General features: G+C 44.0%; 1 protein-coding gene across 2 annotated transcripts; it reads right to left on the bottom strand.

Moving 5' to 3' along the window:
• Positions 1-24,272: 24,272 nt before the first annotated feature.
• On the bottom strand, positions 24,273-61,628 carry LOC106573518 (maestro heat-like repeat-containing protein family member 1). Of its 2 annotated transcripts, XM_045697658.1 has the most exons (43): positions 61,344-61,628; positions 60,490-60,601; positions 60,160-60,305; positions 59,081-59,212; positions 58,657-58,819; positions 58,341-58,439; positions 58,072-58,223; positions 56,015-56,155; positions 55,494-55,586; positions 54,948-55,026; positions 53,882-53,995; positions 51,780-51,853; positions 51,300-51,422; positions 51,026-51,136; positions 49,039-49,183; positions 47,803-47,843; positions 47,483-47,624; positions 46,736-46,788; positions 46,084-46,191; positions 45,612-45,731; positions 45,024-45,146; positions 44,434-44,580; positions 42,656-42,682; positions 41,562-41,684; positions 41,235-41,314; positions 40,775-40,919; positions 38,241-38,336; positions 38,043-38,147; positions 37,280-37,415; positions 36,829-36,941; positions 36,474-36,626; positions 36,236-36,390; positions 35,569-35,734; positions 35,253-35,449; positions 33,553-33,690; positions 33,297-33,411; positions 31,965-32,111; positions 31,320-31,508; positions 28,569-28,718; positions 28,004-28,138; positions 27,621-27,723; positions 26,985-27,050; positions 24,273-26,707 (listed from the first exon to the last, which is right to left on the bottom strand). In XM_045697658.1, exons 2-43 carry the CDS (start codon positions 60,509-60,511, stop codon positions 26,631-26,633), a joined length of 4,944 nt encoding a protein of 1,647 aa, XP_045553614.1. In that variant the 5' UTR covers positions 60,512-60,601; positions 61,344-61,628; the 3' UTR covers positions 24,273-26,630. The 2 variants fall into 2 exon arrangements, with proteins under 2 accessions (XP_045553614.1, XP_045553617.1); XM_045697661.1 differs by lacking the exon at positions 42,656-42,682 and having other exon boundaries at positions 61,344-61,611.
• Between the last annotated feature and the right edge of the window lie 10,461 nt (positions 61,629-72,089).

Here is a 72,089-nt window from a genome sequence, read left to right as displayed (position 1 = left end):
ACGCATGGGATATCAGAATAACAGAGCAGACAGGATCACCAAACCATGTCTAAATAATTTAACTTCACTTAACACAGGATCTAATAGAACTAAATGGAGGACCGTGCCAACAGTGCAGTACCTTAGTCCTAAACATTAAATGTACAATAGTCATATTTTGATTCCGTGGTTTTGCCATAAAGATGTATGATGCCAAATCTTGCAGCATTTCAGCAACAACAGAAAGTCTAATCAACATCTGATGATATGAGCTGGTCTGTGAATTATGTCTCCAAGTTAGAGTGAATTTACTTTCCCATGTTGTTGATGAACATTCACACAGCAAAAGCACATTCACATAGTACTGTAAGTCCCTGAAGAAAGTTGTATGGTACTGGTACTGAAACAGGCCTTTGACAACTAACCACCTCTGGTCTCACTCAACCAAAGGCCTTCATTTACTTTCTGTTTTCAAATCTAACTCATTATCTAAAGAAAGAAAACTCCCAGCAGCCGATGAACCATATGTGTTACCATGTCCTCTCCTGTCCCACCTCAGGACTTCCCATGCTCCTCTCTGTTAGACAATCCCTGCAATTATTCTAATTAGGCCCTGGCTGAGATGGGTGGGCATGTGGAGCCATCGCTAGGGGAACTTTTCACCAGGTGGTCCCTTCTCTGGTTCACTTTGTTTGAGGGCACAGTGAGCTACACTTACAGGGCGCCGCATCCCAAATGGCACCCCATTCCCTTTACAGAGCACTACTTTTGATCAGGGCCCATAAGGCTTTGGTCACACGTAGTGCACTATGTATGGAGTAGGGTGCCATTTGGTACACAAACACATGTTTCAGAGCTGCCTTGTGTTTTTAGTTTCCAAGTCCAGCTCCATCACTCCATTCTGGAGGGGAAAAAATAGACGAGCCGACAAGTCATTATTTCTCTCGCAGCAACTGTGAGCTGACAAGTTGAATGTCCGTCAGTGTAAATTGGCTGTGTGTAACCCCTGGCCCGGCCTGATCGGAGCGGGAGGGGAGCACGGAGCGGAGCGGGACGGGAGCACGAAGCGGAGCACAGAGGTGCTAAGGTCCTGGCACACTAACAAGCAGCGGGGAATGTCTGGGGCCGCTGGCATCGACCAGACACAGCACACACTCTATAACTCTCTCTTATTCCTTCTCTTATTTTCTCTCTCTCTTTCTCTTTCTTTCTCTCTCTCATTTGCTCTCTCTTATTCTCTCTCTCTCTTTCTCTTTCTTTCTCTCTCTCATTTGCTCTCTCTTATTCTCTCTCTTATTCTCTCTCTCTCTCTGTCTCTCTCTGTCTCTCTCTCTCTTTCTCTCTTTCTCTGTCTCTCTTTCTCCTCTATCAATGCGCTCGCTCTCGCTTTCTCAACATGATGAATTGAGGTGAATTTAGTCAAGAAGGGACAAGTGGTTGTAGTTATCCAAGGATCCATTTGAACATGTGCACGTCTCTTTTCAGATATCCATTATAGCCTCCACAGTCTTATTTTACCAGAACTGCTGGCTCTCTTTCACAGTTGTGAATCTAAGCAGATGGAGACTTGATCTAACACAGTTAGCTGCTAACACTGAAAGATAGGTGAGGATATAACAGACAAATTCAACTACAAAGCCACCATACCATTAGACACTAACATTGTTAACTTGTAATACTTATAATAAAGTCATATTATCAAAATTGATTTCCACATTAATAAATGGACATTTAATTTAGATACACAGCAGCCGATCTTTGAACAGCGTCCTCTTCACCACAATATAATTCACTTTCCCCTGAGGGATGCTTCCTTACTTTATCCAGGACAAAGCAATTTAAGTGCTGTCACAATTAAACGGTTCAAGTGGCATTTAATTAAATTTAAGAAGTGGGCGATTGCTGGTTAATTAAGGCTGGTGATTGCTCATTAACATGGGAGCATATTTAACTAGATAAGACCAGATATTAATGTACCTCGTTTACTATTTGTGAAGCGCTGCATGGTCTCTATCAGGTCTAATGAAATGTGATGACCTATCACGGTGGGTGTTGAGCTAATGTTATTGCAGCACCAGACAGTCAGTCACAGGATGTGTCCCAAATGGCACCCTATTACCTATATAGTCTACTGCTTTTAACCAGAAGTAGTACACTATGAAGGGAATAGGGTGTTATATGGGAGGCACCCGTACGTTTCTGTACAGTGAGCTCTGCTGCTACTTTGAATAACAGAGTTATCCGAGGATGAAGGAGGAGATAGATGTTCATTCGGTACAATACTAGTGAACCCAGGCCAGAGGTGCAACGTAATCAATCTCCTCACACCACTGGAAGGTATAGAACGGCAATCTAGGATATTTGACTGGGAACAAGTCCCTTGATTTAATGACCCATCTTCAGAAAGGAACAGATTGCTTTAGTGAAATGAAATTAATTAGCCCATGTGATTCAGTCAGATGGAGTAAGATTTGCACGTACACTCACTAATTACTATCTCTACGATTAGCCTGATCATTTAGTCTCCAGGCCCAAACAGGTACAGTCACAGTACATCCAGTAGTAAGGCTACACACCGTTTGCTGATGATTTGTTACCTAGGATGGTTTTACAGCCATAGGAGCTCAGGGAAATACAGTACCAGGGGAGGGCATGACAAACAGATGTTATTTCATGTATTTGACTGGATGAGGAACCTGCATGACGTCAGGGAGGTATACAGTTGGAAACAGCTTGCTCTTGGAGCTGAACCACTTGGGCTACTGTGCTCCCCTTTACCTCACACATGGCTCTCCCAGACCACTATCCAAGATATCAGGCACTATACTGTTAATACCCTCTGAACTGAAGTGCTGTGTTTCAAATTGCACCATTTTCCCTATTTAGTGCACTACTTTTGACCAGGCCCCATAGGGTTGTGCACTATATAGGGAATAGGGTGCCATTTGGGACACATCCCTTCAGTTCATAGAGAACCGCTTTAACAGTCTTGGTGATCAACAGTGACAGCATCAGCTCTGTTCAGAGGGAACATCTTTAACAGTCTTGGTGATCAACAGTGACAGCATCAGCTCTGTTCAGAGGGAACATCTTTAACAGTCTTGGTGATCAACAGTGACAGCATCAGCTCTGTTCAGAGGGAACATCTTTAACAGTCTTGGTGATCAACAGTGAGAGCATCAGCTCTGTTCAGAGGGAACATCTTTAACAGTCTTGGTGATCAACAGTGACAGCATCAGCTCTGTTCAGAGGGAACATCTTTAACAGTCTTGGTGATCAACAGTGAGAGCATCAGCTCTGTTCAGAGAGAACATCTTTAACAGTCTTGGTGGTCAACAGTGACAGCATCGGCTCTGTTCAGAGGGAACATCTTTAACAGTCTTGGTGATCAACAGTGACAGCATCAGCTCTGTTCAGAGGGAACATCTTTAACAGTCTTGGTGATCAACAGTGATAGCATCAGCTCTGTTCAGAGGGAACATCTTTAACAGTCTTGGTGGTCAACAGTGACAGCATCAGCTCTGTTCAGAGGGAACATCTTTAACAGTCTTGGTGATCAACAGTGACAGCATCAGCTCTGTTCAGAGGGAACATCTTTAACAGTCTTGGTGATCAACAGTGACAGCATCAGCTCTGTTCAGAGGGAACATCTTTAACAGTCTTGGTGGTCAACAGTGACAGCATCAGCTCTGTTCAGAGGGAACATCTTTAACAGTCTTGGTGATCAACAGTGACAGCATCAGCTCTGTTCAGAGGGAACATCTTTAACAGTCTTGGTGATCAACAGTGACAGCATCAGCTCTGGGTCTTGGAGAGAAGCATGACAGTGGCAGAAGAAAACACACCCCAGAAGCTAACAGGTAACTGCTCCCGCTGTGCTGTTTTAACACCTTACCTCCCAGATTATTCAGTGGCAGTTAGAGAGAGACAGAGAAAGAGATAGACAGACAGAAAGTGACAGCATTCTCTCAATGCATTACATTCTCTCAGGCTCACACTAACAGGCTCCATATGATCCAGAGGACATTACAACTTAATCCATGATAATGTACATACAGTCTGTGCATGCATGAGGGCGCAGCAAACTCATTTGAATATGTGCATGTGTTAAGAAGGTTCTCTATGTGACAATTGAGTATTGATTTCCTGGTAGTTTTAGCCATAGAAACACGAGAAAAAAATTATTTTAGTGTTATTGTGTATTTATACTGTATTGTGTATTTATATATACACTGCTCAAAAAAATAAAGGGAACACTTAAACAACACAATGTAACTCCAAGTCAATCACACTTCTGTGATCAAACTGTCCACTTAGGAAGCAACACTGATTGACAATACATTTCACATGCTGTTGTGCAAATGGAATAGACAACAGGTGGAAATTATAGGCAATTTGCAAGACACCCCCAATAAAGGAGTGGTTCTGCAGGTGGTGACCACAGACCACTTCTCAGTTCCTATGCTTCCTGGCTGATGTTTTGGTCACTTTTGAATGCTGGCGGTGCTTTCACTCTAGTGGTAGTGTTACGCCCCTGAAAAAGGGGAGAAATAATCACGAGAGTGATACGGTATTGTTTCCTCACTGAGAACTTTTACTGCAATAAGGAAAAGACCGCGATTTCCCCGCGAACTTGGGTGGAGACCAGAGCAAATGATCTCAGGCTCATAGATTAAGAGCATTTAGTAGATCACAGATTAACACTTTTCCCCTTCAATTAGGCACCACAAAATAAAGTAATCAATATAACATTTACACATTCCTTTTACAATTCTTACCCTTTGTACACTTGTTGGATTTTAACTTTTTAACACAATTATATGAATGTTATCAATCTCTATCAACTAATACAGAATGCATGATCTTTTTAACCTTAGATGTTTTAAGATCCTCACATATTATGAACTTACTAATACTTTTTAATGTATAAAAGGCTATGAGTATTTCCTTTAACCTGTCACACTCTCCCCGACAAAATAAATGTTGTCCCAACATTACCAACATTATCTTCTTCAACAGTCTGTATGTACTGGACCTAGGAAATCCTCTTCTGTAAGGTAGTACTTGAGCAGAGGTCAAGGGTCACAGTTCAAATATAACTAAGAAGTTGTTTTCACAGTCCATATCTGTTGACCAGCTGTATAAACAGTCCATAAGCAGTCTTTTCTCATACTATTGATCAACAGTCCATCAATTTTAATGATCTATATGCATAGTCTGCAAATTGTCTCTTGTGACAGTCTGTGAAATCAGTCAGTAGTCCATGGTCAAACATGTCAACTCTGTAGCCTCATGTTTGCTGAAGCCCATACATGTAAGGTGGCTGAAAGTAACATTGCTGTAGTGATGGCAGCCATGGAACCATTCCTGGTGCAGAGTAGACAGGGAACAACTGTGGCTGTGGCTGGATACTGTAGCAGGAAGGGATACCAAGCTGATCATAGGTGATACGTCTTGGAGGGTGTCTCTCTCTTTGTGGCAGCTGGTAGGCTGGTTCCTCAGGTTCAGCAGCAGCAGTTAATGAAGGAAAGGCACTTGGTGGACGATCATCGGGCAAATTTTCAGCAGGCAAGTTCATGTCCTCAGCAGGCAGGTCTTTAACTGTTGTTGTCTCCTCCAGCCGCTTTTCAACAAGAGGCTGTGCTGGTAGCATATCAGGGACTGGCACTGCAACTGTCTGTTTCACTGGTGGGGGCCTGTGTTCCCACTCTCTCGCTGGTTCAGCATTCCTCTCCTCAGGTACTGTAGGAGATGTGGGAACCTGTAGCGGCTCATGATGAAGGTCATATTCATCCCCGCTGTCTTCATCAGAATCTAGAGGCTCTGATTCAGGCTGATGTCTCCTTTTTATCTGACTTTTGTCATTTTTGGTCATTTCTGGTTGTGTCTCAAAAGCTAAGTGGTCACAGGACATGAGCAGGTTTCTGTGCAGGACCCTGGAGCGTCCCCTACCCTTTTCTGGTCTCAATTCATAAATCGGCAGGTCTGAACCCATTTGTCTCACTACTGTGTGAATTGTATCTTCCCAATAGTTACGGAGTTTTCCTGGTCGTCCTCTTGGTGTCAGGTTTTTAATCAGAACTCGCTCGCCAGGCTGTAGCACTGAACTCCTAACTTTAGTGTCATAGTACTTCTTACTTCTTTCAGTGGCTTTCTGAGCATTTTCATTTGCAATGGCGTATGCTTCTTCCATCCCTCGTTTCCAGTTCTCCACGTAGTCTCGCTGGTTACTGGAACCTGCCTCTGTGCACAATCCAAAGAGCATATCAACTGGAAGCCTGGGTGATCTCCCAAACAGAAGATAAAATGGTGAATAGCCAGTCACTTCGCAACGGGTGCAGTTATAGGCATAAACCAGTTTGTTCAGAGACTCCTTCCAATTTGACTTTTGTGTCTCAGTTAGTGTCTTTAACATTTGCAACACTGTTCTGTTCATGCGTTCCACTTGACCGTTCCATAGATAACAAAACAGGGCAAACTGACCATGATATTGAAACAGCCGGCTGTTTCAATATCATGGTCATCGGGTGGTAGGGTGTTGTTCTGGACCCCGCCATGCCACTGAGTTTCTTTAACTGATGGAACAACTGATTTTCAAATTCTCCCCCTTGGTCATGGTGGATGCGGGGCGGGAACCCGAAATTCAGGGCAAAGTCATTGAAGATGAGATTTGCAGCAGTTTTACCTGACTTTGATGTGGTGGCGTAGGCTTGAGTGAAACGTGTAAAATGATCAACAATCACGAGGATGTACTCATATCCCCCTTTGCATCTGTCGAGATGAAGGAAGTCTAAACATACCAGTTCAAATGGCTGTGTTGTCACAATGTTTGTCAGAGGAGCTCTTGTTTCATGGGCTGGCTTTTTCTGCTTGACACAGCTACAAGTTTTAGTCACATAGTGCTCGATGTCAGATTGCATATATGGCCAGAAGAAGCGGTCACGTACTAGTGATACAGTGCGGTCAGTACCTTGGTGTCCCATGTTATTGTGCAACTCTTCCATCACTTTACCTTTGTACTGCTCTGGTAGAACTAACTGCTTGCGGGCTGTAGTGATTCTGTACAGAATGCCATCACTGTCTATTGTCAATTTGTCCCATTCTCTGAATAGGCATTTTGTCTTTGGACTGGATTCCTTTTGCTCTTTAACTGGCGGTTTGGAACCAGACAGTTTGAAATTGATCACAGGACGGATGACCGGATCAGATTCTTGTGCTTCTCTTATCCCATCTTTTGGGATCGAGCTGATTGTTGCAGTGGTTGTCTCACCTTCAGCTGATACTGACATAGATGCAGCTGAAAGTGACCAAGGTACAACAGCCTCTTTCTGTACCTCAACTGCTTGTATCGTGGCGGCAATGGTGTCTGGTGGAAGCTCCTCAGAACATTCTTCCATCAGTGACTCTACATCCAGTGGCATCCTTGACAAAGCATCTGCATCACCGTTCTCTCTGCCTGGCCTGTACTTTATTGTAAAGTGGAAATCAGCCAATTCTGCAACCCACCAGGAAGTGGTTGCGTTCAGTTTTGCAGTAGACAGAATGTAGCTGAGCGGGTTGTTATCGCTGTATACAGTGAAGGTCGGAGCATAGTACAAATAATCACGGAACTTATCAGTGATTGCCCATTTCAGAGCTAGAAATTCTAGCTTGCCCGAGTGGTAGTGATAGTTCTTCTCAGCTGCTGTTAAGGTTCGAGAGCCATAAGCAATGACCCTAAGCTTCCCATCTTGCTTTTGATACAGAACTGCTCCCAAGCCTTGGTGTGACGCATCAGTGTGTACAACAAATGGCTGAGTAAAATCAGGGAAACCTAAGACTGGTGGGTGAAGCAAACACTCAATCAGCTGTTCAAGTGCCTGTTGATGCTGGTCAGTCCACAAGATTGGGTTGTTTGACGGCACCACATTACTTACTTTCTTTGTTTTTGTTTTCCGTGGGTGGTGAGGTAATTTCTCTGAATCTGCTTTCAGGAGGTCATACAGGCAGCTGGCCCTCCTAGAAAAGTCTTTGATGTACTGTCTGTAGTAAGTGAGTAAACCAAGCATTTTTCTGAGCTGGCCCACAGTCTCTGGTCTGATTTCTTTCAATGCTCTTACTGCTTCAAAATCAGCTGGGTCAACTCGGCTGCCCTCTGCAGACACTATTCTGCCCAAATAACGGACCTGGGGTTTAAAGAGATCACACTTACTTGGTTTGAGTTTAATGCCATACTCTCTGAGACGCTGCAAAACTTTTCGCACATCATTCACATGGCTGTCGAATGTTTTACTGAAAACTAGCGTGTCGTCCAGGTAAGGAATGCAGATGTTATCCCGGAGCCCTTCCAAACACTCCTCCATACACCGCTGAAAAGCTGCAGGAGCGTTCATGAGGCCAAATGGCATACGTATCCACTCATAGAGTCCCCATGGGGTCACAAATGCTGTCAGTGGTCTGCTTTCTTCAGAGATGAACCCCTGGTGATACGCTTTTCCCTGGTCTAAGAGGGAGAACAAGGAATTACCACCTAAACTGTCCATGATGTCTTGGACCCGAGGGATAGGCTGGCGGTCGGGATGTGTCTTTCTGTTCAGGTCTCTGTAATCTATACACAACCGGAGGGTCCCGTCCTTCTTCCGAACGCACACGACAGGTGAAGAATATGAAGAGTTTGACTTCCTAACCCAGCCCTGGGCTATGAGGTCATAAAGGTAACCCTTCATCTCTTGATACAGTGGCCTGGGCACTGACATGTATGTGCGCTTGACTTGTTCAGAGTCCTTTAGAGAAATAGTCATTTTCAATCGTTCAATACAGCCAATGTCATTGTCTGATCTGGAGAAGGAGTGGCACTCGCATTTGCCTAACAACTTCTCTCTGCTCTTCGGTGAGGTGATTTAAACCTACTGGTGGATCCCACTGTTCAGTAGCAGTACATGGGGTTCGAATGCTTGTGTTATTCACTGTGGCTGGGGTGACAGTTTTTTCAAAGACCTGGGCAGGTAACACAGTCATAATGGTTTGTACTGTACCAATTATTGTGCGTCCTAGCAGGGCAATGTCGTGGTCAGTAGGGTTAGAGACATCAAGCATGATAACTGGAAAAACACCTTTCCTGACTCTGACTAGTGTGTCAAAGAACTCAAGGTCGTCTGGCCACTGCGGGTTCAGGTCTGGCTGGAAAAGCATTGTCATGTCCTCTTTGAAAGGCTGGGAAGCTACGCGGCACTCAATCTGAATGCTACTGTGTTTTGGTACAGCAACCTTCTCCTTCTTGGTTTTCACTGCGTATTCATCTGTCTGTTCTGCGCTAACAGCCTGTATAAAAGCTCTCACCTTGTTTCTTTTGAGGCTTGGGAAAGCTGTTTTTACTGTACTGTATCGTTTAGTCTTTTCGGTCATTGTCAGGATGTGCTCGATAACATTGAAACCTCTGATGGGATGCGATAGGTGACAGCCTTTCATTACCAGCACTGGGATGATCAGTTCCTTTGTTTGGTCAGTTTCAGAGGCTAGCCGAAAAGTTGTTTCAATCCATCCCAGGTACGGCATTTCAGTCCCATTTGCTGCAGTCAACCTTCAATCATCAGGTGAGTCCAGGATTTCTGAAACATCTCTCAGCCTTGCGTTTGGGAGAGATTTCTCTTTCCATCGTTCATCAATGACCGATACCTGAGAACCTGTGTCCCATAGAGCTTGGAGGTGGTGGCGATTCAGGTGACACTCAATAAGGCACTGTCTGCCGACTAGCGAGGTGACCTTACGGGGGTGGCAACCTTGAGCTAGGGATGGTAAAGAGTGGGCATTTTCCTCTGTGCAGGAAAACCTTTCACTGGTAGAGTCAATTTTCAGGTGAGTGCATTTTTTCTTATGTTTAGTCCAATGTTGGTTTTGACATACTTTGGAACAGTACAGTGTCTCTTTACATGATGAACATTGTTTCAGGTACTCAAATGAATCTTCTCTGGCACAATTTGCACATTTCTGGGACTTTTTGGTAGCTACGGTTAACACTTGTCCCTCAGCGGTAACCCTTCCCCGTTTAAAGGGGCCTCTCTTGATGGTCTGACTCTGCGGATTTTACATCCAGCTTGAAAATGTTCTCCACTCCCACATCGGAAGCAGTGTGTGCAGCGTGCATCTGTTCTGGCCTGCTGGCAGACAAAACACCTCCTTGGAGCTTGAGCAGAGCGGTTGGTATACAGGTTAGGTGCATATTGATGCTACGCAGGGTCAGGTGCTTGGGGCTGACTGTAGTTGCTGTAATACTGCTGCTGGGAAACAGGTGGCTGGGGGGTCCCTATCTGGCCTCCTAACGAGGTGGGGCATAGGCACAAGGCGGTGACTGAAACATAGGCTGCTGTAATGTCTCCTTAATCTGAGCAATCTCTGCACTGAGACCTTTTAGAGAAGCTACACCTGTCTTAAGTTCAGCTAACTCTGTTAACAGTTCTGCGGGTATCTTAGCTTTGGCTTCCTTCACAGGACACTTTGCAGATAGCGTATTTTCTAACTGGACTACACTTACAGTTGTAGCAGGCTGTGGGGCATTTAACCGCTTTTTGTTTCGTCTTTCTATCTCATTAGCACAAGCAATGTTAAGCTTCTCTAGCAAAACCTCATCTGATGTTTCGCTATCTAGCAGGAGAGGCTGCATGTCTATCCTGATACTGTCACTCTGGAGACCTGTAAGGACTGTGTGTAAACAAATGCGCTGGACTAGAGCAGGGTCATACTTAAGCCCTGATTCTGACTCCTGGGATGCAAACAGTACTTTCTGCCTCAAATCTAAGACGCGCATCAGGAAGCTTTGAGGGGTCTCCTTGCTATGCTGTGCTTCTGAAGCTAGCTGTTTGTAAAGCTCTGTTGCACTCTTCTCTTGGAAGTGGGAACGCAGGATACATCTAAGTGTGGGAAGAGTTAGCTGGGGTTTACCTTCCAAGTAGCTGCGTAGCTGTGAGCCTGGAGAAATAGCCCTGACTACTGCGTCTACTATTTCTACCTCAGGATAGCCTCTGTTAAGTCCATTCTCGATCTGATGGGCAAGGCTGGAAAAAATCTGTTTATCTTTCTGGCCCGGTTCACCCATCTGACCAGAAATGTTAAACTCTTTGTGCCAGTATGAGCTGGGCTGTGCACTGGGTGAGAGCGGCACGCTCACCTGAAGATTAGCATGGGGTTGGGGCTGACGCAGAGAATCACTGGCTTTGGCTGCAGTAATCTGCTCAGTTCCCACCCCTTGTTGTGGGGTTGCAGTTCTCAGTTCCTCTATTCTGTGATGTGTTCCGGCTGTTTCAATATCATGGTCAGTTTGCCCTGTTTTGTTATCTATGCCACTGATCATCTCTGTCATTTTGTCTTTAAGTAAAAACAATTCCGACATGCCGCCAGCTTCTAACTCTGCAACTTCCTCTCTTTCAAGGAACATCATAATGTGAGTCATCAATGATATGCGGGATTTGTCTTGAACATCTCTTCTCTGTTCGCCTGAGATGTCAAGGAAATCACATATCTCTAGTAACTTGTCTTTAGTCAGGGTGTGCAATTATCCTACTACCTCTTCCTGTAGTTCTTCCAAGGCAGTCGTCATGTTGGCAGAACAGGAGGAACTTTTACTGTGCAGGAGTTGACTCTGAATTAGATGGTCCTTACTGTCTCTGATGGTCGATCAATGGCCTCAGCTGACACGTACTTAACCACCAACTTCCAGCTCTCCTCGAACAGCAACACTTTCCTCACTGCAGCCTGCCTGAGTTGTTATGTGAGGATTTAGCTGGCTCGGAATTCAGCGACCAGGATGTGGAAACTGGACATCTGAGCAGCAATCTCAGTGGAGCCTCCAAAAATGTTACGCCCCTGAAAAAGGGGAGAAATAATCACGAGATACGGTATTGTTTCCTCACTGAGAACTTTTACTGCAATAAGGAAAAGACCGCGATTTCCCCGCGAACTTGGGTGGAGACCAGAGCAATCGATCTCAGGCTCATAGATTAAGAGCATTTAGTAGATCACAGATTAACACTTTTCCCCTTCAATTAGGCACCACAAAATAAAGTAATCAATATAACATTTACACATTCCTTTTACAATTCTTACCCTTTGTACACTTGTTGGATTTTAACTTTTTAACACAATTATATGAATGTTATCAATCTCTATCAACTAATACAGAATGCATGATCTTTTTAACCTTAGATGTTTTTAAGATCCTCACATACTATGAAATTACTAATACTTTTTAATGTATAACAGGCTATGAGTATTTCCTTTAACCTGTCACAGTAGCATGAGACGGAGTCTACAACCCACACAAGTGGCTCAGGTAGTGCAGCTCATCCAGGATAGCACATCAATGCGAGCTGTGGCAAGAAGGTTTGCTGTGTCTGTTAGCGTAGTGTCCAGAGCATGGAGGCGCTACCAGGAGACAGGCCAGTACATCAGGAGACGTGGAGGAGGTCGTAGGAGGGCAACAACCCAGCAGCAGGACCGCTACCTCCGACTTTGTGCAAGGAGGAGCGGGAGGTGCACTGCAAAATTACCTCCAGCAGGCCACAAATGTGCATGTGTCTGCTCAAACGGTCAGAAACAGACTCCATGAGGGTGGTATGAGGGCCCGACGTCCACAGGTGGGGGTTGTGCTTACAGCCCAACACCGTGCAGGACGTTTGGCATTTGCCACAGAACACCAAGATAGGCAAATTCACCACTGGCGCCCTGTGCTCTTCACAGATGAAAGCAGGTTCACACTGAGCACATGTGACAGACGTGACAGAGTCTGGAGACGCCGTGGAGAACGTTCCGCTGCCTGCAACATCCTCCAGCATGACCGGTTTGGCGGTGGGTCAGTCATGGTGTGGGGTGGCATTTCTTTGGGGGGCCGCACAGCCCTCCATGTGCTCGCCAGAGGTAGCCTGACTGCCATTAGGTACCGAGATGAGATCCTCAGACCCCTTGTGAGACCATATGCTGGTGCGGTTGGCCCTGGGTTCCTCCTAATGCAAGACAATGCTAGACCTCATGTGGCTGGAGTGTGTCAGCAGTTCCTGCAAGAGGAAGGCATTGATGCTATGGACTGGCCCGCCCATTCCCCAGACCTGAATCCAATTGAGCACATCTGGGACATCATGTCTCGCTCCATCCACCAATGCCACGTTGCACCACAGACTGTCCAGGAGTTGGCGGATGCTTTAGTCCAGGTCTGGGAGGAGATCCCTCAGGAGACCATCCGCCACCTCATCAGGAGCATGCCCAGGCATTGTAGGGAGGTCATACAGGCACTTGGAGGCCACACACACTACTGAGCCTCATTTTGACTTGTTTCAAGGACATTACATCAAAGTTGGATCAGCCTGTAGTGTGGTTTTCCACTTTAATTTTGAATGTGACTCCAAATCCAGACCTCCATGGGTTGATAAATTGGATTTCCATTGATTATTTTTGTGTGATTTTGTTGTCAGCACATTCAACTATGTAAAGAAAAAAGTATTTAATAAGATTATTTATTTCATTCAGATCTAGGATATGTTGTTTAAGTGTTCCTTTTATTTTTTTCGTTCATTTAGAGTTATTTTCAGGTGGAATACTGTTTACTACTGATGTTGCATCAAGCATTTTTAATTATCAGTCCAGTTCCTCTTGAAATTCTCCCTTTCCCTCACCAAAGAGTTGGTGTCCATTAGCCTTGTTTAAAGGCCACCCAGCCCCTCTCATCCTCTCCCTCCCTCCTTTTACCCTAGTGGCTGAGCGGTGAGAGTTTAGCTCATCCTCCCGGTGCCTTCTGAAGAGAACGGCTGGAGGACAGAGTCCCCTCCTAAAGTGAATGATTCCCACTGGCCTGGAAGGGCTGCTCTTCTCTCCCCCTAGCATCTGGGTCCCCAGAGAGACTGTGTGCTAGCTATCTGTTTCTTAATTTCACGGTTCGTTTGTGATCACACTGACTCCACCTTACTATGGTGTGTGTGTGTGTGTGTGTGTGTGTGTGTGTGTGTGTGTGTGTGTGTGTGTGTGTGTGTGTGTGTGTGTGTGTGTGTGTGTGTGTGTGTGTGTGTGTGTGAGCGTGTGTGAGCGTGTGTGTGCGTGTGCGTGTGTGTGTGTGTGTGAGCGTGTGTGTGCGTGTGTGTGTTTGTATGTGTGTATGTGTGTGCTTCTCTTGAACCTGCGGTGAACAACCAGACACCGAGTACCTTATGGGGATATCATCCTGATGGGATAGAACACACCCAAGCACCCAAATTGAAAATGATCAACGGAAGGAGCACCCAGTTATTTCAATTTGCGGTAACTGTGATCATTTTCCAAGGGCATGGAAGCTCACAAGTTAAGCCTAGCAACACACTAGGTATTGTTCTGGTTGATGTAGTAGTATGCAATCATCAAGTTCTCCTTCTACTGAGATATTGTTATGGGTTGGGCTGCAAGACAATAGTCACAATGCAACGATTCATCATCCACAGTTTGTCTTAGCTACTAATTGTATTGGAATCCACATTTGTTTTTACATGATAGTAATTTTATATGTCAGTATGAATATGACAAAAACTGTAAACTCAGGACAAGAAAACAAATGGCATAAAAAGTTGCATGAAACATTTTCAAGTTTACTGCAAAGTCAATAAAACTCTTTCAGTCTGCAATTGAAATAGGTTTTCTAATACCAAGCCAGTGCCATCGGACAATTTCCTTGATCCGGACCAGAATCAAGATTACTGAAGGATCTCAAATATAATGGTTTCAGAGCACAACAAGGTATTTTCATTGTATCACACCACAGTATAAATTGATGGGAACTATCAAATGTGAGCAAAAGCAATCGAGTCACAAATGAAAGCCATACAGTATGTCCTGAAAGAGTGGGGACAACTCCAGATACATCCCTCTTCTGTCTAGCTTTCCACGCCTGCCATGTGGGAATGAATGACTGTAATTTCAGAGAGAGCACGAGAGAGACTGAAAGAGGTGGTGGAGGAAAGAGAGAGGTGGTGGTGGAGGAGAGAGAGAGAGGTGGAGAGAGAGAGGTGGTGGAGGAGAGAGAGGTGGAGAGAGATGGTGGAGGAAAGAGATGATGGAGGAGAGCGAGAGGGAGAGAGATGGAGAGAGGTGGAGAGAGAGGTGGTGGAAGAATGAGAAAGGTGGTGGAGGAGAGAGAGAGGGAGAGAGAGAGGGAGAGAGAGATGAGAGAGGGAGAGAGGTGGAGAGAGAGGGAGAGAGAGGTGGAGAGAGAGGGAGAGAGAGGTGGAGAGAGGTGGAGAGAGAGAGAGGGGGAGAAAGAGGTGGAGATAAAGAGATGTGGTGGAGAGAGAGAGAGAGAGAGAGGAGGTGGAAGAGAGAGAGGTTTGGTGGAGAAGTGGGAGAGAGAGGTGGGAGAGAGAGAGAGAGAGAGAGAGAGAGAGGTGGTGGAGGAGAGAGAGAGGTTTGGTGGAGAAGTGGGAGAGAGAGGTGGAGGAGAGAGAGAGGTGGTGGAGGAGAGAGAGAGGTGGTGGAGGAGAGAGAGAGAGAGATGGTGGAGGAGAGAGAGGTTTGCTGGAGAAGTGGGAGAGAGGTGGTGGAGGAGAGAGAAAGGTGGTGGAGGAGAGAGAGAGGTTTGGTGGAGAAGTGGGAGAGAGAGGTGGTGGAGGAGAGAGAGATAGATGTGGTGGAGGAGAGAGAGGTGGTGGAGGAGAGAGAGGTGGGCCTTCATATTGGGCCTCCCATGGAATAACACTAACATTCTATTAAACCTTGAAATAAGAAAGGCAAGAAGTGATTGAGGAGGAAAAGATCTCTAGGTCTATGTCTTGTTTCCGATAAGCCTGAGGACAGGAATCAATTACCACCTTCAGTCTGTTACCAAAATCATTCCAAAGACCTTCCAGTGCCATTTTCAGTCTGTTATCAAAATCCTTCCAATGACCTTCCAGTGCCATTTTCAGTCAGTTATCAAAATCCTTCCATTGACCTTCCAGTTTCACCTTCAGTCAGTTATCAAAATCCTTCCATTGACCTTCCAGTTTCACCTTCAGCCAGTTATCAAAATCCTTCCAATGACCTTCCAGTGCCATTTTCAGTCAGTTATCAAAATCCTTCCAATGACCTTCCAGTTTCACCTTCAGACAGTTATCAAAATCCTTCCAATGACCTTCCAGTTTCACCTTCAGCCAGTTATCAAAATCCTTCCATTGACCTTCCAGTTTCACCTTCAGTCAGTTATCAAAATCCTTCCATTGACCTTCCAGTTTCACCTTCAGCCAGTTATCAAAATCCTTCCAATGACCTTCCAGTGCCATTTTCAGTCAGTTATCAAAATCCTTCCAATGACCTTCCAGTTTCACCTTCAGCCAGTTATCAAAATCCTTCCATTGACCTTCCAGTTTCACCTTCAGCCAGTTATCAAAATCCTTCCAATGACCTTCCAGTTTCACCTTCAGCCAGTTATCAAAATCATTCCAATGACCTTCCAGTTTCACCTTCAGCCAGTTATCAAAATCCTTCCATTGACCTTCCAGTTTCACCTTCAGCCAGTTATCAAAATCCTTCCAATGACCTTCCAGTTTCACCCTCAGCCAGTTATCAAAATCCTTCCATTGACCTTCCAGTTTCACCTTCAGCCAGTTATCAAAATCCTTCCAATGACCTTCCAGTTTCACCTTCAGCCAGTTATCAAAATCATTCCAATGACCTTCCAGTTTCACCTTCAGCCAGTTATCAAAATCCTTCCATTGACCTTCCAGTTTCACCTTCAGCCAGTTATCAAAATCCTTCCAATGACCTTCCAGTGCCATTTTCAGTCAGTTATCAAAATCCTTCCATTGACCTTCCAGTTTCACCTTCAGCCAGTTATCAAAATCCTTCCAATGACCTTCCAGTGCCATTTTCAGTCAGTTATCAACATCCTTCCAATGACCTTCCAGTTTCACCTTCAGACAGTTATCAAAATCCTTCCAATGACCTTCAAGTAACATCTCACAAGGGTGCCGTAATCTTTAATTACGTTTTCCACCTATAGTTTGTCATATTGTAGTGTCTGTATGCAAGGCTGGTTTCCTAAAGTCTTTGTGATTAACACCGGATCTCTGTCCCGCTCCTCTGAGTGTGTGTGTGTGTGTGTGTGTGTGTGTGTGTGTGTGTGTGTGTGTGTGTGTGTGTGTGTGTGTGTGTGTGTGTGTGTGTGTGTGTGTGTGTGTGTGTGTGTGTGTGTGTGTGTGTGTGTGTGTGTGTGTGTGTGTGTGGGTCTTGTCAGGCCCTTTCATCAGCAGCATTAGAGCAGTAAATGGGTGGCCAATGAGAGACGTTATCATACAGCAACAAATGAGCAGTAATCCCCTGTTTAAACCAGCCAAGAAAGAGGGAGAGAACAGCCCAAGTCAATAGGAGGTACTGACCGTACGGTGACAATGGAAAAGATCAACTTGATTATGATGAAGGACAGTTAGTGTTTTTTCATAGAAAATTACCTCAGGCACACAGAGGTAGCATCCCTAATGGTACCCTATTCCCTCGGCTCTGGTCAAAAGTAGTGCACTACGTAGGGAAAAGGATGCCATTGGGAACGCAGTTAGAATCACATCTACATGACCTCACATATACAGACATTTTCCCTAATCCTGAGACTATAAGGATTCAACCCTGAGAAGGATTAAAGGGGATTTCTGCAAGGTAATGTGAATGACTTGATAAACACAATCTGATCACAGTGTGTTTGACCTTTAACCCACATCCACAGAACCGTTTCCATTGGATAATAATCACATTTCTCTCACTCTCTTCAATGGCTTTAGCATTCCACTCAATGTATGTCTGTCTGACTCTCACATTTAGCAATTCAGCAAGGTTGAAATGACAACATGAGGATGATTTGATTATGATGAGCTTTAGCTCCCTCATGTGGTTACATGAGAGAGAGGTGGTGGAGGAGACATCATAGTCTTGTGATCAGATAGAACATTAGCTGATGCATAACAAGGAAACCTCATAATGATCCTCTTTCAATGTGATGGGAGGCAGCTGTCCACCCATACTGAGGATGTTCCATCATTCATGAAAGGGAAGACATTCCTTCACTCTCATAACTACCTCCTGCTCTCTTTAACAGGAGTGAAGTTTGATATAAAGCACCAGTCAGAAGTCTGGACACACCTACTCATTCCAGGGTTTTTATTTATTTTTACTATTTACTACATTGTAGTAAAACTATTAAATAACACACATGGAATCATGTAGAAACGCACAAAGTATTAAACAAATCAAAATATATTTTAGATTTTAGATTCTTTAAAGTATCCACGCTTTGCCTTGATGACAGCTTTGCAAACTCTTGGCATTCTCTCAACCAGCTTCATGAGGTAGTCACCTGGAATGCATTTCAATTAAGAGGTGTGTCTTGTTAAAAGTTAATTTGTGGAATTTCTTTCCTTCTTAATGCGTTTGAGCCAATCAGTTGTGTTGTGACAAGGTAGGGGTGGTATACAGAAGATAGCCCTATTTGGTAAAAGACCAAGTTCATATTATGGCAAGAACAGCTCAAATAAGCAAAGAGAAACGACAGTCCATCATTACTTTAAGACATGAAGGTTAGTCAATCCAGAACATTTCAAGAACGTTGAAAGTTTCTTCAAGTGTAGTTGCAAAAACCATCAAGCGCTATGATGAAACTGTCTCTCATGAGGACCGCCACAGGAAAGGAAGACCCAGAGTTACCTCTAATGAATTTATCCTCTGCAGCAGAGTTAACTACACCTCAGATTGCAGCCCAAATAAATGCTTCACGGAGTTCAAGTAACAGACACATCTCAACATCAACTGTTCACAAGAGACTGCGTGAATCAGGCCTTCATGGTCCAATTGCTGCAAAGAAACCACTACTAAAGGACACCAATAAGAAGACAAGACTTGCTTGGGCCAAGAAACACGAGCAATGGACATTAGAGCGGTGGAAATCTGTCCTTTGGTCTGATAAATCCACATTTGAGATTTTGGTTCCAACCTCCGTGTCTTTGTGAGACGCAGAGTAGGTGAACGGATGATCTCCGCATGTGTGGTTCCCACCATGAAGCATGGAGGTGATGTGATGGTGCTTTGCTGGTAACACTGTCTGTGATTTATTTAGAATTCAAGGCACACTTAACCAGCATGGCTACCACAGCATTCTGCAGTGATCTGGTTTGCGCTTAGTGGGACTATCATTTGTTTTCAAACAGGACAATGACCCAAAACACAGCTCCAGGCTGTGTAAGGGCTTTTTGATCAAGGAGAGTGATGAAGTGCTGCATCAGATGGCCTGACCTCCACAATCACCTGACCTCAACCCAATTGAGATGGTTTGGGATGAGTTGGACCGCAGAGTGATCGAAAAGCAGCCAACAAGTGCTCAGCATATGTGGGGACTCCTTCAAGACTATTGGAAAATAATTCCTCATGAAGCTGGTTGAAGAATGCAAAGAGTGTGCAAAGCTGTCATCAAGGCAAAGGTTGGCTACTTTGAAGAATCTAAAATCTAAAATATATTTCGATTTGTTTAACACTTTTTTGGTTACTTCATGATTCCATGTAGTTTTGATGTCTTCACTATTATTCTACAATGTAGAAAATAGTAAAAATAAAGAAAAACCCTTGATTGAGTAGGTGTGTCCAGACGTTTGGCTGGTACTGTAAGTACCTATTAATGAGGCTTTCAACTGTTTGTAGAGGTGTAAAAACCTTAGACATGAGCCATTAGTCAACATGTAAAGTTAGGGATGTGGGAGGGAGATTTTACAGTACAGGAGAAAGTCTTCCATGGTTCTGTGGCATGACATGAGTCAGAACCATTGATGTGTATACACCCTGGATGACTGACAGGGGGCGCTGTATTAAAGTCACAGTGCAGCCATCTTGGTACTCCTCCTCTATTGTAAAAAAAGATACATTTATTAATGTCTAGATTAGTTTTTAACACATTTTCTATTAATGCATACTTTGAAATTGTATTATGTGCACTAAACGTATAAAAATGAAAAAATATAAAAAATACTTGAATTAAAGTATATATTTTTAGAGTCCCCAAAACAACAACAAAATCATTAATTATGTAATTTTGTCCTTGATTGAAATACTGTAGAATTCCATTCATTCCTAAAGAGCAGTGGTTCCCAAACTTTTTATATTCCCGTACCCCTTCAAACATTCAACCTCCAGCTGCGTACCCCCTCTAGCACCAGGGTGTTATGTTTTTTGCCATCATTGTAAACCTGCCACACACACACTATACGATACATTCATTAAACAAAGAATGAGTGTGAGTTTTTGTCACAACCCAGCTCGTGGGAAGTGACAAAGAGCTCTTATAGGACCAGGGCACAAATAATAATAAAATAATAAGCAATCATTTTGCTCTTTATTTAACCATCTGACATATAAAACCTTATTTGTTAATTGAAAATTGTGAATAACTCACCACAGGTTAATGAGAAGGATGCACATAACTTGAAAGGATGCACATAACTCTGCAATGTTGGGTTGTATTGGTCTTAAATCATTTTCCACACAGAGTCTGTGCCTGTATTTAGTTTTCATGCTAGTGAGGGCCAAGAATCCACTCTCACATAGGTATGTGGTTGCAAAGGGCATCAGTGTCTTAAAAGTGCGATTTGCCAAGGCAGGATACTATGAGCGCAGCCCAATCCAGAAATCTGGCAGTGGCTTCTTCTGATTAAATACAATGTTCACAGAGCCACTTGTTGCAATTTTGATAAGGCTCTCTTGTTCAGATATCGGTAAGTGGACTGGAGGCATGGCATGAAAGGGATAATGAATCCAGTTGTTTGTGTCATCCACTTTGGGAAAGTACCTGTGTAATTGCGCACCCAACTCACTCAGGTGCTTCGCTATATCACATTTGACATTGTCCGTAAGCTTGAGTTCATTTGCACACAAAAAATCATACAATGATGGAAAGACCTGTGTGTTGTCCTTGTTAATGCAGACAGAGAAGAGCTCACACTTCTTAACCTGTCTGGGCTAAGGGGCAGTATTTTCACAGCCGGATGAAAAACGTACCCAATTTAAACAGGTTACTGGCCCAAAAACTAGAATATGCATATTATTAGTAGATCTGGATAGAAAACACTCTGAAGTTTCTAAAACTGTTTGAATGGTGCCTGTGAGTATAACAGAACTCATATGGCAGGCATAAACCTGAGAAAAAGTCAACCAGAAAGTGGAGGATCTGAGAATTGTAGTTCTTCTTTCTAGTCCCTTTCGAAACTACAGTATCCGTGGGGTTACGTTGCACTTCCTAAGGCTTCCATTGGCTGTCTAAAGCCTTCAGAAAGTGGTTTGAGCATTCTCCTGTCACTGGGCAGATAATAGGAGCTCAGTTTCTGAGTGGACTGCCTGGCAACAAAGGGATTGGATATGCGCGGTCACGCGAGCACGCCGTTCCTTCTTTTTCTCCTTGAATGAATACGCTATTGTCCGGTTTGAATATTATCGCAATTTTACGGTAAAAATACCATAAAGATTGATTTTAAACAGCGTTTGACATGCTTCTAAGTACGGTAATGGAACATTTTGACTTTCGTCTCTGGTTCCTACTAATTCTGAGTTTAGGTTGCCTCGAACTTGGCGGGTGTCTGTATAGCTTGCCGTGATGGCTGAGCTATGTACTCAGAATATTGAAAAATGTGCTTTCTCCGTAAAGCTATTTTAAAATCTGACACAGCGGTTGCATCCAGGAGTAGTCTATCTATAATTCTTTAAATAATTGTTATATATTTTTTCAACGTTTATGATGAGTATTTTTTTTAATTGATGTGCACATTCACCGGACGTTTTGGTGGGAATACATTTTCTGAACATCACGCTCCAATGTAAAATGCTGTTTTTGGATATAAATATGAACTTTATCGAACAAAACATACATGTATTGTGTAACATAATGTCCTAGGAGTGTCATCTGATGAAGATCGTCAAAGGTTAGTGCTTCATTTAGCTGTGTTTTGGGTTTTATTGACACATGTCCTTGCTTGGAAAATGGCTGTGTGATTATTATTGTCTATGTACTCTCCTAACATAATCTAATGTTTGGCTTTTGCTGTAAAGCCTTTTTGAAATCAGACAATGTGGTTACATCAAGGAGAAGTGTATCTTTAAAATGGTGTAAAATAGTTGTATGTTTGAGAAAGTTGAATTATGACATTTTGTTGTTTTTGAATTTGCCGCCCTGATATTTCACTGGCTGTGTCCCGCTACGTGGGACGCCATAGAAGTTAATCATAGCCTCAATTTTGTCCCGCACATTAAATACAGTTGCAGAGAATCCCTGTAATTCTAGATTCAGATCATTCAGGCGATAAAACATCACCCAGATAGGCCAGTCGTGTGAGAAACTCATCATCATGCAAGCGGTCAGACACGTGAAAATGATGGTCAGTAAAGAAAACTTTAAGGTCATCTCTCAATTCAAAAAAATGTGTCAATACTTTGCCCCATGATAACCAGCGCACTTTTATATTGTAAAAACGTTACATGGTCACTGTCCATATCATTGCATAGTGCAGAAAATACACAAGAGTTCAGAGGCTTTATTTCACTGTAGTGTCCAAAACGTCTTTCAAGCTGTCCGGCATTCCCTTGGCAGTAAGAGCCTCTTGGTGGATGCTGCAGTGTACCCAAGTGGTGTCGGGAGCAACTGCTTGCACGCACATTACCACTCCACTATGTCTCCCGGTCATGGCTTTTGCACCATCAGTACAGATACCAACATGAGTAGCAGCTACGTTTGGCTACATATGGACTGTTAGTGGAATTCCCGCGAGAGAGTAACGGTTAATGTGATTGGATGTTAATTATTTGACTAGGCTACCTGTATTTGACATTAGGTTGTTATTTCGCTGAACACTAGATGGTTTACTTTTATTTTTGGCAGTGAAATGAGGTTACTCAGGCGAGGAACAAACCTCACCCAAATGTATAGCCCTGTTGGAAAATATAAATGTACTGTTTGAAAATGTGAAAGGAAAAAAAACAACATTTGACATACTCCAGTTTGTGAATACCTGCTATAGAGGACTGCTTCTGGGGAGAGCCAATATGGCCGACCGGTGGCTTTAAAGCCTCTCAATGGCTTCTGCAGGATAATGAAGCACCAATATCACCATCCCTCGTCTTCTCTAGGACAATGAAGCACCAATATCACCATCCCTCGTCTTCTCTAGGATAATGAAGAACCAATATCACCATCCCTTGTCTTCTCTAGGACAATGAAGCACCAATATCACCATCTCCTGTCCTGACCACTGATCTAGCTGGCATTCCAATCCACAGCCTCCTCAAGTGCAGCTACAGTATATGATTGCATTACCTTCAAAGTCATTATTTAAAGATGGCCAATTAAGATTTGAAATGACCTGCATGACAATGTGGAGCTACCATTTACGGTAAACCAATTGTTATCTGAAATGAACTGTTTTGACCTGAGAAGAACACCGGTGCCATTCAATGCGATGATGGCACTGATCATTTTAAATCATCATTACGTATCTTGAGATTGGATTGCTTATTTAGACAATATGGGTTTCTCATGCAGAGCAGTCACTGTAAGCAGTTTTAAGAGGACATCCAGTCATTCACATGGGCTAGTGGTTATCAAGGTTCAGCCCATTATATTCAACAAGCCTGCCTGTTTGGTCATTAAGTTAAATTGACTCAGATTCAATAGGCCGCTATGTATTCTATTCTATTAGGCGTTGATTATCTCATAGACTGCCTGAGACCCCAATCTGCTGACTGCAGTTGAATACAATGTCCAGTTAGAACGTGCAGTGAATGTAACATAAATGATATGTCCTAGAGTTAAATGAACTTCACCAGTTGTTTGATTCACCTTGAACACTACGGATCCAAATAGTGCTGGGTGAGATTTTCACTTTCTTTTTCTTCTCAGTCTTCAAACTACCCTTCTAATACTCTCCTCTCTTCTTTTTGAGGAGTTGTGAAGAGACCCAGTGGACAGTACTTTGAAGTGAGCTTTTCAGGAGATATATTAAAACCATTAGTCATTTAGAAAAACTGCTCTGATGGACACAATTAAATCTTATTCCCCAATTCACTTCCATCAGCCAGATGCCTTTCCAGATGAATGCTGAGTGTGAGGAGAGCAGGGGACTCCCACAGGTTATCAAATAAGCTTTCAAATACTGTACAGTAAGGTTTATATCCTCAATAGTAAGTACCTTTCCTTTATATATATATTAATCTTTCTCCATATTTTCCTTACAAAACAGCTTTAATAAGCATATGATTTATTATGTCTTAGAGCTTTCCTTTGAACAATTGTGACAAAAGGCTCAGGACACCTGTTATTTTTCTATTGATCATCACTTTATTATTTCCAAAATAAAATATGATTTCCATCATCAACATCATAGGCCTGTTTCCATTTTAAATGGACACAGTTTGCATATTTAACAGTGCACTTTTTCCATGTCCATTATTGAAAGATGTCACATTAAAATATCACATTAACAAAGAATGGTCCAACAGAACAGCCATCATCCTCAGTAACCCTTCAACACCCCAGACACACAGGTACTATCCAGCTGTACTTTAGTACCAGGACTTTTACCCAATGTAGGCAACACATTAAATAGTGCCTATACCGCAATTTACCACAAACAAACATCTCTATCCATCAGTAATGCAACAAAAACATGTGGATGTGTAATTCACTGTGTACAATGACAGACTGATTAAGTAGTGCAACGTAAAACTTACTTGACAGGAATGTCATAGCTTAAGACCTCATAACCTGTTATAATCGGTACCCTAACCCAATCTCATGAAAAGGACAGTAGGAGTGGAAAAGTTAAGTGCGTTCCATCTTTTAAGAGAAAGCGTGTGAGATAAGACAAGGAGAGATATGAAAAGAAAGGAAAGGTTATTACATCCATCTTAATGCAGCTTCACAGTAAAACTATTATTTGCAGATCTGGGTTCAAATACTATTTGAAATCATTTCAAGTACTTTAGGTGTTCTTAATTCTGCCTGCACAATGGAACCAATAGAATAGCGCTGGCAAAACTGCAAACCCTGCCCCTCTGGCAGGTTAAACACAATTTGAAATAAATCAAATAGTATTTAAATCCAGGTCTGATTATTTGGCACTGTGTGGCAACTCCACGGGAGTGCCTGGTTGCGTACATGTTGTACCTGGGGTAAAGAAGAACAGATAAAGACTAGGGGTCACGTTCATTAGGCACCAAACGGAAGAAAACTGACTGAAAACGGGGAGAGACTATCTGGACTTGTCCAACAACACAAATTTCTCATATTCATTTTCCATTGCATGGTCCTAAAGAAAGTGACCCAGGCATTTTCCCTGACCAGTAGAAACTCAAATGTATAACTATATAACTAGGTCCTGTTTTTCCCCCCATGGTGAGGTCTTGTGGTTAGGAGAAAACTCCTGTTCCTACAAGACATTTTCTGAACAAGCTACAATAGTGTTTTAGGATGCAGTCCTGTTGTTAGACAATCCTAGCAGAAGTAACTGTAAGAATGGGTACATGGGATGGTTTTGGGCTGTCCTTGCTGACAGACAGACAGCCTCCTTGGACGTGGCTGATAACTGCTCATCCTTGTGTGGAGGGCTGTGAGGGTCATGGAACTTTGTAGGACGGTAATTTGGTCAGCCAAATGACTGCGGTCACCGTAACAACCGTTCAAATAGCAAAAAAATACAAATGAATAAATGTAGACGCACATTTCTCCTCCGTTCCTGACTGCATGTGCTGCCATAGAAACAGAATGAATAGAACGGGAGTCCACATTCAACGTTGGCATAATGGGTGGACTGGCAGCTATTGCGAGTGTACCCATAGGACCAAAGCAGGAAGTCAAATATGTGTTGTGATTTGGTGATTCAACTCAATAGACATTACAAAAAGTACAGTACATTCCATTGCATGAGCCACACCAGTTAACATCATTTGAACGAACATTCTACATTACAAAAAAAGTTTAATCATGTTAAGAGTCCATGTTGCAGAAGAAAGACTTAACCGTAACATTCATTTTTTACGGTCTTTATCCATAACCGTGGGTTACAGGGTAATAGTGCCAGCCCTACTTGTGTTTCGGTGGTCCACTAGACTAGTGTGAATGGAGTGGAGGCTGGAGGCTCACAGCACAGACAGAATAATAAGGCTGAGTTCCAGATCAACCCCTAGCCCCTCCCCGCTAGCCCCTTTTCTTGACCTGAAAGGGATAGATAGCTACAACCAATATGGTGGAGATTCCATCCAGCAGGCAAATCCCATCAAGAGTCCAAGGAAGTAACTACCATATTGCCTACACCTTCCTAATCCCTTCAGGTCTACAGAAGTGCCTAGGGAAGAGGGGATAGTGCTCGATTTGGAATTCAGCTAAACACTAAGCTCAGCGGAGGTCAGGCCCATTGGCCAATTGACCTAACACACTCAACATTCTGAAGACAAATTCCAAAAATGTCAGATTTCATAATACTGCTCCAAAGTGCTATGCATGTTTTTCTATACATGGAGGTACAGTCTTTGGTCACTAATTCATACTTTCAGGGACTAATTCAAGTTGCACTGTCAACATGTAAAGTACCAGATCATCTTCTTAGAAAACAGAAACATGAACAATTCTAAAACAGCTAATGAAGTAATGAATAGCAGGCAGGATGTGTGTCTGTTCAATGGAAGTGGCCCATAGCTTCAGCTGCCTTGACTCTCACCACTGGGTCTGGGTCCTGGAGCAGCATGACCAGACCTGGGAGACAGCACACACAGAACACAGTATGAGGTCATTGTCTTCCCCCAGGTGGTGCCACTCCTATGCAACGCTAGTCAGACAGAAGACAACGAGTATGAGGTAGATTTCCCTGATCACTTGGATCTGAGCAGGAATAACTCCTGGACCGACATACACAAGCACATTTAGTTACAGTAATATCACATGGAAGGAGTACTCATCACGCGGACTACAACAACCATTCCAACAGGCCCAACTCACTGGGAAGTAGAACTAGAGAAACAGCTAAGCCTACCTTTGGTCACACTCCCCATGTTGATGTGAGAAAATAATTCCTCGGGAAGATTACCCAGAAGGAAACCTACAAAGAAATAAAGGACATTAACGTTTCATTAGATAAATATTTAAGTGAACATCTCTACCATGGTAAATTAGAGAGAATATTTGGTTTGTGCAAACAGCTTCATTGATATTCTCTTCTTGAAAATTACAACTAATTATGACATTTACCCTATATTATAACCAAACACTGTCTGAAAAATGACCAATATTTTTGGTAGTCATAAATGACTACAAAGACATTGGGATAGCAACAGAAGCTAAGACACAGAGCAGAGCCGTGTTGAGGTCAATTCACAAGGTAAACCAAATTCCAATTTTCCTTATTGAAAAGCATTGAAGATAATTGGGATTTCAGTGTACTTCCTGAATTGAAATGGAATAGACCCCAACCCTGGTGTTGAGGTGAAGTTGAGGAACAGAGATAATCAAAGGAAACAGAGACATCCCACCCGGTTGTTGAGGTGAAGTTGAGGAACAGAGATAATCAAAGGAAACAGAGACATCCCACCCTGGTGTTGAGGTGAAGTTGAGGAACAGACATATTCAAAGGAAACAGAGACATCCCACCCTGACCAGTTTCCCTACCTACCGATAAACATAGCAGCACCGGCCCGAACCTCGGCCCAGTTGCTTTTGAAGAACTGGATGACAGTGATGTGGTAGAAGTTGAGCATGCCAGGGAAGTCTTGAATCTGGGGACAAATCAAATAACAGTTCTATCATATAAAAAGAGAAAAATAACCGGAACCTTCTGTAATAGAACATTATTATTCAAGGTGGGTTTCCAAGGCAACTGCTCTACTGATTGCATAGCGTGCAACGCATTTAAAAAGCTGTTTACTACAGTAGGTAAATAATTGCCGCCTCCGGATGCCAGATCTCCGTTACTGGTTTTGATGGCCGATGGTGAGGTCTGTACCAGTTTGTGGATGGTGAGTAGAGTATTACAGTATTAGACCGTGATCAACTCACAAGATATTTGGTGAGGTCGTTGATGAACTCTCCGTAGTGCAGACTCTTGTCCTCGTGGAGATGGTTCTGGAACATAGTGGTGATGAGCTCTGAGCCCACCACTGGAGCACACACTCGCATGGCATACTTACACGCCTGCACAGACAGGAAACAGTCTTTTAGTCTACCATCTGAGTCTCAGCACAAAGGCTGCTTCAGTTCAATCCACGATGACGTAATAACGTATGATTCACTTTAATCTATGATATAAACCAGACTATATCAGATGAATTCTACGATATAAACCAGACAATATCAGATGAATTCTACGATATAAACCAGACTATATCAGATGAATTCTACGATAGAAACCAGACAATATCAGATGAATTCTACGATAGAAACCAGACTATATCAGATGAATTCTACGATAGAAACCAGACTATATCAGATGAATTCTACCTATGTAAAGCACAGGACTGCAAAGAAAACTAGACAACAGGTATACTGTACCAAACATCAAACCAGTTCGTAGAACCATAGTTTCCCAAGTCCACTACGTGAGTGTTGATGTGAGGTTACCCACCTTGACCACCTGCAGGTTGGGGTCACTGAGGTGCAGCAGCAGGCTGACCAGTACGTTGTGGATCTGGTCCTTGAACACAGGCTCTCCTGAACCAAACTTAGACAGGTTCCCCAGGAGCATGATGGAGGCACAGCGGATCTCATCATTCTCCTATTGGGTCAACAGTACAGGAGCGCAGTTAGAGGATCCAACCTAAACCCATCATAACATTAACACACCAGTAGACCTACATAACAGAGAACCTTCAGAGGATGCAACCTAAACCCATCATAACGTTAACACACCAGTAGACCTACATAACAGAGAACCTTCAGAGGATGCAACCTAAACCCATCATAACGTTAACACACCAGTAGACCTACATAACAGAGAACCTTCAGAGGATGCAACCTAAACCCATCATAACGTTAACACACCAGTAGACCTACATAAAAGAGAACCTTCAGAGGATCCAACCTAAACCCATCATAACGTTAACACACCAGTAGACCTACATAACAGAGAACCTTCAGAGGATGCAACCTAAACCCATCATAACATTAACACACACGTAGACCTGCATAACAGAGAACCTTCAGAGGATCCAACCTAAACCCATCATCATTTAATACATTTGGTCATTTAGCAGATCAAACCCTTCTTATCCAGAGCGACTCACAGTCTAACATCCATTTATTGAAACAAGGTTGTCCATTTCTTGATACTGTCAACTTCTACATGATAGTAATCTGGCCCTGAGAAACTAGGAACTCAAAACACCAAATATCACATAAACATATAATATCTTGCCTTCTCTGAGAAGAGAAGTGAAACCTAATAAGCCTTACAAATCTGTTTCAGACGTTGTAGCCCCATCACAAGCATCCGACTACACCGCTCGCGTCGCGTCCGTTGCAAAATAAATGTAGGAATCTATGTTATTCAATTATTGCACCCACACTGCTCGCGAGCGTCTGTGTTGCCAAGGGCTAAAATACAAGTCATTCCTATTTCTGACGCAGATCGCACTGCAAGTCCTGCCTCTCCCATCTCCTCATTGGTTTATAGAAGCAGGTACCCACGTGCCATCTCCTCATTGGTTTATAGAAGCAGGTACCCACGTGCCATCTCCTCATTGGTTATACCCACGTGGGTGATTGAAAGATGAACTGTTGCCGGTTGTCGTGGTAATACTATGAAAGCTTAGATGCCAATCACCATATAAGTTAAAACGATGAAAAGGCCTGGAAGGAGGAGAGATGACTAGAAATGATTCGGTTGATCGTTTTTGTGTGTGGATTAATTGTCGGAGTAGAGGACCTTGTGCATTTCAGGTAAAATAACCTAATGTTTATATTCCAGGACAAATTAACTAGCAACAGCAAGCTAGCTAAATAGGACAAATTAGCTAGCAAGTGCAAGCTAAATTGCCATACATGTTTAATGCTTTTCGACCTGTCCCCAAATTAATGTAATTGGTTCAGAGTTTGTTTTGATATTTTAACCAGCGTGTCGTGATCACGTTTGTGTGGGGGGACAAAATAAATGTATGCACAATGGCACACGCGCGCAGCCGGTTATGGTTCCGTGTAAGGGATTGGTGTAATTTCACCTTAATCTATATCCATCAGGTAGGGGAGTTACCAAGAGAGAAAAGCATATTTTACGGTGCCAGACGCTGGACTTATCAGGAATAGTTCAAGTAAGCTTAAAGACCCAACCTCATATACCTCAATGACGCTTGTAAGGTTAAACTGTATGTCTTATGGTATTAACTACAAAAGGCCCTTGAGGTAAGAAACCTATTTTGTGAGAGCAACCTTACAAAGTTTCAGTAATTTTAGTATTTATTTAACTAGGCAAGTCAGTTAAGAACAAATTCTTATTGACAATGATGGCCTAGGAACAGTGGGTTAACTGCCTTTTTCAGGGGCTGAACGACAGATTTTTACCTTGTCAGCGCGGGGATTCGATCACTAGTCCAACGCTCTAACCACTTTATTTTGTCCCCCTACACCAAATGCGATCACGACACACAGGTTAAAATATCAAAACAAACTCTGAACCTGCCGCCCCAAGTAATAAAGTCAATAGACAAAAGCTACTGGACATTGATTCTATGTACAGGGACCAGGATTCACCTCTATTTCTTTTGATTGAACCCTTATTCTACCAGTTAAGTTGACTGAAAAACAAATTCTCATTTACAGCAACAACCTGCTGGGGAATAGTTACAGGGGGGGGGGTGAATGAGCCAATAGTAAGCTGGGGATGATTAGTTGACCGTGATGGTATGACTGCCAGATTGGGAATTTAGCCAGGACACCAGGGTTAACACCCCTACTCTAACAATAAGTGCCATGGGATCTTTAGTGACCACAGAGAGTCAGGACACCCGTTTAACGTCCCATCCGAAAGACGGCACCCTACACAGGGCAATGTCCCCAATCACTGCCCTGGGGCATTGGGATATTTATTTTTTTTAGACCAGAGGAAAGAGTGCCTCTTAGTGGCCCTCCAACACCACTTCCAGCAGCATCTGGTCTCCTATCTAGGGACTGACCAGGACCAACGCTGCTTAGCTTCAGAGGCAAGCCAGCTGTGGGCTGCAGCAGGGTGGTAACGCTACCATGACAACAGCAGGCTGCAGCAGGGTGGTAACGCTACCATGACAACAGTGGGCTGCAGCAGGGTGGTAACGCTACCATGACAACAGTGGGCTGCAGCAGGGTGGTAACCATGACAACAGAAGTGTGTGTCTGCTCTACTCACACTCTCCAGGAAGGGTTTGATCTTCATGAAGATGTAGACAACCAGCAGCCGGACGTTCTTCTTGTCCAGGTAGAGGAGCACCTTGGACAGGCCCGACATGGCCTCCAGAGTGATGCGTTTCCCAGGGTCGTCCTTCTCCTCCATCCCAGAGCTCATAGCAGCCAGCAGCTCCTTGGCATATTTATTTACCTAGAAAATAGATTTTGTATAGGTTCTGATTACATTGAGATCCATATTTGTCTGAAACATTGTTCCCCTCTGCTGCTGTCTTGGTTAGACCAGAGGGATATACTACAAAGTAGGAGAGCCAGATAACTTGCCTAAATATTCTGAAATAACTTATTTTATATAAACTTGAAAGGTCTAATTGACTCCACCAAAAACACAGTTCAGATTTCTTAATGAACCAGAAAATCAATAAATATTTTAGAAACAACCCAAAAGATATCTGGCTAACTCATTGATCCTGCTCTGTAGTATATCCTAAGCCTAAACTTCTGTTAATGCTTTTTGCCTGCGTATTATTGCCACATTGAGGTAAGATTAATCAGTCATACCTTCTCAGCTGATCCTATGGTGATGTTCCCCGGCCCCCTGACAACCAGCACACCCCCTCCCCTCTCGCTCTCCCCCCTCCATATGTACCTTCTCAGGTGATCCCACAGCGATGTTCCCCAGCCCCCTGATGGCCAGCATGCGGACGGTACAGCAGGGGTCAGAGATACGCTCCATCATGTTGTTCATCAGGACATCCATCATCATCAGCTCTGTCACCACGTGGTGGTTCAGCAACTAGTGTTACACACAGAGACAGAACACAGTGGTTCAGTAACTAGTGTTACACACAGAGACAGAACACAGTGGTTCAGTAACTAGTGTTACACACAGAGACAGAACACAGTCTGAAGCCAGTGGTTCAGTAACTAGTGTTACACACAGAGACAGAACACAGTCTGAAGCCAGTGCATTGAGATATACATGTAGGAGACCTACAAAAGCTCAACAAATGCAATGTAAAGTACTTTGACTCCTGGTGACAACGGCAATTAAAATGCAATGCCTTCCAAGTATTATAATACTGTAAAGCCACTATGTCCAGTTTGACATCCTAACTCTGACACCTCTAAACCCCCCTAGAGTGGATGTGGGCAGCCCCACCTCTAACACCATGTTTTGCCTTACGACCCCCCCACAAGCGTCTGCCAACTTCTGTCTGTAGTGTGTGAACAGTTTGGGCGATACAGTAATATGACCCTCACAAACATGTCAGTTATTTTGCTCCAGGATGCCCACAACCCTCATAAGACTAGTCTGAAGGCAGCCCCATTCAAAGGCACTTCCAGATTGTCTTGCCCATTCACCCTCTGAATGGCACACATACACAATCCATGTCTCAATTGTCTCAAGGCTTAAAAATCCTTCTTTAACCTGTCTCCTCCCCCAGACCTTTCTGTCCCACATGAACTGCACTAGCTAGCTTAGCTCATCGCTAGCTTGGTTTGCTAGCTAGTTACAGTAGCTTGGCAAAACATGGTTGGCAAATTGGCAACATTTTGGCTAGCTAGCTAAATTGTACAGCCAGTATTTTGTCTATATCAATTATGTTACAATTACAAAAATGTTGGGCAAAACAAATAATTTATGAAACCGTGATGTATGACAGGGTTGGATGTTAGATGCAATTTCTATTGCCTTTGAATTGCTTTGTGCATCAGCAAAGTTGATGATGCAACTTGCATCTGCAACAGAAATTGCGTCCAAATTGCTTGGTGTGACACAGGATTTATATGTTTGCAGATGTGAAGGTTCTGGATAGGTATAATCAGTGTGGAGGTGGACATTCTATCATATTGCTTCCTTCTTACAGACCTACAACAGTGGGCCCTGGGCTTGGCTCACCTCACAGACCTACAACAGTGGGCCCTGGGCTTGGCTCACCTCACAGACCTACAACAGTGGGCCCTGGGCTTGGCTCACCTCAGAGAAGAAGGCTGTGATAGTGACCCTCTGACACTCGTAGATGTTGTTGAGACAGGGGCACAGACACTCCACTATGGCCGGGAGACGAGGGCCTGCGTGCTTGGCCATGGCCCTGAAAACAACACACCTCTCACACTAACTGGTAGAGCATAAAGGGTAGCTATACTGTACATATCATGAAGAAAGAGTTAGGGCTGAGGTTAGGGTTGAACCAGGATGTGGACATGAAGCCAGGGTTAAGGTCAGGGTGTACCTGGCGAGGAGGGTGACCCCGGTGATGTGGTGCTTGGGGTCCTTCATCTTGTCCCAGGCCCCCTCCTGGTCCAGGGGTTTCACTACATCGTCCAGCTGGGCCCGGGCCAGGAGGATCCGCAGCGCCTCCACCGCTACCCTGCAGACCCAGGAACACACAGACAAAGGAGTTAAACCTTCAATTAAAATAACGACATTTTTCCTGAAGGAACTTAATTTTCACATCTTCACATTGTATGGTAACTATGATCAGTGAAACCAATACTGTCATTACTCCTTTTCATTACCTGTACTGATAACTTCATATAGTATTGATTGATTGAGTTTATTTTATTTTTACAGGGACAGTGCACATTAATCAACGTTTCAGTAAAAGTGCTGGTTTTAGCCAGCCGGCTAATTTTCAACCGCAGTCCCTGGGCAGGTTATTAAAAACAATTACAATATAGACAATTATTGAACAGTGAGCACACGCAGAGCAACATAGGACAAGCAAGATGTAGCATACAGACAGAGCAACATAGAACAAAAAGCAACAAGACAAAATCCATAAAAACAACAAAGTGTTTCCACACCTCACAAGCTACAGACAACATGGAAAGCGGCAATACACAGCTAGGGATTATGTTCACAAATCTGATTGACATTTAGCCATGTCTTCATGCATTTTGTGAAAGTGTGATAGGTGGTGCAGGTATGTGTGTCTGATGGCAGTGTATTCCAGACATGGGAAGCTCTCACAGAGAAAGCAGATTGACTAAAGGTGCTTTTCCTTAAGGGAACTATACAGTCACCTCTCATGGCAGACATTGTGGATCTGCTGCCATATGTTTGGGTTTTCTGTTTAACAAAAGTACTGAGTGGAGGGGGAGCTAGGCCATTTAGGATCTTGAATACAAGACATGCGTTGGTGTATTGCACAAGATTTTCCCAACTCAGGAGCTCATGCTTTCTGAGGATGTAACGGTGATGATGGCTATTGGGCTTCCTATCAAGCACTTTGAGAGCCTGTTTGTAGACAGACTGAATGGGTTTTAATGTTGTACAGCAAGCTTGAGCACAACTAGTCAAGCAGTATGTTAAGTGGGGGAGTATCGTAGATTTGAAGTACAGTCTTGCTACCTCTGTGGTCAAACAATTTCGTATAAATCGGAAATTAGCTAGGTTGAATTTGGTTATTTGAATGACCTTTTTCACCTGCTTTTTAAAAGAGAGGTTGGAATCAAGTATGATTCCAAGGTACTTAAAAATCAGATACCACCTGGAGCTTCTCCCCTGACACATAGACATCTGGCTCAGTAGCATCTGTTGCCCTCTTTGTGAAGAACATCCAAACAGTTTTTTTCACATTGAGATGCAAACACGAGTCACTGAGCCACTTTGTAACCTGGACCATTACAGTAGTGAGTTCTTGTGCAGCTTGTTGTTTGCTCTTTGCATGCACATATATCACTCACACATATATGCACGTATGTCACCAGTACTTAGTGTATATTTACGTATATGTTTGGATGATCTCCGTAATCACATTTTCTGGGAGGTATATGGGGGGGGTGTTCATGTGGACCCCTGTAGGACCTAACCTCTAGTCATTTTCTAACACTGGCACTCCAGATAATCTAATGGAGTGTCCCTGCACTCCACCCTGTGTGTCTTATGATACAGTATGCGCTAGCTAGCGTATGTCGGCTCCTAACCCACCCGCACACGTCGAAGCCGGCGGACAGTTTGGTGGGGCTCTTTCTGTTTGTTCCGAAGCTGTTGATGTCTTTGGGTAGTGTGACCCCCAGGCTGGAGCCCAGGCGGACCAGCAGGGAGCTGAAGAGCTGGGGGAACAGGGACACCACGGCATCCTGGCTCTGGCCGTTCAGCATCATCTCCTTCAGGGCACAGGTCATCTGACAATAGAATAGCATAGAAAATGATTGCTCAGACTTGTACATTTGACACAAATAAACCTAGCAACACACCATTACCCAGACAGTCTCATCACAGCACTCTATAACCTGCTACTCACAGCTAGAGGGTGACTGGTGGCCACCTTGGTGAGGCCTCCTCTCATCATGGACTCCTTCTTGTCCACGTAGGGCACCATGATGTTGAGCTTCTCCATCAGCATCTCCATGATCTGAGAGGCCAGTTTACTGTCTGCCCCCAGGGCAATCCACATCTCACAGCTCCAACTGGGGATCACACAGGGAGAAGTCACCATGAGGGGTAGGGCTCCCTTTGAATGGGAGGCAGTGAAACCATTTCCTCTGCTACTACACACAGGGTTGCAAAATGTCTAACTTTTCAAATTCATCAGTTCTACAGAAATACTGGTTGGAAGATTCATGGAGTCTCACTCGTGTGTGTGTGTGTGTGTGTGTGTGTGTGTGTGTGTGTGAGAGAGAGAGCGAGAGAATTAACATGTCAAATGAAGCAGGGAGAAAGGGAGTTGGCTTTTGGAAAGGAGAAGGATAGGAGGAGAGAGCTGTCACTTATCAAATGGAGAAACAAAGACGGAGAGGGACCTTCCTTAGTTGAACAGAGGGGAGATAGAAGAGGAAGAGAGAGAGAGAGAGAGAGAGAGAGAAGGGGATCTCAGTTGTCGAAGGGCAGGGGGTAGGAGATGGCAGGGGGTAGGAGATGGCAGGGGGTAGGAGATGGAGGGAGGAGAGGAAGAGAGAGATGGTTCTCACCTGTCGAAGGGCAGGGGGAAGGAGATGAGTGTGTTGATGACAGTCTGGAGGTGCTGTGTAGCCAGGATGAGGATGGACTGGGCCACAGACACCTTCACCTGCTCCTCACTGATCATCTGCAGACGGATGTGAAGCACCTCCAGCATCTCTGATACCTGACACACACAGCTCATTTAGAGGGGGTGAATGTGTGTGTGTGTGAGAGAGAGTGTGCGAGTCAGTGAGTGTGCCAGTGTACCAGGTCTTGTAGTCCAGCTCCTCTGTGCTTCAGCAGGGTGTTGAGTAGAACACTGGAGGCTCTGGAGCAGTTAGACTGGGAGTCCACCAGCCCCTCAAACAACATGAAGATCAGAGTGTTGAGCTGCTGCTGGGGCAGACGCTTACTGATGATCTAGACAGAGACAGAGAGACAGACGGGAAAGGACAGAGACACAAAATAAAGACACACATTATGAAAGTAGAGTTGCAAAACTCCAGTAACCTTTCCAGAAAGAGTTGACCAGAATTTTGAAACCCAAGGTGAAACAATGTCTAAATATTTTTGTGTATGTAATGCTGACTGCATTCTCCTATCCTGTAACAGAATTCCTTACCTTGGCCAGCTCGGAGCAGGTCTTGTAGAGGACAGAGTGATCTGGGTTGTCCATGCTCTCCCTCAGTGTGATCAGTCTCTCCACCGAGTCGTCTTTATAGTCCAGAGAGAAGCCTAGTGCCAGGGCAGGGAGACAATGAGACCAGCTGCAGCTGAGCTCCACACACTGCAATCTCACTCCCAGCAGAATGCCACACAAACACAGAGGTGTGCTTCCCAAAAGGCAGCCCATTCGCTATATAGTGAACTCCTTTTGACCAGAGCCTTATGGGCCCTATATAGGGAATAGGGTGCCCTGGTCGCTGGGGGAGTTAAGCTGGTCGCTGGGGGAGATAAGCTGGTCGCTGGGGGAGTTAAGCTGGTCAGCAGAGAATAGGAAACTATACAAGACAAGGCGTATTGAATCAGAGACAGTGTGTGTGTGTGTGTAGTGGTGTGTGTGTGTGTGTTACCTTCGTAGCGTAGCTGGATGTAGAGCAGTGTGTAGATGCAGTCGATGGCTGCCCTGCGGACCAGGGGGTTGGGGTCGGTGCATCGGGGGGCCAGGCGGCCCAGGAGAGATCCCAGGTTGTGGAAGGTTACCATGTTCTACAGAGACAGAACACCCAGGTTAAGGCTATGGGTTGGTTCCACATTTAAAGGGATCCTTCAGGATTTTGGCAATGAGGCCCTGTATCTACTTCCCCCACTTGTGGATACCATTTTTATGACTCTGTGTCCAGTATTAAGGAAATTAGAGGTTGTTTTGCAAGCCAATGCTAACTAGCTTTAGCGCAATGACGGAGTATATTGGTATCTACAAGGATGCTAGCAGATACCCATAGACTTCTAGTTCAGTTCACCTGTTCATCGGAGTCTGGGAAAGTAGATAAATGGCCTCATTGCAGAAATCCCTTTAACAATAAAGAAGCACTTTTATCAACTTCTACTGTCCTCCAGGAATTCTGGATGATTTATTTCCATGTCCTTCAGTATTTTGTGGTCCTGGTACCACAAGCCCCATATTCCTAACAAATGAGCCTTTAGAACCACTGCAAACAAAAGGTCAGCTCATAAGATACACTACTGAACATTATGGCATCTGAAACATTTTGAAAAACACAAAACACAGCTATATTTGCTGTTAGTTTATGTCTACAGAACTCAAGGACTTCAGCTAGTAAGGTCCAAATATGACCTGAGAAAGAAGGGTTTGCAGATGTTTTTCTGACTCACTTTGACGTGGAGGTTGTTGAAGTAGAACTCCAGGATGTGAGCGGTGGTGTTCATCGCCCTCTCCCTCTCATGATCCTGACCAGAACTCAACCACTCCTCAATGTGCTGCGGACAAACAAAAACAGGGTCACGGTTGAGCTAAAGATCAACGTATAAATAAGTAAACATTTAAGAGTATACTTCTTATCACCAACTTACCTTGAATACACTCTGGAGTCCGTCTGGACTCAGGTCTCTTACAAGAATATTCCTCAACAACTCCTGAAGAGCATTGAAGGCGTCTTTGTATAACGCCTGTGGGAAAAGCAGTAGATACAAGCTTTACCATCTCCACTTTCAGGGTATCTGCTGGTTCCATGAAGTTGAATTTAAGACTGTTCCCAAGTATTCCCACACAGAGAGAGACGCGTGATCGTATACAAATGTAAGCAAGGTTTGAAATGATTATGTTTTAGTCAAACATATCTGTTTGGGCTTCTTGCGGTCAGTTTGTAGTCTACAAATTATTAGTCATTATGTTCCATCCGCTCAATAAAAATGAGCCTGCGTCTGAATCTAGTTGATGATGGCTGGGCTGCTAGGCTATAGATGGCAGAAGCATGGGGTTGCCCATCTGCCCCAATGGGCTAATCATTAGCTAGATCACAAACTAAGTGTCCAGAACTCAGGCTTCCATACCTATACCTGCTCCAATGATACTGAACATAACCATACCACTGTGAAAAAATCCTTAAAGTCAAATATACAGCACAGTAAGTGTATAAACATGTGGTCACTGGGTGTGTTTGATTCAGCACTGCTCAAACACACCGGAGTCAGATTAACAAGGTCCTGTTGAGCAGTTGATTTGTAGAATCTGACGTGTTAGACGGGCTGGAACAAAAGTCTACACACCCAGTTGGTCTGCTGGAGGTATTATCCAATAATAATTATGGGATAAGACTAGAACATTAGCCGACAACCAAAAAAACATAATAACTCATTCAGTGAATCCAGGATCAAATGGCTGTACTTTGAGGGAAGGCTCTAAGACGGACTTTATCCAGTACAAAGACAGACCTTGTTATAGACATTTCATCTAACATGTTCAGGGAATGCATGATAGTTATTCTGATGTGCAATAACAAAATAGGATCCAGAATAATCAGATATTTTTATTTGTCTGCATGTGTGTATATTGGCCAAGGCTATATGCTACATAATGATACAAATAAATAAATATAATGTATTGTCACATACACCAGATAGGTGCAGTGAAAGGCTTTAAAGGGTCAGCCATAGTAGTACGGCACCCCTGGAGCTAATTAGGGTTGAGATGCCTTGCTCAGATTTTTCACCTTGTCGGGTATTGAAACCAGAATCCTTTGGTATATTTGTTTATTTAGGGCCTGTAACCGCTAGGCTACCTGCTGCCCAAGGAAGTAGGAACTCAAAACACATTAGCTAGAGTGCTAACTCTAAATATGATATCGTTGCTGGATAGCAATGCAATTGATCCAACAGTAAATGTAACATCCTACAAAAATATTCCATTGTATTCACCCCAAATGGTACGCTCCACTCCGTTCCACTGGCTCATCAGCCGTTTGTAAAGTGGTGTCATTTCCTTTATCTTGACAGAAATTATTTTTACAGTATACACAAAGCTGAGAGACTACTGTTAACATTAAAAGTAGTTGTTTTAAAACAACTGTCTTTCCCACAATTACATTTCTAAAATGTTGCTCAACTGTCAGTTTGCTTGCTCTTCTCAGAACGCATCTCTCCCTTCACTCTGTGTGTAAAGGGGGAAGGAGCGAGAGCCAGCAGCCAAACAGGGACAGGGCAGATACTTTCATTTCAGGAAGTAGATTAACGCACATTACTGTTGAGCAAAAAATGTTTTTACAACCAAAACAATCTGCAGGAACATTGTGTAGCCTAATCACCAACATTTCTTGTAAGAGAAGGACAATGTCTGTTTATCATCCCAGATCGGGTTGTTGTCTGACTGTATAGGCTACCTTCTCTCTCCTCTGGCTACGGTCCGACACACACACACACACACACACACCTCTAACATCTTGAAAGTGCGGCTCGATTGTTATTTAACGTTGCCGTTTTGCCGCAGTGGCAACAATTACACAGAAGCACAATGTAAAACAGTGTAGTCATCTCCGTCACATTCTTTAAGACATTTGAAAACTGAATTTAAGACATTTTTAGACTTAAGGCCTTAAATCAGATAAATGAATTTGAGATTTTTTTAAGGACCCGCGAACACCCTGTTTCATACTTTCACAAAATAAGTGCAGGTTTATGTTTCTGCTGAGATGACTGCATGTCTACACACACAGAGAAGGGCTGTGTATACAGTATATGTATACTTGAGGTTGTTCATGTGTGTCCTAAAGTTGAACATAACTAAAAGGTTTCTCTATAACAGGATACATAATAAATCACTTCCTGCTTTAGTCACATGGTTTGTGACTCACCCTATGCCAATCCACTGACTTTGAAATGTCCTCGATGCATTGGTTTGATTGCACTTAGGTCAACATCAATTAGATTGAATCAATAATAAACTTTTCAATATGGATTGGTTGATTTGTATGAATAATAGTTCATGTACCTACATGTACAGTAATTCTCATTTTGCGCCCCTCCAGGTTTGTGCACCTGTTGACTACAGCAACCCACTGACGGTGAAAAATCCCAACGAGGTATTGAGATGCTTCAGCTTCATCTCTCACCTCTCTCTGTTGGGGCTCCAGCACCTCCTCGTCTTTTCCCCTGTCCTTGTCCGGAGTGTTCACCGGGGGAAGGCCGTACACACCGTTCAGACACGTCCGCAGCATATCAAAGTTCTCATTCTCCGTCAGCGCCGGCTCCAGGTTACTGGGGTCAACCCGGGGTCAAGGATCAATGATGTCACTCAGTAGAGGCTAGGGTTGCAAAAACTGCCCAGGTTTTCCAGACATCCTGGTTGGAAGATTCCTGGAATCAGGAGGGAAGGAATATCCAGAATCTTCCAACCAGGATTTCTGGAAAACCTGGGAATTTGGGGAAAGTTCCCTGATTTTTGCAACCCGAGAGGAAGATGAAACACCTGGTACTGACAAGCTCCTGACAGGCTGACAGTCTATGGCTGACATCTCTGGGCTCTGTTCCAATATGCAACCCACTAGCACACCTCTGGGCATTAAAGGATACATGAGGTTGGCACACGTGGTCATCACAAGGTGGCGAACCGGAGTCCGCATGGCATCCGTGGGTTCTGCCTTGATAAAATCCTTCAATAAAAGGAAGATATTGAGATGGGTCAACACAATCAGAACCACTTGACTGTAGCAGCCCTCATATCATAAAGCCTTTCTAACAGCTGCATAAGACATAACAGCTGTCATAAACAACGTTTTACAGTTGGTGTGATCTAAATCCAGTAACATTTAATGTAACCCTCCATCATAAGGGCTACATAACACTGTCCTAACAACGACATAACAGATACATGACATAACAGGTGACATAAACACTGACCATCATGACTCCCATGAGTTCCTGCTTGCGGACAAACATGTAGCCCTGATTGCGTACGACGGTGCTGATGGCCTTGGCTATGAGCCCCACACTCTGAATCAGACTCAGCTTCATGGTCAGGTCCTGATGGGGGGGGGGAATACAGCGTACACACACACACACACACACACATATATGCACAGAGACAGGGAGACAAACACACAGCCTCAGACTGTGTTCATGGCGATAGCAGTCCGCGGTTTAGTTTGTTCGCATCATTGTGAGCAAGACAACCAAATATTAGTTGTATAGTGCAGCCCTCAAGCATACAGACAAGTCACTTACCCTATGATTCTAAAGTTCCCTATGCCATCTATAAAACACCTACAGATAGCTGGATAGCCTAGAGCAGGACCAAGGATTTCAACCCTAGTGATTTTTAGATGTTGTTGAAAATGTCAGGGGTCCATAAAGAGATGATGTTAAACTTGATAAGAGCATGTCACCAATAGAATGGTTTCAGAACATGGCATAAGAAACAACAGCTTATGGTTGGGTAAGTCACATTCTACTGAAGATGAATTTTACTACTTTTCAGTTGGCTTAAAAATCAGTGTGTAGATACAGGTCAATATGAATTAAACAATCAAAAAGTAGAGGGTGTATTTTTAAAGAATGATCATCCATGCCTTGATTTGGAGACTGTAAATGTCAGACAGAAATGTAAGCTTTGCGATCTGGAAGGGGAAAAAAGAATTTGAACATCAAATTCCACCATCTGATTTAGCATCACAACCTAAGAGCTGGTGTGTGTCTTCGATCAAAAAGGGAAGGAGGAAACCACAAGGCCCGAGAAACACCATAGTGTCATACCGTGTTAGTAGGACATGGAGGGCATTCAAAAGCACTAAACGTTCTGAACTTCTGAAACAGAGGCAAACAAATACACTGCCTCCCATCATAACTACATGTGGTGCTGATCTTTCAACTAGAGCCATTTACTTCTAAAAGTTCAGAAAGTTGAAGCAGCAGCGTTCTAGAGAGAAGAGATTGTTAGAAGAGTTTTAGTGAGAGAGAGATAGAGAGGATCCTTCATTAGGGTCCAGTCACGGTACCTTGGTCTCTATTTTAATTCCCAGAACCTGCACAACATAAAAGCAACAAGGAGTTTAATCCACAAGTGAACACTACTAGACAATAATATATCCTTTCCCCCTAAAGAGAAGAGAATATGCTCTTCCCCCTCATTAAGAAAATGTTATCACACTACAGAAGGCCCTTACCATGAAAGTGTTCCCCGTTTAGATGGTTAACCATGGTATGGGACAGTGATACATTAAATGTCTCACAGATACAGATGAACTCAACCTCTATATCCTTATTGCAGTAAAAAGGTTAGCAAATGTTCCAGTGCTAGCCAACTAGCTGTAGCCAATTAAAGGAGCCCCATGTGGAACCCAAACGACTCCATGGATATAGACTCGGCTTCTTAACATTAAACACCTTGTGTGTGTGTGTGTGTGTCCGTCCGTCCAATCACCCACCCTAACCACGGACATAAAATCCCATGATCCAGTTCAAGTGGACATCTGGAGGTCATAGTGTACATTGGCAGCGGCCCCTGAAGGCTGCAGTTTAACAAAGAAAACTATGGAGGCTAGTTTTCAGACAGTCATTGTGATGCTAAGCATATGGCCGGCGGCTAAAGGAGAAGAACCCCTGAGGATATAAACAAGGTTCATCTGTAGCCATGGAGAGCCAGAGAGACCTCCTGAATGCTACGAGTGAGACATTTGAAACACTACAACGTAGCGTGACTTCTCCAACTGGTTGATATAATCACACGTTCCTTTCACTGTGGTTTGTGCTGTGTGGTTTTATGTACCTTTCAAATGCCTCAATTATGACCCATCGTTGGTTTTAACCATATAACCACCAGTATGTAACTGTGAGCAGTGAGCCTAACCAACTGTCTGTGTCCATCCCAAATGGTACCCTATTCACTATGTAGGGAATAGGGTGCCATTTGGGATGGATCTGTCTGACCAGCATGTCTTTTAACTCCATCAGACTCAGCCTTATCAGAACTTCTGCTCTGTGAGGTCACTCTACCACGCCAACCCACACATGCTCACAGAACTTGAGGTCACTCGGTACCTCGCCAACCCAAGCATGCTCACTGGGCCAACGGAGAACGGTAAAAAATAGATTTTCAGGAATAATGTGAAGCTGCAGCTATTCTGACTACGCTAGCTAACGCTGCCATTGAGGAAGGGGAAAACATTACAAGGCGATGGTAAAACACAGTGCTATGTGGTGATCAGCGACGGGTATCGCTCAGTGATTATTTCTCTCTCTGCAATGGGGGGGTAAATGGATGGTTGGAGATGGGAGTGGGGTTTAATTTGACTGGCCGCACCTCTTTATAGGACATGTGGGGGTATTTAACAGGTCGTCCCTGGCAGCCTCTGTACTCTAACAGTATGGGCAGCCAAAGGTAACAGCCTAACTAACTCTCTGTCTTTATGCTGATGAAGGCCTGGGCCTGTAGTGTCTCAGAGTAGGAGTGCTGATCTAGGATCAGGTCCCCCCCTCTTATTCATTATGATTTAAAAGATACAACTGATCCTAGATCAGCACTCCAACTCTGAGACGCTTTGTGAATATGTGCCCTGAAGGCCAAAACGGGTCCATTGAGACTGATGACAACATCTAAAGAACTATTTAAATTTGAGAGATGCTGGCTGTCTGTTTCATCCAGGCCTTCCTGACAGAGATTCACTCTTGGATCAAAACGTTGTGGACTAGCTTTATTAAAAGGGATGTGGTGGAGTAATTAAGGGATGTGGTGGAGCAATCATGTGACTGTGTCTCTCAAGTCCTAGCTCCTTACCTTGGTGTTGAAGTGCTTACTGATGCTGCGGAGGATGTCTGAGTCGATGCGGGACAGGATCTGGTCCTCTGGGGCGTGGAGCGCTACGTAACCGTAACACAGGATCAGCGTGCTCTTCATCTTCTCTACATCCAAGTCATTCTTGTCCTGAGGAGGAGGTAGAGATGGGAGGATTATGGTGTAGATTGAGCTTAGTAGCGGACTAAAAAGCTATTTCAATGTGGAATTAATGTCAACTTTATAAAAACCTTCAAAAATATAAATTAGGCTAATTAAAATCAGTTTATCAATACCTGTAAACGTTTCCTTTAAAAATACTTTAGCAGGGCTTGATCGAGCTTGTTTGGTAAAATGGAACCAATGGAATAGTCCCCAAAGTGCAAACCGTGCCTACTGTACCTGACACTCCAGGCAGGCTCAATCAAATGCTCAAAGTAGTAGAAAGAAATCAACAAGCTCCATAAAATCTTCAATCTGAATGTGTTAAATTGCTGACTGTACAGTGTAGATAGAACCTCCAAGGCAGGCAGGCATTGCCAAGTTTGTGTTTATCGCTACGATGAAAATAAAAACACGAATAGCATACTAACTTTGAGCAGGCTGAATATTCCTGAGGCTTTCTTGAAGGCGTCAGATTTCCCGAAGTCGTCCAGTTTGGCCAGAGTGGCATCGAGATGACTGCTTGCACACAGCCCGATCCCCATGGCGACACCCTGGGAAACCCATTACCCCAAACACACCCTATTAGCACAGTTTAAGGGACACTTCAGCCTCCTATGACCAAACAGTACATCTAGATTATCATTAACACCGGCATTACAATTTGACTACCACTCTCTATTAGGCCTAAAGACTGTAAAAACACCACAATTCCTAATCATCTGGTTAAAATACAACGGAAATGAGGGGGAAACTTAACTCCAGACACAAATTACAGCTTAGGAAGGCAGACGTGACCTCCCTTTGAAAATAAGCAAAGGCTAAAGACTACTTGTCACAAGACTGTCTTAACTGGGCAATTTAGCTGCACAAAGAATCCCTGTTCTGCCCGGCGACGCTCTGCCCTGCCTTACGCAGACAATTACATCACAGGTCACGCTGAACAGATGATGATAAATAAAAGCAAATGCTATCAAGAGGATCATGGCCTGACTCAAACGGGGACTAAGAGGTTTTACCGCTCTCTCGATGGCGTCGTTGTGTCGTGCACTGATCAGTATCTCTTGGAGCTGCTTCTGGACCACCTCCTTATTGGAACACTGCTGCAGGGTCACTCCAACGCACCTGTAGAGGAAACGCTGTGGAAAGAGCCATGAAGCCAAGAAGAGAAACCTTGATAGTTCGTAGAAGATATTATTTTACTAAGATTTTACTAAGATTATGAGGTTCTACCAACCTGGATACTTTGTAGAATATATTGTTTTAATAAGATTTTGTTAACGCTTATCAGGTTCAGAAGAGTTCCTTGAGGTATTTTTAAATAAGATCATGTTTAAAGAGACATAAATACAATGTGTTACATCTCATGGTTAGGGCTAGGAGTTTTCCCTGAACTATAAGTGAAGACTGGAGAACTCCCTGGTCAGGTCATGAAGAACTCTTGGCCCTACTCATGGTTGAAGAGAGGTTAGGATGAGGGTGTTCACTAACCTTCTCTTCCAGGGACTGGTTATACGTGGACAGGTAACGTGTGGCCTCTATAGCCAGCTGACAGCTCCACTTGTCATCAGCTATGGCCACCAGGGACTTGGCTAGGAACTGTATATGTCCAAACAAAACCCCACCACACAGCCATGTGACCACATCATTATGTTGTATATCAAATCCCTTTGTGACTGAAACAGAAAACACTTCTTATCCAACGCTTTGTGCGTCAGACACTGCATGCATCCCAAATGGCACCGTATTCCCTATGTAGTGCAATACTGTTGACCAGAGCCCTGGTCAAAAGTAGTGTATTATAAAATGAACAAGATACCTTTTGGGACAAACCTTATTCTACATATTGACTGTTATTGACAGTGTTGTGGGGACAGACAAAGAGGATGTTAGATAAAGATCACCATAGTGACAGTGTTGTGAGGACAGACAAAGAGGATGTTAGATAAAGATCACCATAGTGACTGTTATTGACAGTGTTGTGAGGACAGACAAAGAGGATGTTAGATAAAGATCACCATAGTGACTTATTGACAGTGTTGTGAGGACAGACAAAGAGGATGTTAGATAAAGATCACCATAGTGACTTATTGACAGTGTTGTGGGGACAGACAAAGAGGATGTTAGATAAAGACGGGCATACCTGTAATAGACTCTCTTCCCATTTCTTGTTGTCTAGTGTTTCTGGGGTAGACTCTGTAAAGAAGAATAGACCATACTACTCAGACCTCGCTCGCCGCACTTCCTCCCAGACAAAAAAACAACTACAAAAGAGGGCAGCAGAATATTCTGTGCACGTTCCAAAACTGACCAAAGAGCTAAAATGATTTAAGATCAGTTTTAATGCCCTATGGTCTACTTCAATCCAAGCTATGTATTTTTATGATGGAAAGATGAAAATGGCCCACTGCAAAAAAATTAAATAAAAAGTTATATCTCCAAAAAAAATATAGCCCATAAAATATTGCCTTCAAAATTGTGAATCACTTATAATGTCCCTTAACTGCAGCTGTTGTGGTAGAAGCATGCGTCTTTATTGATGTCAGTTCTCAGTAGAATACATGGAGGAAGAACTATTTTAAACCACGGACATTAAAACGAGGTTCACAGCCTCCTAAGCTGTCAATACTGCAGGAGCAATAAAAGTCGCTCAGGGTTATTTCTGCTTTGGAGAGAGAGAGAGAGAGAGAGAGAGAGAGAGAGAGAGAGAGAGAGAGAGAGAGATATATATATATATATATATGATGAGCCCCAAATGGCACCCTATTCAGTGCACTACTTTTGACCAGGGCCCATAGGCACTACATAGGGAATAGGGTGCCATTTGACACACAGACATAGCTCGCTACAGGTTATAAGACTCTGGGGTCATTGAGTTGAGGTCCTTTACCTTCCAGGTAGCTGAGGAGAGCAGGGATCTCCTTCTCCCAGAGTGTCTCAGCGTTGGGGTGGATATTAGGACTTATAACGTTCAGTAGAGACAGAGACGGTGCACCATGGCCACGACTCCGGAACGGGAACGAACCATTCACCTGAGACACACAAGCACATCCCGATTTACAGGTAAGACAAAGAAATAGCCTAGCTATTACTGGAGACATTGATCATACTTCATGGGGGTTTAAATCAAGTTCAAGTTTTCTAACACCCACATAGCAAACTGAAATCTATGAGCATTCAAGTGGCATGTCATTAGGGTTTCATACTCACCAAGAGCCGCACCATCAGTATATGTGGAGAGGGAAGATTAACTGAATTAGAAAGAAGAAACAGATGAGTAAACAAGGCTGATAGACTAAGCATTATAATGAATGACTGAATGATTAAGTGGCCAGGCTCGTACTTCTCCCCACAAAGAGTTGAGCTTAATCATTGAAACAATGACCTTACAGTTCAAGACCCAGCCGACGCTAGTGCTTTATTTAGTGATAAATGTGGCTTCTCATTCAGCTAATCAGAACCAGACACTCTGGTCTGGCTGGCCTCTAAGAACCGACCAACGGTCCTTTAATGAGAATAAAATGGCTGTAGAAAATAAAGTTTCAACGAAGAAAAAAAAAAAAAAAAAAAAATCCCAATCCCAAAGAAGTGCTGACGAGGAGTGGGCCCGGGCCGCGACCATCTGGTTTACATTAAAGAAGTGCTGACGAGGAGTGGGCCCGGGCCGCGACCATCTGGTTTACATTAAAGAAGTGCTGACGAGGAGTGGGCCCGGGCCGCGACCATCTGGTTTACATTAAAGAAGTGCTGACGAGGAGTGGGCCCGGGCCGCGACCATCTGGTTTACATTAAAGAAGTGCTGACGAGGAGTGGGCCCGGGCTGCGACCATCTGGTTTACATTAAAGAAGTGCTGACGAGGAGTGGGCCCGGGCTGCGACCATCTCGTTTACATTAAAGAAGTGCTGACGAGGAGTGGGCCCGGGCTGCGACCATCTGGTTTACATTAAAGAAGTGCTGACGAGGAGTGGGCCCGGGCTGCGACCATCTGGTTTACATTAAAGAAGTGCTGACGAGAGTGGGCCCGGGCTGCGACCATCTCGTTTACATTAAAGAAGTGCTGACGAGAGTGGGCCCGGGCTGCGACCATCTGGTTTACATTAAAGAAGTGCTGACGAGGAGTGGGCCCGGGCTGCGACCATCTGGTTTACATTAAAGAAGTGCTGACGAGGAGTGGGCCCGGGCCGCGACCATCTGGTTTACATTAAAGGGCCTGTGTGCCGAATCCCAATACGGAAACAGTGAGTGGAAAAGGGAGGGAGGAAAAGACCTCATCTCATTGGTCAGATCCCCCTGGCTCATCGTGATGACATCATAATGGCTTGTTAATATGAATGTAATGTACTGTTTATGAATCTACTGTAACTGTCTACCAGGGAGGACAGGATAGAAAAAATACATTTCTGTTGCACACCTAGTAAATGGAGCTCCTTCTAAAAGACACCTACCTTGCTCGTTGAAGTCGATGTTGAAGTTGGGCTCCTGGGAGGCTCTCTTCTTGGTTCCCAGCAGCGTGAGGCTCTTACAGAGCGGTGTGGTGGCGTTGGAGTACTGACCTGGGGTCAAGTAGTACAGCAGCATGGGCCACAGGACCTGAAGAGACAGACAGAGGATCACTGTCAGGTAGTACAACATGGACCACAGCACCTGAAGACAGACAGACAGTCAGGTAGTACAACATGGACCACAGCACCTGAAGACAGACAGACAGAGACAGTCAGGTAGTACAGCATGGAACACAGCACCTGAAGACAGACAGACATAGGTAGTACAGCACGGAACACAGCACCTGAAGACAGACAGACATAGGTAGTACAGCATGGAACACAGCACCTGAAGACAGACAGACAGTCAGGTAGTACAGCATGGAACACAGCACCTGAAGACAGACAGTCAGGTGGTACAGCATGGAACACAGCGCCTGAAGACAGACATAGACAGTCAGGTAGTACAGCATGGAACACAGCACCTGAAGACAGACAGACAGGTAATACAGCATGGAACACAGCACCTGCAGACAGACATAGGTAGTACAGCATGGAACACAGCACCTGAAGACAGACAGACAGTCAGGTAGTACAGCATGGAACACAGCACCTGAAGACAGACAGACAGTCAGGTAGTACAGCATGGAACACAGCACCTGAAGAGACAGACAGACAGTCAGGTAGTACAGCATGGAACACAGCACCTGAAGACAGACATAGACAGTCAGGTAGTACAGCATGGAACACAGCACCTGAAGACAGACAGACAGGTAGTACAGCATGGAACACAGCACCTGAAGACAGACATAGACAGTCAGGTAGTACAGCATGGAACACAGCACCTGAAGACAGACATAGACAGTCAGGTAGTACAGCATGGAACACAGCACCTGAAGAGACAGACAGACAGTCAGGTATTACAGCATGGAACACAGCACCTGAAGACAGACATAGACAGTCAGGTAGTACAGCATGGAACACAGCACCTGAAGACAGACAGACAGACAGTACAGCATGGAACACAGCACCTGCAGACAGACAGACAGTACAGCATGGAACACAGCACCTGCAGACAGACAGACAGGTAGTACAGCATGGAACACAGCACCTGCAGACAGACAGGTAGTACAGCATGGAACACAGCACCTGCCACAGGGAGACAGATGTACAGTAATATCACAACATTGAGTTCACCTGGTGCAATTGAACCAATAGAATAGTCACAAAAGTACACAAAAGTACAAACCCAGAGCTCTAGGCATGCTAAATCAAACCCAGAGTTCTAGGCAGCCTAAATCAAACCCAGAGTTCTAGGCAGCCTAAATCAAACCCAGAACTATAAATCAAAATATTTAATGTATGATTTGAACCCAATTCTGCAGAGATTTAATCCCATGAAGGAATGGTAAATCATTGTTCTCTTCAGTCTCTGTCAATGCCTTGTCTCATAGCTTCCAGTGGGAAGTAATACAAGAGACATGTCATCTCAGAGAGAGTGTTGATGTTGGGAACCTCAAAGGAACAAGTTACTAAGAGCAGAGTGACTGGCTGTAAAACAGACAGGGTGATGCCGTCTTTGGATGTGAGCCGGTTTTCCCTCAAGACATCTGATGATAGGAAAGTATGAACTGACTGAGCTTCTTTACACAAAACTCCATATTATAGCAATTCCACCCTCAGCCTCTTCTCATAAACGGTATTATGTTTGGTGTTAAGTGTGACTTGGCTTCGACGTATTCGAAAGCCGTTTTTACAGCAGGAACAAACATTAAAATGTCATTTGTTCACTGCCTCTATACCTGAAACGATTCCATGAACAACAAAATGTTGTTTGTGCATAAATATGCTGATCAGATAAATAATGTTAATGTGAGAGAAGAAAACAGGTGATAGATTGCCTGCCGAGAGCGAGAGAGAGAGGATTCTTATCTCCATGCAGTAGACTCACGTCAGTCAGCCGTCCCACGGTCGTAGTGAAGAGGTGAAGTGTGTTGTCACACATGCTGCGCAGCGCCTCATTGGTCACTTCCTCCGGGTCACTGGGGCGCTGGCCTGGACGCTGCAACAGACCAAACCCACAAACAGTTCTTAAGAAACACACGGACCACCATATACAAGTCAGAGAGTAGTTTTAACTGATCCACCATCTACAATGTCATGCTAATCCCTCGCCAAGGATAATGTCTTAAGACCAAAACGGATTGTAGATATGACAAACGTACATAGTAGGTGTCGGGGAGAGCACAGTGTTGGATGATAAACTTGACCAGCAGGTCTCCTCCCTCCAGCTCCAGGTAACCATGGTGAGCCATGGCACTGATCACCTGGACAACCCTCTTCTTCACCTGCAGGGGGAAACGATAGACAGAGGTCAGAGGTCAAGCAAAACACGAACAATACAACAATAAGAAAACATGTAGCGCCGGTTTCCCTGATTAAGCATGTTTGTACTAAAAGACGTGTTCAATGGAGATTATAGCCTATTGAAAGTGATTTTCAAACCAGGACCAGATTTAATCCATGTCTGGGAAATTGGCCCATAATGTGTGATATGTTTCCCAATTGAAAATGTTTTTTTTTTTGTTTACAGCACATGGATATGGGTCATTGAAACTGTGTTCATTTTTATTTTCTATGCCTTTTAGGAGAGAAAACTGAGCCAAATTGTAACAGTTTAATATTTACACATGGCATGAGGTTACCTTATTGCTGTGGTCAGCCAGTGGTTGTCTGATGCTGGCCAGGATGAGAAGCTTCTTCGACTCCATAATGGATGCTAGATCACAGACAGAAAGCCTTGAGTAACATCATGAGGTCATTTCATATCAAACAAGTCCTTTATAAGTACCAGTGATGCTTTCAAATCCAGAGAACAGGTTCAAATAACACTAGAACTGCTAAAGTAGTCATTTTGACTGTTCATGAATGTATTTTATTACTCTGCCATTTAAGCCCCCCCCCCCGTCCTTGACCTGCCTGAAATAAGTCTGTATAAAAAGACACTGTGGTTGTTAGAATGTTAATATGACAAACAGAACTGGAGTTAGAACCAGTTTTCGGAGGGCCTATCATTATCTGAATGGTTTTCCACCATAAATTGGTGTGGATGTTTTTGATCAGATGGCACGGCTGCACTCTGAAAGGAAGCAGCCGCCGCTGGCCTGTTGCTGTGTTTTACAACATGCTTGACTTGGCTGCTGTCAACACACACGTTGTTCAAGAAAGGCATGAACACCACCATGCCCAGGAGAGACTTCATCAAGAGTCTGACATACGGGCTACCTGAGAGACATATGAGAGTCAAGGCAGCAGCAAAGATTCCCCATGAGCCTCTGTACGAGGCAAATTGCACACAGCTCCCAGGGAGGAGACGGATGCACAAAGAACAGAACCCAAGACACCTGTGTCCCCTGCAAGTGACGTGTTTGTGGGAAGTGTGTCGAGTAAGTAAAAGTGGTGAAGATGTGTCGACTGTTAGGACAAGGGATAACCGCTAAATGAAATCCAACTGGTGCCATTACGTGAAGCACATCATGTACAGTGACTTGGGAAAACATTCAGAACCCTTGACTTGTTCCACATTTTGTTACAGCCCTATCCTAAAATGTATTAAATAGTTTTCCCCCCTCATCAATCTACACACAATACCTCATAATGACAAAGCAAAAACAGGTTTAGACATTTTTGCTAATTTATCAAAATAGAAAAAAACTTAAATATTACATTTACATAAGTAATAGACCCTTCACTCAGACTTCGTTAATGCACCTTTGGCAGCGATTACAGCTTCGAGTCTTCTTGGGTATGATGCAGCAAGCTTGGCACACTTGAATTTGGGAACTTTCTCCCATTCTTCTCTGCAGATCCTCTCAAGCTCTGTCAGGTTGGATGGGGAGCATTGCTGCACATCTATATCTCCAGAAATGTTCGATCAGGCTCAAGTCCGGGCTCTGGCTGGGCCACTCAAGGACATTCAAAAACTTTTCCCTTAGCCACTCCTGCGTTGTCTTGGCTGTGTGCTTAGGGTTGTTGTCCTGTTGGAAGGTGAACCTTCGCCCCAGTCTGAGGTCCTGAGCGCTCTGGAGCAGGTTTTCATCAAGGATCTCTCTGTATTTTGCTCCATTCATCTTTGCCTCGATCTTGACTAGTCTCCCAGTCCCTGCTGCTGAAAAACACCCACACAGCATAATGCTGCCACCACCATGCTTCACCATAGGGATGGTGCCAGGTTTCCTCCAGATGTGACACTTGGCATTCAGGCCAAAGAGTTCAATTTTTCTTTCATCAGACCAGAGAATCTTGTTTCTCATGGTGTGAGAATCTTTAGGTGCCTTTTAGGAAGGAAAAGCATCCAACAAGTGCTCAGCATATGTGGGAACTCCTTTAAGACTGTTGGAAAAGCATTCCAGGTGAAGCTGGTTAAGAGAATGCGAAGACTGTGCAAAGCTGTTAAAGGCAAAGGGTGGCTACTTTGAAGAATCTAAAATGTAAAGTATATTTTAAAAAATTAACACTTTTTTGGTTACTATGTGATTCCATATGTGTTATTTCATAGTTTTGATGTCTTCACTATTATTCTACAATGTAGAAAATCGTAAAATAAAGAAAAACCCTTGAATGAGTAGGTGTGTCCAAACGTTTGACTGGTACTGTATATATTGTAGTAACGTCTATGTATACTGTAGTAGTGAGTTGTGCCTATATATTTACTGTATTAGTTTGTAGTAGTGTTTATATATACACTGCAGTAAGTGCCTCCTGTCCTGTGCAGACAGGCCCGAGCCAGACTAACTAGCAGTCTTACTGGAGGAGTTGATGAGGTGTCGGAGCACGGCCAGGGAGCCCATACGGATCCTCTCATTACTGTTCTCCAGTTTCTGAAGCACAAACATGACCAGCCGGTCTGGGAAGGTGTTGGCTGAGGAGGAAGGAAGCGTATGGCACAGAGTCAGACCACTGTTTAAAGTTTAAACACATTTACCTTTGAGTGAAGTCACACCATCTCAGATCTAAATCATGGATTCTCTCATTACAGGAGGACATGGTGTCCATCATGTAGTTTCTCTGCAGCAGCTCCGAGTTCTAGAATAACAAAGACCTTGTTCACAATGGCACCCTATTCCCTATATAGTGCACTACTTTTGACCAGGGCACTATATAGAGAGTAGGGTGCCACTTGAGACACAGAGAGTCTTGTATTGGTTGAAGAGGAAAAACAGTCTGGAACTCTGAACATGGTATATCGGCCTAGTACCATGTAGGTAACAGAACCAATTAATACTGATATTCTACATTCCATGATCATTTTATATTATACAATGTGAAGGAAATTACCCAGATCTGAATGAAATAATATATATATATATATATATATATATATAGGCCCAGACAGTAATATTTAGATGCAAGCACACAGAATGCTCACAGTCCAAACTGTGATGACCAGCTCCTCATAAAACCCTTCTACACGTTGCAGCCATAAGGTCTTCAATCCAAACTCCATAAGTTGGAAGAGCAGTGAAGACAGACATGTGGCATATTGCAGCAGTGTGTGTGGCAGGGGGACTGTTGCTTAAATCCCTCCCTCCCTCCCCAACAGGAAGCAAATGACTACTGGATTAAAACTTCACACTGGTCCAATGACTGGTCTAACAAAGACCAGGTCAAGGGGCCTGTTCTAGAACCTTCCAGTAGAAATTATTGGGTAGAACAGTTGTGATTGTTATGTAGAATAAAGAATCGTGTAAATTCTATTCAATGCATTTCTATCTGTAACATTTACTTAAATGACTACAACCCTGACCTCTCAATCCAATAAACCCAGAGAACAAAACACACACGCACGGATTATTGAAGAACAGAAAACCAACCTAGAATGCTGAAGCATCTCAATACCTCGTTGTGATTTTTCACCGTCAGTGGGTTGCTGTAGTCAACAGGTGCACAAACCTGGAGGGGCGCAAAATGAGATTTACTGTACATGTAGGTACATGAACTATTATTCATACAAATCAACCAATCCATATTGAAAAGTTTATTATTGATTCAATCTAATTGATGTTGACCTAAGTGCAATCAAACCAATGCATCATGGACATTTCAAAGTCGCATAGGGTGAGTCACAAACCATGTGAGAACAGGAAGTGATTTATTATGTATCCTGTTCTAGAGAAACCTTATAGTCAGTCTCTAGTATTACTAGCTATGCTAAATACAGAAAAACATCCTATTGACATTGCGCAAACAGCCCAGGCGGAGTGACAAGAAGCTTTGTGTGTTCAAGGAAGTACTTTCAAATCAAATGTTATTAGTTACATCAACAGTTTACAGCATGTGTAAAAGGTGCAGTGAAATGCTTGCATGCTAGCTCCCTCAACATTGCATTGTGCCATCAGGGGACTGTCACTTTGTCGTACCTGCTGGTTTAGAGTAGTGAGCAGGCTGTCGATCTGAGTCTCCAGAACTCTGCTGCCCATGTTCACAGAAGCATCCAGAACTTGACACAGGCTCTGCAGGGGAGGTGAAAACAACATGAGCTGATTAGTGAGCAGAGCACAATGTTGGGAAACTGACTAGACTAAAATACTGATACAAGACTGATGAATGACTGGGAGAGTATGACTCCATTAAAGAAGAAATGCAAGTCCCAATCAACATAAATAGCATAGGGCCAGACTGCACAGTATCCTGGTCTGAATCAGTATGTGCTTCAGTCAACTCCACAGCTAACTACCATGGTTATGCCAAGACAACCAGACGTCTTGGCGTGAGAACATGACAAGCATACCTCCCAGGGGGGCCCTACCTCCCAGGGGGGCCCTACCTGTTTGACAGGACACTGGAAGGTCAGAAGAGTTAGCTAAACTCTGGGTGCCTCACATACAGCACTTTATTCCCTGTATAGAACACCAGCAGCGGTCATTAGAGGCCGACCTACCTTACTGATGACGTAATGCTCCGTGTTCTTCTTGTACAAGGAGAGGATTGTGGGAATGAGTTTGGGAAGCTGCTCCTCCAGTTTATCATGGGCCATCAGGTGACTCATGGATCCCACTGCTTCTGCCACTGTCAGTCGTAGCTACAGCCCCAGCCAGGGGGAGAGAGAGAGAAACACCACAGTTAGTCGTAGCTACAGCCCCAGCGAGAGAGAGAGAGAGAAACACCACAGTTAGTCGTAGCTACAGCCCCAGCGAGAGAGAGAGCGAGAGCGAGAGCGAGAGCGAGAGCGAGAGCGAGACACCACAGTTAGTCGTAGCTACAGCCCCAGCCAGGGAGAGAGAGAGAGAGAGCGAGACACCACAGTTAGTCGTAGCTACAGCCCCAGACAGGGAGAGAGAGAGAGAGAGAGAGCGAGACACCACAGTTAGTCGTAGCTACAGCCCCAGCCAGGGAGAGAGAGACAGACACAGAGAGAGAGCACAGCCAGAGAGACAGAAGAGAGCCAGACAGAGAGAGAGAGAGACACGACAGAGAGAGAGACAGACGACAGACAGACAGAGAGAGAGACAGAAACAGACAGAGTAGCGACAGAGAGAGACAGACAGAGCAGAGAGAGAGACAGACAGAGAGAGAGACAGACAGAGAGAGAGACAGACAGAGAGAGAGACAGCCAGAGAGAGAGAGAGAGAAACACCACAGTAGCGAAGCTACAGCCCCAGCCAGAGAGAGAGAGAGAGAGAAACACCACAGTTAGTCGTAGCTACAGCCCCAGCCAGAGAGAGAGAGAGAAACACCACAGTTAGTCGTAGCTACAGCCCCAGCCAGGGAGAGAGAGAAACACCACAGTTAGTCGTAGCTACAGCCCCAGCCAGGGAGAGAGAGAAACACCACAGTTAGTCGTAGCTACAGCCCCAGCCAGGGAGAGAGAGAAACACCACAGTTAGTCGTAGCTACAGCCCCAGCCAGGGAGAGAGAGAAACACCACAGTTAGTCGTAGCTACAGCCCCAGCCAGGGAGAGAGAGAAACACCACAGTTAGTCGTAGCTACAGCCCCAGCCAGGGAGAGAGAGAGAGAGAGAGAGAGAGAAACACCACAGTTAGTCGTAGCTACAGCCCCAGCCAGAGAGAGAGAGAGAAACACCACAGTTAGTCGTAGCTACAGCCCCAGCCAGAGAGAGAGAGAAACACCACACTAGGACTGCGTCCCAAATGGCAACCTATTCTCTACAGTGTACTATTTTTGATCAGATACAGCAGAATCAGGTTTGACCAGAACCCTATGAACCCTAAGGGTCCTGGTCAGAAGTAGTGCACTCTATAGGGCAGGGGTGTCAAACTTTCCACGGAGGGCCTAGTGTTTTTGGTTTTTCCTCTCAAGACCTAGACAGCCAGGTAAGGAGTTGTTTACTAATTAGTGACCTTAAATCATCAATTAAGTACAAGGGAGGAGCGAAAACCAGCAGACACTCAGCCCTCCATGGAATTAGTTTGACACGTGATTTAAGGAATACAATGCCATTTGGGACACAGACAATCACTGGAAAAAGATTCAATCAACCGAGTCCACATCTAACTGAAGCAGAAATCTGTTTACCAATGCAGAGACGGGGAGTCATCTTACTTTTGGCATTCTCAAAAATAAAGAGAGCAGCAGTTATGCTGCAGTTGCTCTGTGGCTAATCATTTCATAACCAAAATGGAGGAATACAGAGTTTATGACCAGATTACAGATAAGGGAATATTTGTTTTCCCACAAGCCTAGACCAACCTGTACTGTGATTATGTCCTCTACTCAGAAACCACAAGAAAACCTTTCTGCATAACATTGCTGAGTATTAACCAGGCAAATATGTCCAGGAAACTCTCCTAAAATGTCTTTATTCATCTAATATCAGTCATTGACCTGACTGTGGACCTCTCTCCTCCCTTCCCTATAAATACCAGCACACCGCCGAAGGGGTTGCGTTCATCAAGACATCCCTACAACAGAGGGACCGTTGAGACAGAAATGTAATTAGGAGAAATTGGTTTCCTGCTCCTCTTAATGTAATGTACCTTGGATTCCCTGCTCTGGAGCCAGCTGCAGTAGAGGATATCGTAGGCCGCGTAGATGTCGCTGGAGAACGTGTCCTTTCTCACCGTCGGGTCGGGAGCTTTGTCCAGGTTGGCTAGGTACTCCAGGATACTCTCACTGAAGTGGGACAGAGCTGGGAGAAGGAAGGAAGGTCTACAAACTGGGTCTGGTAATGCATATTTAACCATGTACAATAATAATAATAAAATATAATGCTGCAGTATGTTGGATATAGTGCATCTAGTCCTACCAGAGGAGAACACCCACTTCATGTTGTCCTGCTTGGCCATGCCAAGCATAGGGAGCATGGTGCCCAAGATGGCATTGAGAAACGGCACCATACCATAAACTGTCAACAAAAGATTAGACGTTAGACTCTACCTCTATTACAATGCCAAGAGATATCTAAACAATTTGAAAACACTGAGGAGTCTTTGTAAAAAGAAACAAATGCTTCTCAGAAGCTAGGTGACAGGACATAAAGGATACATGTTAGCAGCCTAAGTATTTAGACTTTTAGGCAGCTCTATACAGTGCGCTTGCCATTGTGTCTGGTGTTTGCCTACCATTGGATTCAGAGAGGCTTGCTAATGTTTGGACCACAAAAAAATGAGGCAGGATCCCTGGCTGGAACTTGCTGAGGATTTCCTCCATGATGTCATTGATGTACTTGTTTCCCACAGCAACCAGAATATTGCTGGCTGCCTGTTGCCAATCAGGTACAACATCCTGTAAAAACATGAAAACTGAGCTGTTGAATCAAACCCTAGGCCATAGTTTCTGTATTACATGAAAACAAACAGATACTATTCATGTGTTCTGATTGATGCAATGGCCTCAATGTTAGAACAAAGTAGAACCACTGATAAATCAAGTACATTCTCAGAAGAATAACTAGATTACATGCAGTATTAGGCTAAAAGCATCGAAATTGAATGACCAACTGTATTTCAGATGAGACCAAATAACAATCATCAGAAACAATCTAACCTTTGATCGGGTCATTTCATCGGAGGCCAAAGAAATTATGCTTTTGATTTTCGGGTAACTGATATCGTCTATCTTGGTCTTCACAATCAGCTCAATCGTCTGCAGTATGACAACTCTGTGCCCAATGACAAGCTGCAGGAAAATACATTTACATTGTAATTCACTTCAAAACACAGGCCTTACGTCTACATGGATTAATGTCAACACAGTGGCATGTATGAAAAGTCTCTCCCAAACAGTATTTTTCACCATCTCTTTTGTATTCATGTCATTGGAGCAGCACATGCAGAGTCCCAGTCAACAGAGAAGTGATGATAAGGTCTCCAGCTTCTGGAAGGATGTGTGTTATTTCTTCATGTTAGAACATATCACATCCTAATGCAATCTTTTATTATTTATTATTGTTGTTGCACTGTCAAGAAGGAACCTGCAAGTAAGCATTTCATTGGACGATGTATACCATGCGTATCCCATGCAAATGACTAATAAAACTCAAAACCTTCTCTCTCCAGCATTGTGAGGAAATCTGCAGCACAGAGCAGCATTGGTGCTGTCTGAAATTACCCTTGCATCAGAGGGCTATGGTCACACATAGTACAGTAGCCTCCTTCTCATATCCAAGAACCCTTTCACTGTCACACTTCCACTTCCCATGTTCTGAGAGTGAAAGTTACATCAAGGACGGTGACAGGACAGATAAATGGCTGAAATTAAGAGAACGACACCTCTAAAACAGAACTAGAAATCTATGCTGTTATTCAAGTACAATGGAAACATATGACTGCTACAGTAGGTTTTAAACATCAGGCTTGTATTACAATTTTCTTGGGTCTTGGTAGTAAGAAGATTATATTAATTTAACATGGAGCAATGTTTACGTAGGCCAGCATTGAGCACCACCTACCTCAACACAAATACAGACACAGATAGACTACAAACATGGGCCACATACACTGTCCCACATCAAGTTCAGCATGAATTGCTAATGAGACTGGGGACTTTCTATTATAGTGTTCCAGTCTCTGCTCCACACAGTAGCTAATCAACAGTAAGTGGCAGTAGTAGTGGTGGTGTCTGACCTTGGGGTGCTTGACCAGGTAGTCCTGGCACATGGACAGGACCTTGTTAGGCTGCTGCTTCCCCAGGGTCAGTATGGACTTCCTGACCTGCTCCCTGACCACTGGGTCCTTGTCATTGGCTGAATCCAGCAGGGCCAGGGTCACCTCTGACGGGGAGAGAAGACAGCAGGGTTGACATGGAGGAGTGAGAGAATACAGAATAGACATGGAGGAGTGAAACACAAATGAGAGACCTGGGGTCTATTCGTACCACCAAACAGCATGCAAGGGAAAGCCAATATCAAAAGAGGTAATGGCATAAGGACACGATTATGAATTGAGGTCACTCACGCTCCACATCTGACTCCTCCATAGTGCCTGTCTGAAGGCTGGGACTGGAGATATTTAGGATTTCATTTGGTGGTCAGAGAGGGTTAAAACGTGTTCATCTGGTCTCATCACACTGCAAAGAGAGAAAACATGCATGTTTGACATGTCAAAGAATGTAGTCTATGGTAATAGTCGGACGAATGGAGAGAACACCAACACAATGTGATTGTTATTCATGTGCTTAAAACAGTGCAATCTCCATTATATTCTCACTGGCGATGATGTGCAGTAACATCATGACTAGCTCAGTTGCATCACTTTATGTGGCAACTTTAAGACTAGCGCAAATAGCCACATGACATGTCCTATGCTGGATACAAACAGAGTTGCAACAGACCGTTACAGTGCATGACAAAGTAAATCAACTGTTAACTAGCTGTCAAATCATAACGAGCCTGAACCTGAAAACAGTCAGAGAAGTGCAGCACTTCCTTGTCAGACCAAGACTTGTTTTTCTTGGTTGGGATATTACTGTAGCTAAGTTAGCTATTCCACATGTTCTGCGCTGCTAAGTGGTTAATAGTATAGTTGTTGTCAATATGCTATAATTTCATTTGAATAAATGAAGTGTCATCGACCTACATTGTCTATTGCTACAGGTGACAACAAGCTAGCTCTGTTTCGGACTGAGACAGAAGGGCAAGCTCTGTAACAGAGCTAGCTAGCGGTCACCTGTAGCAATAGACAATGTGGGTCGATGACATTTCACGGATTCAATTCTAGTATATTGACAACATCCATACTGTTAACCTTATACCAGCGGCGAACATGTGGAATGATGAGCGTCGTTAAATTCAGCAAAGTAGGCTCCCCACCTTTCGAACAGCCCGTCTGACAGGCTAGCTTGATGTTAACTAGCTAGCAAGCTAGCTAACGTTACACACAAATGCAAGGATGAATCTCCTCACGCGCAGTAATCCAGTGAAGATGCGATGTATATTGTCCGATACTTGGCTGACAAACTGTCTTTCACTGTGGTATTGTATTTTTCCTCAATATAAAGAGAGAGACTTGTTAGCATGCAGTAGCTAGATTAGCTGTATGCCAGTGCAACGCATAGCACGCAGGTAAACACCCCTAATCATGTGCTTCGAGTCAGTGTGGGCGTGACTTTGACAGGAGTTCAGTTGATTCAATGATTTTGATGCATGTGATAGATCACTGACTGGATATCACGAGGTACGTGAGATATCACTTTTCTGGAACTTTTGCAACTTTATAGCCATAGGAAAGTAATGTGTTTTTGTGTCATGCATCATGACTTGAAATACTCTGACAATGTGGACTGGATACATCACAATATCTATGTTTTTATATTGAATTTCTATTTTCTCTCCAACAATTACAGCAATATTAGCCATATTACTGCGAGCATGCGCTGACCAACCAGCAAGTGTCTTCACTGACGTTTTCAACCTCTCCATGTCCGAGTCTGTAATACCAACATGTTTTAAGCAGACCACCATAGTGCCTGTGCCCAAGAACACTAAGGTAACCTGCCTAAATGACTACCGACCCGTAGCTCTCACGTCTGTAGCCATGAAGTGCTTTGAAAGACACAATCATCCCAGAAACCCAAGACCCACTCCAATTTGCATACCGCCCCAACAGATCCACAGATGATGCCTATTGCACTCCACACTGCCCTTTCCCACCTGGACAAAAGGAACACCTATGTGAGAATGCTGTACATTGACTAGAGCTCAGCGTTCAACACCATAGTGCCCTCAAAGCTCATCAATAAGCTAAGGACCCTGAGACTAAACACCTCCCTCTGCAACTGGATCCTGGACTTCCTGACGGGCCTCCCCCATGTGGTAATGGTAGGTACAACACATCCGCCATGCTGATCCTCAGCACAGGGGCCCCTCAGGGGTGTGTTCTCAGCCCCCTCCTGTACTCCCTGTTCACTCATGACTGCACGGCCAGGCATGACTCCAACACCATTATTAAATTTGCCGATGATACAACAGTCGTAGGCCTGATCACCGACAACAACGAGACAGCCTATAGGGAGGAGGTCAGAGACCTGGCCGTGTGGTGCAGGACAACAACCTCTCCCTCAACGTGATCAAGACAAAGGAGATGATTTTGGACTACAGGAAAAAGAGGACCGAGCTCGCCCCCATTCTCTTCGACGGGGCTGCAGTGGAGCAGGTTGAGAGCTTCAAGTTTCTTGGTGTCCACATCACCATTTACATTTACATTTACGTCATTTAGCAGACGCTCTTATCCAGAGCGACTTACAAATTGGTGTATTCACCTTATGATATCCAGTGGAACAACACCAACAAACTAACATGGTCCAAGCACACCATGACAGTCGTGAAGCGGGCACAACAAAACCTATTCCCCCTCAGGAGACTGAAAAGATTTGGCATGGGTCCTCAGATCCTCAAAAGGTTCTACAGCTGCACCATCGAGAGCATCCTGACTGGTTGCATCACTGCCTGGTATGGCAACTGCTCGTCCTCTGATCGCAAGTCACTACAGAGGGTAGTGCGAACGGCCCAGTACACCACTGGGGCCAAGCTTCCTGCCATCCAGGACCTCTATATCAGGCGGTGTCAGAGGAAGGCCCTAAAAATTGTCAAAGACTCCAGCCACCCTAGTCATAGACTGTTCTCTCTGCTACCACACGGCAAGCTGTACCAGAGCGCCAAGTCTAGGTCCAAGAGGATTCTAAACAGCTTATACCCCCAAGCCATAAGATTCCTGAACATCTAGTCAAATGGCTACCCAGACTATTCACATTGCCCCCCTCCCCTCTCCACACCACTGACACTCCCTGTTGTCATCTATGCATTGTCACTTTAATTAACTCTACCTACATGTACATACTACCTCAACTAACCGGTGACCCCACACATTGACTCTGTACCGGCACCCCCCTGTATATATTGTTATTGTTTACTGCTCCTCTTTAGTTACTTGTTACTTTTACCTGTGTTTTTTGAAACGGCACTGTTGGTTAGGGGCTCGTAAGTAAGCATTTCACTAAGGTCTACACCTGTGACTAATAAAAATGTATTAGATTTTTTTATTTGATTTAATTACACAGGAGGTTGGTGTCACAAGAACGGGCTCGTGGTAATGGCTGGTAATGGCTACATCAAATCCTTGGTTTCCATTTAGTTCCAGCCATTGTTATGAGCCGTCCTCCCCTCAGCAGCCTGCTGTACTATCTTGGCTATTTGACATCTCTTGCTGAAGGTAATAACATTAACAACAAGCGACTGGGACTTGGACAAAACCTAGAAAACTGCACTAGGGGGAGCCAGTCAGTTGGAATAGGGTCCTATATTTACCTACTTCCAGTGCACTCCAGCGAGAGGCCTAGGCATGTACTGTACCATTACCATCCCCTGCAAAAACACCAGCACAACCTGACAAATGTTTTCAATAACCTCTTAGTGATGACAACATCAGCACCACTCTTCAAATTAAAAAGATCATGGCATGGTTGCACCAAGAGAAGAGAGGGGGGAAAAAACATGGTTTATGGTCAAGGAAATCTGGATCCAAGGTAGGCCAATAAATAGGCGAGGCATAGCCTAACGACATTCTGTGGAACTCATAATGAAACTGCCCTTCTTTCTTGAAGCCTTTGGAAATTGGAGAGGCAGATCAATCTAGGGCTTCATTATGAGTGTAGTGAATCATGTTTGCCTCTGTTAAAGGTGCAATGCCATATCTATCAAGATAAAATCTAGCTATACTCATGGTAAATAAACACAACTTACTTCCTCTCTTTCTCAACTATTAGGGATCCGTCCTCAATGGCACCCTATTCCCTTTATCCCCCCTATACCCCATAGGGCTCTGGTCAAAAGTAGTGCACTATATAGGGGGTAGGATGCCATTTGGGATGCTCAGTCAAGATAAAGACATGAGTCACATTGTTTTGCGCATGGTGTCAACTCAAGGTGTCATTCAAAAGAATGCACCCCTCTCCCCAAAGTTATTAATATTTTCACATGACCCTCCCCTTGTACTGTAAAATAAATTGAACACCCTCCCCCCTCATAACATTTACTTAAAATAATGTTTATGACCACAAATAACAATAACTGTAGCGACTCTGTGGGGTTGTGTAGTTTCACGCAGGGATACGGGCCAGAAGGTTTAGGGTTCGCCGACCACCACAGATGAGCTCACTCTCCCTGCCTATTTCATTACACTACGATCAGAGCCGGCAGCAGACAATGATCAGCTAGGGGGAAATTCGATTTTCAACATTTTGATGCCATATTCAAAATTATATAAAATAAATGCAATGAACTTTCCACAAAACAGGTTTCTGTGCCAATGCACCACACAACCAATAAACAAAGCATACCATCTTCGGGCACTTCAATATCATGGTTTGCATTTTCAACACCACAATAAATGGACTATTCATACTGTAGATATGTCAATCTCTACAAACAGAGAATACATCCCCCCCTACCTTGTAGACTTACTCAGTATCGAAGGCTTGGCTTCACAATCTACGAATGTCATTCAACTTTTTGCTGTTTTGAAACAGATGTCTCTTTCCATTCATCAATTGGCTGCTGCACAGTTTGGATTGATTTATTGATTGATTTTATTTCTCAGGTAAAAAAACAGTAGGCATCGAGTCTTCTTGGGTCTGACGCTACAAGCTTGGCACACCTGTATTTGGGGAGTTTCTCCCATTGTTCTCTGCAGATCCTCTCATGCTCTGTCAGGTTGGATGGGGAGCATTGCTGCACAGCTATTTTCTGGTCTCTCCAGAGATGTTTGATCGGGTTCAAGACCGGACTCTGGCTGGGCCACTCAAGGACATTCAGAGACTTGTCCCGAAGCCACGCCTGCATTGTCTTGGCTGTGTGCTTAGGGTCGTTGTCCTGTTGGAAGGTGAACCTTCGCCCCAGTCTGAGATCCTGAGCTCTCTGGAGCAGGTTATCATCAAGGATCTCTCTGTACTTTGCTCCGTTCATCTTTGCCTCGATTCTGATTAGTCTCCCAGTCCCTGCTGCTGAAAACCATCCCCACAGCATGATGCTGCCACCACCATGCGCTTCACCATAGGGATGATCCCAGGTTTCATCCAGACGTGACGCTTGGTTTTATCAGACCATCAATCTTGGTTTCATCACACCAGAGAATCTTGTTTCTCATGGTCTGAGAGTCATTAGGTGCCTTTTGGCAAACTCCAAGCGGGCTGTCATGTGCATTTTACTGAGGAGTGGCTTCCGTCTGGCCGCTCTACCATAAAGGCCTGATTGGTGGAGTGTTGGTGGAGTGCTGCAGAGATGTTTGTCCTCCTATAAAGTTCTCCCATCTCCACAAAGGAACTCTAGAGCTCTGTCAGAGTGACCTTCAGGTTCTTGGTCAACTCCCTGACCAAGGCCTTTCTCCCTCGATTGCTCAGTTTGGCCGGGCGGCCAGATCTAGGAAGAGTCTTGGTGGTTCCAAACATCTTCCATTTAAGAATGATGGAGGCCACTGTGTTGTTGGGGACCTTCAATGCTGCAAAAATGTTTTGGTACCCTTCCCCAGATCTGTTTCTCAACACAATCCTGTCTCGGAGCTCTACGGACAATTCCTTCGACCTCATGGCTTGGTTTTTGCTCTGACATGCACTATCAACTGTGGGACCTTATATAGACAGATGTGTGCCTTTCTAAATCATGTCCAATCAATTGATTGGACAGGTGGACTCCAAGTTGTAGAAACATCTCAAGGAGGATCAATGGAAACCGGATGCACCTGAGCTCAATTTCGAGTTTCAGAGCAAAGGGTCTGAATACTTATGTAAATAAGGTATTTCTGTTTTCGCTACGTCATTATGGGGTATTGTGTGTAGATTACTGAGGATGTTTTAAAATGTAATCCATTTTAGAATAAAGCTGTAACGTAACAAAATGTGGAAAAAGTCAACGGCTCTGAATATTTTTCGATGGCACTGTAACTCTGGTAGGCTTGAAACAGTCTTCCTCACCTCAAGTTCAACTGTCGGAATCAGTTGGAGTGACGGGGCGCACTGCCTTCATATCGTAGACCTGCAGGCGCTAAAGCTTAGTAACAGCCACACCATAACCAACCTTCACAACTGTTTCTAAACTTTATTAGGGTAATATCAAAGTAAGTCAAGCCATTGTTAACAGGGAAAATACGAGCAGAAGAGCAAATGTAAACCCTGGAAAACCACACTACCCTCCCCTGTGCCCCCCAAAAACTACACAACCCTCGCCTGTGCCCCCCAAAAACTACACAACCCTCCCCTGTGCCCCCCAAAAACTACACAACCCTCCCCTGTGCCCCCCAAAAACTACACAACCCTCCCCTGTGCCCCCCAAAAACTACACAACCCTCCCCTGTGCCCCCCTAAAAACTACACAACCCTCCCCTGTGCCCCCTAAAAACTACACAACCCTCCCCTGTGCCCCCAAAAACTACACAACCCTCCCCTGTGCCCCCATAAACTACACAACCCTCCCCTGTGCCCCCCATAAACTACACAACCCTCCCCTGTGCCCCCAAAAACTACACAACCCTCCCCTGTGCCCCCCTAAAAACTACACAACCCTCCCCTGTGCCCCCCAAAAACTACACAACCCTCCCCTGTGCCCCCTAAAAACTACACAACCCTCCCCTGTGCCCCCCAAAAACTACACAACCCTCCCCTGTGCCCCCCAAAAACTACACAACCCTCTCCAAGGCAAAGAAAAAACATTGACAGCCCTCCCCTATTTTGGACCACCCCTCCTCCCAGTCAATTTGGCATGAAAGTTTTTTGTCTGATGTTTGTAGTAAAATATTCTGGTGTGTTTGAATGCTGTCTAATGAGCTAGTTTAGGACATAGAGTTGTAGTATCTGTGCGGATAGAGGCTTTGTTTGTCATTTGTATGGGAATTTATTTATTTTATTTTTTATAAACCACAAATAATTGTTTTCTGAAACGGTGCAGCTGTGGTAACAGGCCCAGACAGTATTTCTTGATATTTAAACTTCATTACACATATTGTATATTGAAATGAGGCACTTGTTAAATGAATGTGTCAAATCCAAGTCCCACTCCAAATTCACAGGAAATATTTGTCTGGGACTGGTAGTATGCGCATGTGTGTGTGTGTGTGTGTGTGTGTGTGTGTGTGCCAGGGGCACTGAGCTGTCACTCTAAGCAACCTAAGCAAACATATAAATAGCCATGATTTGGTAGGTGCAGAGTGAATACGGATATTTAAAGAGTGATGGACATGAATCAGATATGAAATAAAATGTCAAAGCAATACTTTGACATTTTATTTCTACATTTTCCAATACCACATTGCTTACATAAAGGTTTACATTTGCCAGCTAGTTAAATAATATCCTACATTCAAACATTTGCTATAGCTTAAAATCAGTATAAACAATGAGGGTGAGAGGCCCATTAGGAAACCAGCCATGGCTAAAGCTCAATAACTCTCCGTTAAATATCGCTGCATCTGTTGATTTGGGGAGCCGACTGTTTATAAAACTCTGAATTTTCACGGCTCCAAGTCCGTTAGCCAAAATGAATGGTCTCTCCTGGCTGCCCAGTCTATCCTCCTGAGTTTTAACACAGTCCATAATGAAAAGTTTAAGGAGACAGATGAGACGGAACGGAGGTTTAGACTTTTATTAAACAACATTAAACAAATTACAGGCCAACAGGCATATCAACCCTGTGACCAATTTTAATTAGGAATGCAAAGCATTGAGACAATTTGGCCCTGTCCATAGCCCATATGGGGACTGAGACAATATTGACCTGTCCATAGTCCATATGGGGACTGAGACAATTTGGCCCTGTCCATAGTCCATATGGGGACTGAGACAATATGGACCTGTCCATAGTCCATATGGGGACTGAGACAATTTGGACCTGTCCATAGTCCATATGGGGACTGAGACAATATGGCCCTGTCCATAGTCCATATGGGGACTGAGACAATTTGGACCTGTCCATAGTCCATATGGGGACTGAGACAATTTGGCCCTGTCCATAGTCCATATGGGGACTGAGACAATATGGACCTGTCCATAGTCCATATGGGGACTGAGACAATTTGGACCTGTCCATAGTCCATATGGGGACTGAGACAATTTGGCCCTGTCCATAGTCCATATGGGGACTGAGACAATTTGGACCTGTCCATAGTCCATATGGGGACTGAGACAATTTGGCCCTGTCCATAGTCCATATGGGGACTGAGACAATTTGGACCTGTCCATAGTCCATATGGGGACTGAGACAATTTGGCCCTGTCCATAGTCCATATGGGGACTGAGACAATTTGGACCTGTCCATAGTCCATATGGGGACTGAGACAATTTGGTCCTGTCCATAGTCCATATGGGGACTGAGACAATTTGGACCTGTCCATAGTCCATATGGGGACTGAGACAATTTGGTCCTGTCCATTGTCCATATGGGGACTGAGACAATTTTGTCCTGTCCATAGTCCATATGGGGACTGAGACAATTTGGTCCTGTCCATAGTCCATATGGGGACTGAGACAATATGGCCCTGTCCATAGTCCATATGGGGACTGCATTGACAACCATGAAAGTAAATCAATGTGATCCCTGGTTGCCATGGAGGTTCAGCCCGTTGAATAGTTATAGGTTGTAGAAATGCTTAGTAAAATAAACACAACTCTGTCCCTCATTCTCAACAAACTAACGCCTCTGAAGGAAAACCAATCACCTGATGAAATAAGGGCCTAGTTTGAGGGTTGTTGAATGTATTTTCCCCACTACTGAACATTTACCTTGGCTTGACAGTTGTGGGAGAAAGTTAATTCACTCTGAGGGGAAAAAATTGCTTTTTCAGTTATTCAGGTATTTCTAAACTGTAACAGGTATAGTCAAATTTTGCACAACTATGACAAACCAAACTGTGAAAGTGTTGTTTTATGAAACAACAATCTATACTTCAAACATATTGTTAACATATCAGTGAGACATTGTCACCTACTGTATTTCACCCTAAAAACAGAGTTACCAGGTACACTCTTGGTAAAAAAAAAAGGTGTTATATAGAGCCAATAAGGGTTTTTCTGCTGTCCCCATAGGAGAACCCTTTGAAGAACCCTTTTTGGTTCCAGGTAGAACCCTTCTGAGTTCCATGTAGAACCGTTTCCACAGAGGGTTCTACATGGAACCCAAAAGAGTTTTACGTTGAACCAAAAAGGGTTCTCCTATGGGGCCCCTTTTTCTCCTTCAGAGTACAGTGAAGGGCTCTCAGGGTGTTTTGCACTGTGTCAAACCAGAGTCTATATATATGGCTCTGTGCCAAACTAGTGGAAATCATTTAAAACCACCTAAGCTATATGTACCAGTTAAACAAATCTTTATGCCCCTCAGGCAAGTACCTCACCCTCTTCGTTAATATTTTCATATTCAATAAAATGAGGGTGTTTAAAACGCAATAATACAAAGGTTAGGCACAGGCCAAAGCCCTTAAGTCCGGGTCCACCCCTACATGGCTTAGACTGGGGGGGTGTCCCAAATGGCACCCTATTCCCTATATAGTGCACTAGTTTTGGCCCGCGCTCTGTTCTAACATAGTGCACTATATAGGGTAAAGGGTGCCATTTGTGACGTAACCAGTGGAATATACACTGTTTATTCAGCTGAAGTCATGGAGCAGAGCAGCTCACAGCCCACAGCACCCCAACACCCTCTCCTTCCATCCAGCCCACAGCACCCCAACACCCTCTACCCCCATACGGCCCACAGCACCTCAACACCCTCTCCCTCCATCCAGCCCACAGCACCCCAACTTCCTCTCCTTCCATCCAGCCCACAGCACCCCAACACCCTCTCCCTCCATCCAGCCCACAGAGACTGATTGTATCATCTGTAAGAATCTGAAAGGATCTCGTAGGTGAGGTGAACTTGAGTTCTCTCTCTCTCTCTCTCTCTCTCTCTCTCTCTCTCTCTCTCTCTCTCTCTCTCTCTCTCTCTCTCTCTCTCTCTCTCTCTCTCTCTCTCTCTCTGTGTGTGTGTGTAAATTTCACTTCCTCAGCGAGTGACCACTGTTTACTTTGGATCTATCCAAATCTGTTGAGTTCCTCCTAAATCTTACTTGCCTAAATATTGCTTCTTGGCTGCAGGTTTGGTGCTCACAAACAGATTTACTCACATCAATAATTATGCAGCCTAATATGAGGATATAAAAACATTCTTACTTTAAGGAAATGGAACCAGAAGAGAAGGAATTGACAGATCTCCATTGAATAATTTTGGTAAAGTACTATACTATTGTTTTATTTTGGTAAAGTATGATACAATAGGGGGGAATGGCTCTATTTTTTTATTTTGGTAACTTTTTTTCCATCTCCCAAAGGTAATCAGTCCTGGTACTGGGAAGGCAGAGGCTATGTACCAAAATAGTGCACTATGGAATAGGGTGCCAAATGGGACGCACTCCTTTGCACCCCAGTATCTCTACTTGCACATTCATCTTCTGCACATCTATCACTCCAGTGTTTAATTGCTAAATTGTAATTACTTCACCACTACGGCCTATTTATTGCTTTACCTCCCTAATCTTACCTCATTTGCACACACTGTATATAGATTTTTTCTATTGTGTTATTGACTGAACGTTTGTTTATTCCATGTGAAACTCTGTATTGTTGTTTGTGTCGCACTGCTTTGCTTTATCTTGGCCAGGTCACAGTTGTAAATGAGAACTTGTTCTCAACTGGCCTACCTGGTTAAATAAAAGTGAAATAAAAATTAAATAAATAAAATTGAGTTGCAACCCATTTTGCCTCAGAACAGCCTCAATTCGACGGGCATGAACTCTACAAGGTTCCATGTTCGCCCATGTTGACTCCAATGTTTCCCACAGTTGTGTCAAGTTGGCTGGATGTCCTCTGGGTGGTGGACCATTCTTGATACACACAGGAAACTTTTGAGCATGAAAAACCCAGGACCGTTGAAGTTCTTGATACACACAAACTGGTGCACCTGGCACCTACTACCATACCCTGTCCAGAGGCACTTCAATGTTTTGTCTTGTCCATTCACCCTCTGAATGGCGCACATACACAATCCATATCTCAATTGTCTCAAAGCTTAAAAATCCTTCTTTAACCTGTCTCCTCCCCTTCATCTACACTGACTGAAGTCATTTTAATGGGTGACATCAATAAGGAATCATAGCTTTCACCTGGATTCACCTGGTCAGTCTACGTCATGGAAGGAGCAAGTGGTCTTAATGTTTTGTAGACTCAGTGTGGCGGCTATTGTTGTAGCATGTCCATGTCCACCCCCTCTGTAGGTCATCTATAACACACTGTTCACACAGGGACATAACCGAGTAGAAGCAGTATCACTGTAATGAGTTGCCTCCCAAATGGCTCTCTATTCCGTATAGTGCACTACTACACTACCTTCCATCCTGGGTGACCCATAGTCAACTCTTTCTTTTGTCTTGTTAAATCACTGTGAAGCAGCTATTGAGCATTCTAAACACACATTATGACTCATTTGAATGTTTTCAATCATTTATTATGTTGACTATAGGCTGCCATTTTAGTTAGCTCTGGTCAG

The sequence above is a fragment of the Salmo salar genome, chromosome ssa02, assembly GCF_905237065.1.
Source record: "Salmo salar chromosome ssa02, Ssal_v3.1, whole genome shotgun sequence".
Lineage (NCBI taxonomy): Eukaryota > Metazoa > Chordata > Actinopteri > Salmoniformes > Salmonidae > Salmo > Salmo salar.
The sequence above is the reverse complement of the archived record's forward strand: the minus strand, read 5'-3'. Positions and strand labels throughout refer to the sequence as shown.

What these genes read in the sequence shown, in the direction of transcription:
- LOC106573518 (XM_045697658.1), bottom strand. Translation starts at nt 60,511, where the DNA reads ATGGAGGAGTCAGATGTGGAGC. An exon ending in GAATATTCAGCCTGCTCAAA is followed by an intron (nt 44,581 to 45,023) that starts GTTAGTATGCTA and finishes CCTCCTCCTCAG; the next exon opens with GACAAGAATGACTTGGATGT. An exon ending in CCTGCTCCGAGCTGGCCAAG is followed by an intron (nt 36,627 to 36,828) that starts GTAAGGAATTCT and finishes GTCTCTGTCTAG; the next exon opens with ATCATCAGTAAGCGTCTGCC.